General features: G+C 38.3%; 1 long non-coding RNA gene across 4 annotated transcripts; it reads left to right on the plus strand.

The window, feature by feature from the left end:
* The first annotated feature begins 14514 nt into the window (after positions 1-14514).
* On the plus strand, positions 14515-42908 carry LOC105376941 (uncharacterized). Of its 4 annotated transcripts, none has more exons than XR_001740588.2 (4): positions 14515-14778; positions 17085-17198; positions 40609-40718; positions 41068-42908. It is a non-coding gene; the product is annotated as an uncharacterized LOC105376941 (long non-coding RNA). The 4 variants fall into 4 exon arrangements; XR_001740589.2 differs by having other exon boundaries at positions 41903-42908; XR_001740587.2 differs by having other exon boundaries at positions 14515-14622; positions 14709-14778; positions 40609-42908.
* The last annotated feature ends 29181 nt before the right edge of the window (positions 42909-72089 follow it).

Here is a 72089-nt window from a genome sequence, read left to right on the forward strand (position 1 = left end):
CTTGCTCTAGGACAGATTCTCTTTAACTTGCCAGAAACAGAAGTGTGTGTTTTTTTAAAAAAATTTTATTTGTTTTGAGCTTCATGGTTTCACTTGTGATCACAAGGCCCTTGAGACACATTAAAGCAGCGCTTTAAAACAGGATGAGTATGGTTCTCATTTTTGGACCTGGGATCTGAGATCAGGTTATTATTATTTATTTTTTCATGATACTTATAAGTATATTATTATTATTTATTACTTATTTTTTGCATGATTCTTATAAGTATTATATAATGTCAATGTACTAAGTCTGTGACACCAAAGAGATTTCATTTCCCTTGTATGCAAAAATAATGACAGTGCCAGTCTCCACTCATCTGATTCACAGAGTACCAAAAGTATTCTGAAACCCTGGTTTTACCTTATTTTCACCTTCTTCAGAAGGGCCTGGGAGTGTTGATGGAAAGATGGAACTGCTTAGGTATGAGGAGCTCTGTCTGTTAAGATTGCTTTCTGCACCACCTGAGGAACCGTGGCTTAAAATGGTACAGGTTCATTTTCCTTCTTTCTTTTTTCCTTCCTTTGTCCTTCCTCTTTTTCTCCCTCCCTCCCTTCCTTCTTTTTTACTGACTTTTACACAATTTGATGATTTGATTTTTCTAGTGTCAGCGAATTCTGGGAAAAAAAAAAAATAATAATGACCAGTCTGAAGGTAGGTATTTGCTGGCATTGGTTCTAGTCTTTAACGATGCTGAGGACAGCATCTCTGGAGTTTCCTTGTCGTTTTCCTTATCTTTACCAACCATGGTTGCAGAGGCCATGTGATAGGAATTTCACATTAGTTTGAATGCAGAAGCATATATGAGAATCCAATGGTCTTCTACAAAGCCAGATATTACAAAGATTAGCAAAAATATAAAACAATGCCATTCTTCTCATTATTAATATTATTTGCTTTGGAAAAATTATTTTAACACAAATGTTATTTATGTCAATATTTAGTGATTTTGTTGTCTTTATACAAATTAAAAATCTTTTTAAAATCTTCATGTTTAACTTCTGAATTAGTAAATATTTATTTATTTTTTTATTATACTTTAAGTTCTAGGGTACATGTGCACAATGTGCAGGTTGGTACATATCTGTACATGTGCCATGTTGGTGTGCTGCACCCATTAACTCATTTACATTAGGTGTATCTCCTAATGCTTTCCCTACCCCTCCCCCTACCCCACAACAGGCCCTGGTGTGTGATGTTCCCCTTCCTGTGTCCATGTGTTCTCATTGTTCAGTTCCCATCTATGAGTGAGAACATGTGGTGTTTGGTTTTTTATCCTTGCGATAGTTTGCTGAGAATGATGGTTTCCAGCTTCATCCATGTCCCTACAAAGGACATGAACTCATCATTTTTTATGGCTGCATAGTGTTCCATGGTATATATGTGCCACATTTTCTTAATCCAATCTATCATTGATGGACATTTGGGTTGGTTCCAAGTCTTTGCTATTGTGAGTAGTGCCGCAATAAACATACGTGTGCATGTGTCTTTATAGCAGCATGATTTATAATCCTTTGGGTATATACCCAGTAATGGGATGGCTGGGGCAAATGGTATTTCTAGTTCTAGATCCTTGAGGAATCACCACACTGTCTTCCACAATGGTTGAACTAGTTTACAGTCCCACCAACAGTGTAAAAGTGTTCCTATTTCTCCACATTCTCTCCAGCAGCTGTTGTTTCCTGACTTTTTAATGATCACCATTCTAAGTCGTGTGAGATGGTATCTCATTGTGGTTTTGATTTGCATTTCTCTGATGGCCAGTGATGATGAGCATTTTTTCATGTGTCTTTTGGCTGCATAAATGTCTTCTTTTGAGAGTGTCTGTACATATCATTTGCCTACTTTTTGATGGGGTTGTTTGTTTTTTTTCTTGTAAATTTGTTTGAGTTCATTGTAGATTCTGGATATTAGCCCTTTGTCAGATGAGTAGATTGCAAACATTTTCTCCCATTCTGTAGGTTGCCTGTTCACTCTGATGGTAGTTTCTTTTGCCATGCAGAAGTCTTTAGTTTAATTAGATCCCATTTGTCAATTTTGGCTTTTGTTGCCATTGCTTTTGGTGTTTTAGACATGAAGTCCTTGCCCATGCCTATGTCCTGAATGGTATTGCCTAGGTTTTCTTCTAGGGTTTTTATGGTTTTAGGTCTAATGTTTAAGTCTTTAATCCATCTTGAATTAATTTTTGTATAAGGTGTAAGGAAGGGATCCAGTTTCAGCTTTCTACCTATGGCTAGCCAGTTTTCCCAGCACCATTTAAATAGGGAATCCTTTCCCCATTTCTTGTTTTTGTCAGGTTTGTCAAAGATCATATGGTTGTAGATGTGTGGTATTATTTCTGAGGTCTCTGTTCTGTTCCATTGGTCTATCTCTCTGTTTTGGTACGAGTACCATGCTGTTTTGGTTACTGTAGCCTTGTAGTATAGTTTGAAGTCAGGTAGCGTGATGCCTCCAGCTTTGTTCTTTTGGCTTAGGATTGACTTGGCAATGCGGGCTCTTTTTTGGTTCCATGTGAACTTTAAAGTACTTTTTTCCAATTCTGTGAAGAAAGTCATTGGTAGCTTGATGGGGATGGCATTGAACCTGTAAATGACCTTGGGCAGTATAGCCATTTTCACCATATGGATTCTTCCTATCCATGAGCGTGGAATGTTCTTCCATTTGTTTATGTCTTCTTTTATTTCATTGAGCAGTGGTTTGTAGTTCTCCTTGAAGAGATCCTTCACATCCCTTGTAAGCCGGATTCCTAGGTATTTTATTCTCTTTGAAGCAATTGTGAATGGGAGTTCACTCATGATTTGGCTCTCTGTTTGTCTGTTACTGGTGTATAAGAATGCTTGTGATTTTTGCACATTGATTTTGTATCCTGAGACTTTGCTGAAGTTGCTTATCAGCTTAAGGAGATTTTGGGCTGAGACGATGGGGTTTTCTAGATATACAATCATGTCTTCTGCAAACAGGAACAATTTGACTTCCTCTTTTCCTAATTGAATACCCTTTATTTCTTTCTCCTGCCTCATCAACATACGCACATCAATAAACGTAATCCAACATATAAACAGAACCAAAGACAAAAACCACATGATTATCTCAATAGATGCAGGAAAGGCTTCTGACAAAATTCAACAGCCCTTCATGCTAAAAACTCTCAATAAATTAGATATTGATGGGACGTATCTCAAAATAATAAGAGCTATGTATGACAAACCCACAGACAATATCATACTGAATGGGCAAAAACTGGAAGAATTCCCTTTGAAAACTGGCACAAGACAGGGATACCCTCTCTCACCACTCCTATTCAACATAGTGTTGGAAGTTCTGGCCAGGGCAATCAGGCAGGAGAAAGAAATAAAGGGTATTCAATTATGAAATAGTAAATATTTAATCCACATGAGCAAAAGTCCTGTAGGGGAGCTCTCAATAATAATAATTTAAAGAATTCTGAGACCAAGATGTTTAAGAAATGATGCTTTATAAAATGAGGCTATCAATTGTTAGTGTACATATGCCTTTGCATTTGTTTTTCTCAGTTTATCATTTGCCTGTTATTTATTGTGTTTTTATTATCGTAGTTTTATTATTTTTCTGGAGTCTATTCTCTGGATTTACTCCTTGTGTATCTCCTCCTACTATTCTTGTGTTTATAGTGTTTTGATTAAACATTACCTCATGTTCATATTTTTATGTTTTAGTTTTTATGTAATGTAAAATATAAATGTAACTCCCCCTCATAATAAAGCCAGCAGTCTCAATGTCATATTTTGAAGAAGTCTTCCTTTCCTGTACTTATCATTTGACAAAATCTATTTGTACATTTGGCATGTTAAGAAACTTCCCATTTGTCCCACTAGTCTGTAGATATTGCTTTGCTAGTATCTACAGATTATGGTCTGTAGGCTATTCGTATTACCATGCCTTTATAACATGACTTTGACACTTGATATTAAAGTGCCCCTTGTAATTTTCCTTTCCTACAATGGTACTGATTATTTTTATGCACTTATTTTCCCAGATAAAATTTAGAGTAACCCTCTTAAGTTACAAAAATACACAGTGGTATGTTTATGGGAATTGTATTGATATGGGAAATACATACCTTTGGGGGTTATTGACTTCTTTATACTTCTGAGTCTTCAAGTATTCCTGTCCAATATTTTGTCATTTTTCATGTATTCAATAAAGGTTTATGTATTCTTTCTTGTAGGTCTTGAACTTTTTTGTTAGATTTACTTTTATGATAGTATGGTGTTCTTTCTAATTTTCTAAGAATATTTGGTTACTTAAAATTCTTTTTTATTGTAATGCCATTAGCTTTGTTAAAAGTTTCATCCTCAGTTTAGGAAGATGTTGGTTACTCCTTCCTGTAAGCTCCCAATTCCTCTGTCCATACTTAACATGTGTTAATCATATATTATTATTGTTATTCATCTTTTATACACTTCTATTGTGTTACAAAATCTGAGAGTGACTCAAATTCTATTTCTCCAACACAGATTTCAGAAAATATTTCCAAAATGAACCACTTTGCTGTGTGTCGCAAGTTATTGCTACTTCTGAAACCCCCTTTTTCTTTCCTTGTAATTTTACATTGGCAATTACATTTCAACATGAGTTTTGACTGGGACAAACCACACCATCTAAACTGCAGCATTCTGTTTTAGGTATATTGCCTTCTTGGAGACAGACTATTCGACTTCCGTAATTAAAAAGAAGTCCAACTCTTAGGCCTGTTCATTATAGAAAAATTGATTCATAATTATAAGTGAAATTTATATTTCATTAAACATTTTTTCAACGAATTGACTAGTGTCCTAATGGTCTTGTTTATTTAAACAATTAAATTAACATTTAATGAGCAAGAAAACTTGTAGTCAATTAAAGACCAAAGTAATATACATACTGCATTTTCCAGCAATTAATTGATAACTTGCTTACCACGGGCTAACAATTAACCAGGGAAACATTCCTAGGAAGTAGAAAACATTAATGCAAATGAGTTTCGGATTTATTCTTTTCAAATCAGTTTACCATGTTATCTAATCTGGCATAAACAGAAAACCCCCAAGAAGGATTAACATTCAAAAAACATCTCTAAAGCCTGCTGGTGTTGGGAACCCTAATTGTTTTGGCAACATAAATTGTTAAAGCAAGGAATTTCTAAAGGCAGTTGACAGCCATCACAAGTATCTGAATTGAAAAAAAAGAAGAATAAATGAGTTTTCTATATGTTGCCCTATATGCTGTAGACTAGCAGCTCACAGTATGTTCTTGGCCTGTGGGGCTATTACTGTGATCATGCTCACCTATAGCCATGGCTGGCAGCATACGTGGTTATACGTATCATAGCTAAATGATACCTCCACCACCAAGAAAGCATATTGCAAGTGACTGTGAGAGACATTATAAACCTTGACTTTTCACTACTTTATATTTAGAAAGTCATTCATTTTTTTTTTTTACCCTGATCCTTTAACACTTATTAACTCAAAACTGAATGTGACCCAAAGTGGGTCACTATGCTGTGTCATTACATCATGATTGAGAATTGCTGGAGTAGAGCCTATTTTTGTAATTCCTGTGAATGAGACTCATGATTCTCTTCAGGTAAACCACTGAAGATTCATTCACCTCTCCAGGTGTTCAATGAGTTAGTGTTATATTTGACAATGGGGAAAAATTACAGCTATCATGTGAGTAAAATAACTAGATTAGGGTTTCTCAACCACAGCACTATTGATATTTTTGCAGGTTAGTTCTTTCTTGCGTGGGGCTCCCTTGTGCATTCTAAGATGTTTAGCTGCTTCCTTGGTTTCTGTCCACTAGGTGCCAGTAGTAGCCCCCACAGTATGACAATTAAAAATGTCTCCAGACATTGCCAAGTGTCTGCTGGGGGACAAAATCAACACCAGTTGAGAACCACTGCTTTACTTCACCAAGTAAGTTTGTACTGCTTATGTTCACCTTGGGAGGCTGTGTAGGCAAAGACCCAGGAACTGGTTATCCTGTTAGTAATACCTCATGCACTTAGATAATTAATTCTGACTCTACTCAAGTTATTCCAGAGAATGATAAACTCTTCACATGGTTTGAAAACCAAAGGGAATATGCAGTGATAAAATCACCTACAAGAGATGTGTTTTCTTGCCTTTCCAGGGATAGCCAAATGAGATGAAGAAGTTCATAGTTTGTTAAAAATATTTGGTTCATTTTTAGAGGGAACTTTAATGTGTTTTTCTGAATGATGTGGCATTAATCACCAGAAAAAAAATGTTCTTACCTAAAGGAGACATCCCTATTCTGCACTTTTGAGACACAACCATCTCGTGTTCTGCAGGAAAACGAGTCTTGTGTTGACTCATAGTTCATCTGTTTGTGATATCGTCTTCATCTGGGCAGACTGTAGAGAGAAATTACATGAGGTCTATTAAGGCTCGAACGTTACCCATCTATCCCAGTAGAACAGTCACCAAAAAAGATAATTTTTCTCAATATCACCATTACCTTCAGTCTGTATGAAATTATTTCCTTTGTCTACAGAAAACCAATGGATCATTTTAACTATTTATTCTGCTCAAGTTGTCAAACTAAAGCAGAGTGGAAATGCCAATAATTTATAGCCAGGCCTTAACACACTTCTAGCGTATCATAGATGGAAACCTAAACACACAGTAGACAGGTTTCATCAATAAAAGAAAAATAGCTGGCCATGATAAGGCAGACCAAAATCTATGTGGACAAGTCTTCACCAAAAGGGAATTCACATTTAAGTTTTCATCAAATATATTTTTCCCATCACCTTTCATGCTGTTAACACTTGGTGATAGTGATCGGTTATTTCTGTACCCTGAAGAGTCTGGCGTTGGCCTGGCACTGACAAAGTGCAAGCAGCAAAAGGATCTTGAATAAATAGATCAATTAGCAGTTCTGTTATTATCAGAAAAGATTGTAGCATTATAATTACAGCAGCAATGTGACTTCTATGCAATGAAACAAGTAACACTCAGTGCATTTGTCATTTTTTGGTCTAAAATATCAGCAAATAAACTGATATTTATCAAAACAAGCCTCTTCTTTATAGAATTTCTTAAGGTAGAAACATATTCCTAAGAAGAAACCTGAGTGAGACTGGAACCAGGAATGGTTTCATGATGCAATGTTTTTTAAAAAAGATTTTTTAAAATAAAATTAGCTTTATATTTTAAAACATCTCTCTAATAAACAATTTACGTGTAACAAACATACAACACTTGGAAAAGACAGAAATAGGTATTATTAAGAAATCTGGCTGGGCGCAGTGGCTCATGCCTGTAATCCCAGAACTTTGGCAGGCCGAGGCGGGCAGATCCCGAGGTCAGGGGTTTGAGACCAGCCCGGCCAACATGGTGAAACCTCATCTCTACTAAAGATACAAAATATTAGCCCGGCATGGTGGCAGGTGTCTGTAATCCCAGCTACTTGGGAGGCTGAGGCAGGAGAATCGCTTGAATCTGGGAGGCGGAGGTTGCAATGGGCCGAGATTGCACCATTGCACTCTACACTGGGTGACAGAGTAAGACTCCATCTCAAAAAAAAAATAAAAATCCAACTCATAATTTTTATAATTCCATTTCTCAGGAATAATACAGTTAATATATTGACCAATTTATATACAAATTATCACAATTACTTCATATAATCTGAGATAAATATATCTGCTTCTTTAAGTTGACAATATATTATGAACATTTTGAGTTTCATTATAGATTTAGACACATTGCTTTCGAGGGTTATGCAAGATTTCACTGTAATGAGTGTACCAAGATTGATATAATTATATGTTTATTACTGGCTATTTAGGATAAGTTAGTATTGCTCAGTTTAAAAAACATATTAGAATTACTATTCCGCACATTTTTGTGCCTTGAACTTGGAATTGAACTTGGAATTGAGGCTACGTCTGTTTTTAAGCATCTTGTTAAATCTCACCAACTGTTATAGCTTGAATTGTGTTCCCCTAAAAGTTATATGTTTTAATCTGAACTTTCAGCACTTCAGAATATGATGTTATTTAGAAACAGGGTCGTTGCAGATGCAATAAGTTAAGATGAGGTAACACTGGAATAGGTGGGCCCCTAAGTCAATATGACTGGTGTCCCTATCCAAAGGGGGAAATTGGGTACAGACCAACAGAGGGAAGGTAACATGGAGAGACACAGGGAGAAGATGGACATCTACAATCCAAAGAGAGAGGCTGAGAAAGATCCTTCTCCCACAGCTCTGAGAAGGTTTGAGCTAACGCTGCCAACACCTTGGTTTCAGAGTAGTATCCTTGAGAACTGTGAGGCAATACATTTCTGTTGGTTAAGCCACTGAGTTCGTGGTACTTTGTTACTGCAGTCCTAGCAAATCGATACAATGAGCCAACACTGCAGAAAAGTTATCCCCGCTCAGAGTGCCCTCTCCCTAGCCAGTCCCAGCATACCTCTACTGATGCCTAAAACAGTTTTGCCAAGACTTTTTAATCTTTTGCTATCTTTTTTCTCCAGGTCAGTGTGTATCTCTATTTCCCTTCTTCCAGTCTGTAGTCCTTGTAGAGGGCGTTGTCTTATCATATCATTCCTATAGTCTTGAAATAATTAAAAAATCATAATACTAGCAACAACAGGTAATATTGAATGCTTTCTATGTTCAGGCTTTATACTAAACTAAGCTCTTCATGTTAATTATCTCCTTTATTGCCATGTTAATGGACTCATAGAAATGAAGCATAATCTCCATGCGTTTTTGTCGTTTGTTTTGCTTTGTTGTATAGGTGGTGTCCTGTGTGTTTTTCACATCCATTATATGTTGACAGCTTTGCTACTCTGGCATAAACCTTTAAAAATGATTGCTCCCTGGTGCGGGGTTATAACTAACGAAGCTCTAACTACAGTGGTTCTCAGAAAAACAGATTAGAATTTGCATTAGGGTGGCATTTATTCCGGGAGTGGGAATTTTCACTGAATTGAATTCCAATTCAGTTGGAATGTCACTGGAATCTTCATAGTATTTCAGTTCACCGAGTAACCCCCCACCTCACCCTGAGGAGGGAGGAGCACAGCAGCCAAAAAAGACCCTTCTGATGGTCAGGAGGCCAAGTAGGAGACAAACGTTACTAAGTGATTGTGAGCATCCAGGACGATGGTGCTGAAAGCTGAAGGAGGAGTGGAACACAGCCTCTGGGGCTGAGGAGAAGAAACCATCTGAAGCCAGAGTAGTAAGGAGAGGGGTACAGGGAGGCGACTGGGAAGCAATCAGTGAGGGTTGGATTGGGGCAGGCCGGGAACAATCTGAGGGGCAAGACTGACAGAGCAGGGTTTGGGAACAGGGGGAGAGGAGAATTTGTAGCAAGACGAGATGGGCTCATGTCAAGGAACAGAAAGAGAAGTTAATGAAAGGAGAATGGGCTGACAGCTGCTCTGGATTTTTGTCATTTAGGATGCAGCTGCTGGCTAATGTAGGGCTGTTTGGGTGAAGACAGCTGTCAAAGCCTGATGTTAGCAAACCTCCCGCGTAAGCACTATGCAAACACTGCTGCAAGGGTGGAGTTTAATGGGAGAAAAAAGTTTGTTTTTTTTTTTCTCATTAGAACAGATTTCTTACTATCAGTAAAGAAACGTGTATTTTGCTCTGAACTCTTTAAGGGATCACCTAGGAAATATGTGGTTTCAGATTTAGAGGGTGTGAAAACTGGTAGGAGCCTAAAGACCCTTGGTTTTAAATAGCCTGAAGCTCTGAAGGGTTGGGAGCATTCATTTATTGATTTATGCCAATGCCTTCTCCAAGTGTCTAGCCTCAATTCAGTGAATGTTCTTTCAGCCTGAAAGAGTTAATGCTGCTTCCTGGGTGCACTTTGGCTTTTTCCTCCTAGGGGAGCTACTAATGTATTTTTTTTCCAAAGGTGTGACATGAGGGCTTGATGTCTTCATAGAGAGACCCTGCCTGTCTACTGCAAAGACCTAATCTCCTGTATGGGTAATAAAATGCTTGTTTATGCATGAAGCTAAATATCAAATTTGGCTAAAATGCAGATGATGGTGACAGCCATAATCCTATATGTGTTTCTTTTGGGAGTTCCTTAATTGTATTCACAACTGTCTAGCTGGAGAAGATTATGTGCTCGGATTCATCTAGTTTGAAGTTCATTCATCTCATATTCGGGTAGCTGTCTTTACCTTGGCCCTGCCATTATTCACTAATCACTCCTTCTCCAATCATAGCAATCAAAGACCAAACATTTGCCAAATTATCTATTATATATTTATTTTGCATCCCTTTGCTTCATCCAGCCAGCAAGAATTTTCTGCTAACCCAGGTGTCTAGAGAAAATGATTTTGTGAAGAATTGTTTCTGGCTGATTATTTATTCATTCTATCTTTTAATAAAAATGTACTCGGTGCTTTTCTTGTGTGCCATGTGCCACGCTAGGTGCTGGGAATATGGTGGTGAACAAAAACAAACACTCTGTGCCATCCTGGGCACTGCAGTCTAGTGATAACAGCTGCAAACTCAAGGGTCCCCCAGGATTCCTGTCAGCTTTAACCACTGCATCATCACTCCAGAGTAGAACTTCCAAAGTCATTCAAGCCTTATAAACAGGTCTTCTGGGAAACACTGCAGTCGCTAACAGCAGTGGTAGCACTGGGGCTGGGTTTTCCCAGTCAGTGGTTTGTATTCCCAGTGTGACCCCCTGGCCTTTGCATGTAATCGAGTCTATCCCATTGCACATCCTCCGATCCTGCTTCCTGAGAACTGGTCCACAGCAACTGAATCCTTTTCAAATCAGAAAGAGAATGTGTTCACAAAGGCTTATTTCTCCCAAGAGAATGTACAGGATCAAGGCTGCAGTTTATAAATTCCGCTTTGGTTTAGCACTCAATAATGCCAGCGTCTCCACAGGAAAGCTTTTGTGGTCTTAGTACACAGAAAGCATGACATTTCACTATAACATTCTGTAATCTTAGATGAATTTTCCAGGTGGCTTTGCTCATTTAATTATTGAGTTTTATAACAGTAGTTCTGGCCCTTATCCAAGGATTGATGGAATCCAAGTCATTCTCCTTCCCATCAGCCCCACTTGGTACTAGATCCCTGGATCAAATCCAGAGGAAGAGCATTGTCCCCTCCCTTATCTCTCCCTTCCTTTCAGACTTACACAGGGTCTTCTGTGTGTAGGGCAGTAGGGACATAAAGATAAGCGGCAGATATATATGCAGTTCTGCCTCATTTAGTGGAAGGACCCACAAGAAGGCACCATTTTAGTATAACGTAAAAACTCTAGAAATTGCAGATAATGACAGAGCTAAAAGTTTGGACTAGGGCTTCAAGCTGAAATGAGCTTGGGTGATGGGAGAGAAGTTGGTATGGGTACATGTCTGTACATGTTATTTGATAATGAAAACAGTTTTTAATACTTACTGTAATTATAAGGCCAGATTCCGAAACAGTAAGAACAAGTAGGTATAGTAAAGTGATAGAGGGCCCATCAAGGTTCGGTGTGCTGTGGAACACGGAGGAGGGGGTGATCCATTCCCCTCCAGAGACTTCTTGGAGAGGTGATACTTGACCTGAGTCTTATGGAATCAGGCAGTAGATAGAAAAGTAATTCCTGGCTAAGGGTGCAACATGAATATAGTCCAATGGAAAAGCATTTGGGTATGAGCCAGCACAGTTTCAAGTTGTCGTTTGATGTGACTAGTGGATATTGGTGTGAAGGACAAGTTTTGGGAGAGATGAAGGAAGCAGGACTCAGATCATGAAGAACTTTGTATGTAAGGTGCACAAAAGATCCAAATGTCAAGCGTTTTCAAACAAATCAGAAGCCCTACTTAGCATCAAGCTTTACTATTAATTTAAAGAATGCAATTAATCATTAGGCTAATGCAAGAAAGGGAGCAGTCCAAGGACACAAGCATAGCTCCCCAGTCCCTTCTTGCTGAGTCAGGCAGGATGCACTCTGGCCCAGGTCAACAAATGTGATTTTTAAGTAATGTATGCAGTTACTTTATTTGTTTATTTGTTTATTTATTGTTTGAGACGGAGTCTCGCTTTGTCACCCAGGCTGGAGTGCAGTGGCGCAATCTCGGCTCACTGCAAGCTCCGCCTCCTGGGTTCACACCATTCTCCTGCCTCAGCCTCCCGGGTAGCTGGGACAACAGGTGCCCACCACCACACCCAGCTAATTTTTTGTATTTTTAGTAGAGACAGGGTTTCACTGTGTTACCTAGGATGGTCTTGATCTCCTGACCTCGTGATCTGCCCGCCTCGGCCTCCCAAAGTGCTGGGATTACAGGCATGAGCCACCGTGCCCGGCCGCAGTTACATTATTTATGCAAAACAAAGCAGTTTTGGCCATACATCATCTCAATTTTACACTTACATAGTCAGATAGCTTACATGATGTTTTCCAGGGAGCTGTGTTCCGTAAATCTATAGTGTTCTATGTTTGTTTACCATAAGCAATCCTAGAAAGACTAGGTACGTCTCACTAAAAGCATTCCATTAATAAGGCTTCTGCTAGCAAACATCAATTTTATGTTTGCCAAGTCTATTATTATGCTATTAGTATGGTTACAAGAAGATTTGGCCTTTTTGCTTTATTTCCTTCCTGGGTAATTTCCTGTCCACCTTCCCCACACAGGAATGAGTGAGAATGGGTTGTAGGCTTCCTAGTCACCATTTCCTTCTTAGTATGCATTTCGACTATTATAAAAACCAGTGTGGCATTCGAAATACAGTCCACACAATCTGAATCACCTGGGATTCTGAGTGAAATGCGTACACCTGTATCTTGCCCAAGACCTACTGAATTAGTTCTCTCAAGTGGGGCCCTGGGAATTTGCATTTTAAAGAAGCTCACAAGATAATTATTATGCAAGCTAATGTTTGAGGCTTTATTAGTAAATGATGGTGGAATTTGAAGTGAGTTCCAATGTTTAAACTAGGGGTAATTCTGAGATCTTCAGTAGCTTAAACTGTATGAAACAAAGCTAGCACTGAAAACTTAGTAATCAATTTGGGAGATAAGGAATAAAACGTCCAGGGCATGATGGCTAAGATTATTGGAGTGAAAAAGATACATTATTTTTCATTCTAGTCAGAGCTCTGAGAATGTCAGGATTTTAACTTTCCTGGGTAAATGCGTCACCCATTCATACTAACATTCTGTGGTTATTCTACATGACTAATTGAAATGTGCTCTATCTTTTATGACAATAAAACAATTGAAATGTGCTTGATATATGGTGTTAAACTAAAATTCAAATATTTTTGAGTGGATACTTCCAGATTGCTCTTGTTTGATTATTTCTAGCTATATTCAGAGATAAACTTATTTTTCTTAGATAACAGATTATAGAAGTATTGCTTAGGAGAAGGGCTTTAGGCCCCAATCTTTAGTTCATCATTTGTTTGAGTGAAGTAGCACTGGAAGAAATTAACACTACAGTGGTGATGACAATACATCATTATCTATAGTGTATTCTATTCAGGCAAATTATTGGACTGTATAGCTGGTCAGCCAAAAGCCATAGATCAAATTCCAGAGATACCACATTCTTGTTGTATGACACTAGGCAATTTATTTAACCTTTCTGAGCATCAGTTTTCACCTATGTAATTGAGATTAATAAGAAAATCCACCTTTAAGTGTTGAGAAATTTAAATGAGAACATTCATGTAAGCAGAGAAAACAAAGTATTGAGATTATAGTGTTTAACAAATGGTAGCTATTGTTATTAGGGTCATTATATACATACATGCAGGACAGGCAGTTTTAATATGCCCAATAACTTTTTCTCTTCTGTAGTAAACAATATGCTTCATTTTCTCTTCTGTAGTAAACAACATGCTTCATTTTCTTAATCCACTATTCCTTCCTCTCTTCCATGTATTTTCTGGTAGTGCTGCCAATCAAATTACCTCTTTTTTCTCTGGCTGAGAAGTAGGTACTTGACCCACATTCATCCACTCAGAATGTCCCTACGAGGAACTGAATCTTAAGAACAGAAAATGGCTAGAAAAGAAGCATTTTAAGAAAACCCTTGAAGAACTTGTCCATAATTCCTCCTACTCAGTTTCTTGATAATGACTGTATTCCTACCCTTCCTTAGATTCAATGAGATACCCAATTTTTTTAGTACATTCATTTACATTTTCAAGAGCATTGGTTTCTGATGCTTATAATCAAAGGATCCTCAATGATGTATTAATGTTGAGGTTTTGACATATATCAAGGGACTATTTCACCTCTGTATAGTTTGTATAAATTTTAGATTTTCATACATGTGGGGTTTTTCTACTCTTATTTAATGTTATTATGTACCTTTATCCTAATAATATTAAAAATATTTTGCTAGCATCATTTTTAATGGCTACATGCTATTCCACCACAGAATTTTCCTGCAGTTTGCTTAATGATTTTCCTATGTTGGACATTTCAGGTATTACTACTCTCTGCTGTTACAAATAAAGTTCAGGAACATTGGTGACTAATTTTAGTGTTGCATCAACCTAACTGACTGTAAGTCTTCTGTCTTAAACACAGACCAAATCAGGCCAGGGTGAGTAAAGTTGGAGATCCCTTAAGCACATGCTACAGAGTCCCATGTGCCCGGAACATCAAAGACTCTCTCATTGTCTCCTACAGCTTGCCCCAGTAAGCAACCAACTACACGTCCCATTTCTTTAGGGTGTGATAACATCAAGAATATAAACAGGTACTTTAAAATGGTTTTATTATGTACAAAGATTGAAATATTTAATAGACCAGTGTTGAATGTTGAGAAGTCATGATACTACAGGAAATAATAGCTAATTTTGAATTTTTTCAATACCGAGCCCAAGTGGTTCTCTTTAACTGTGCCAATTCTGCCCATATCTCTAAAGTGGAGTCTGTACTCTGGACTTCACCTGCAGAACTGCAGAAGCTGAGAGAGTGAGTCTCATGGAGAGGTTGCCCTAGAATATATTTCAAGCAGCATCGATCCCACACAAAAGTAATCTCTTAATCATCTTACATAGAGCTCTGATCATGTATTCTTTATGCTTCAGATTGTGCTATTTTTATGGTTTGGACTCCTCAGGACTTTCTGAAATCTGAACATATATAAAGAGAATCATCTTTCTTTATATATGTAGACATTCAAGATTCTATGGTGGTTTTCTATGAATATGAAATCACAGATATCTGTTAGAGTGTGTGTAGTGCAATATTTTTGGAAAAGACATAGTCTAAGATTTTACGCTCATTGAGAGAAAGTGATTTGATTTTTCTATTGTTTGAGGTTTGTTAAAAAGTTCTAGAAATGTTAATAATACATTTTATTAACCCGATGAAAGCAACCTCTTGAAACATAATTCTGGTGATCAGTATATTTACTGGGTATCATAAATTCATTTTAGTATTAACCCAAATTCAAATTAACTTAATTATCTTTCATTTGAAAAAACAATAACACTTTTATGTCCTGGGATAGTATAGTGAGATCAAGTGAATTCAATTTGATTTGGTGATTAGATTTCCCAAGGCCAGGTCTATTTTTCTTGGCATGTATTGCCCCCTTGTCTCCTCCTTTTGAAAGCTTGATATTTTATTCTAGAAACCTAAACATATTTTCTTGTTGTAACCAACATCAATGCAATAACAATGACCCGATTTGTCAGTTTGTTCTTTTCAAAGAAAAGAACTATTAATCACTGATAGAGAGTGTTAAACCCCTGATACATTAGATAAGCTACGCCCAAGTGTTGTTTTCACAATATCTGTTATACTCCTGAAAATTACTGTGGAACCTAAAGAACTTTAGTTCATGTGAATCATGCCTATTGATATTTACCAAATTAAAAATTAAATTTGACAAGAAATATATTTTTTGTAATTCTTATAAACCTATTACATGCTAACATTAATAACAGTTATATTAGAAATAAAACTTCAATATTCTAAAGCAAAAATTAGAAGAGTGGCATTGTTTCATATTTTTTTTTTGATTTCTTTAATGGCTGGCTTAATAGAAGCCAGCTAGATTCACATCTGCTTCTGCATTACATTTATTTCAATATGTTATTTTGGCTGATGTATAGGAATAAAACCTGGCCTCACATGCGTAAGTAGCTGAACAAGGGAGATGAGTATTTTAATATCCTGTGCATAGATAATTGTGGATGATCTTCTTTGATACTATAACAAAACTTGACAAGTGGTACTTTCTTAAATGTTAGTTGCAATGTGGAATCTGAAATATTATCAATGAACTTTTTGAGCTCTGGTTTATTAATCTTTTATCTTCCTCATATTTTAAGTGGTCCTTTTACCCATAAACAGTTTACAGCATCATGCATTGATATTTTGAAGGATATTGGTTCACTCTGTTATGCACATTGTCAAGACTATTGTAATAGGAAGGCAAGACAGAGCTCAACTCTGAATACAGCAAGACAGTTGGGGATTTACAGCCAACAGGCAGAGTCTGTGCATGGAAAATTACTAAGAGGAGACATCAAGAATAGGGAGAGTCTTGCTAAACCAACTTAACAGGATTCTTACTGAAAGCAGGTCAAAGACTTAAACATCAGTGGGGTGATTCTCATTAAACTGACTTAGCAGGATTTTTGCAAAAACTGGGCTGTGCAGGCCTGGCAAGAATGGGAGCCAAGGCTGAGGATTAATTGAGAAGAGGGCTCAGAGGGTCCTGACTAAAGTTTGGTCAAGAAGATCATCTGTGTTAACATCTTTCAAATGTTGACATATTTCATTATACAATTTCAGAAATCCACAGTTGTTAACACCACAACTAAATTCATCAGAAAAGTCTTTAAGTTTCGGGAAGCTGTCATGCTGATAGTGGCAGAGATTTCCAATGTTCTAATTTTGACTTTAAGGCTCAATTTTATAACTGGTGCCAAACACTGTTCACCTTTTCCTTGAAGTGACAGGCTCACTTTATTTATTTATTTATCTTTAGAAAATATCTGTCAAATGCACAATGCTGAATAATCGTACTCTGTCTATTGTTCTTTTGAGTAAAATTGATGTTCCACATGAAAGGCAGCCATTTCAGCCAGGTAGAAGAGCTTTCTCTCAAGATAACCATCACATTTCATTATGCAGAAGTATATGAAAGGATATTACTTCCAGGTATGTGACTTAAATGTTAAACAGGTGTACTCAAGGGTTAAGATTTAACAACTTTTACTGCTTTGTCAAGGACAATCTTAGGCAAAACTGGCACTGAAAAAAAATTGCAAGTGCATTTTGGTGCAGAATACAATGAATAGTAGTATGGTTTAGTTTCAGTGTTTTGATTTGTGCTAACGCAACAGTAGTCTTACCCACCATAGCTTTTGCACCAATTAATAAAAATGTCAACCAGCGAAAAAGGCTTCGACCGTCTGAATATTTTTAGGAAAGTAGTTTTGACCTCATGGACCCCATGAAAGGGTTCTGGGAACTCCCAGGGTATGCAAACCAAACTTTGAAAACTACTTAGATCGTCAACATTTGGAAAATGATTTCTGCTGTACCATTTTATGCTAACCTTCAATTTTGCTAATTTCCCAGGGGCCTGTGGGGGTTCTGGTAACCCATTAGCATTCTTTTGAATGTGTATGTGTGTGTGTGTGTGTGTGTGTGTGTGTGTGTGTGTAGAAAGAGAAAATAGAAAGTGCAAGAAAGAGTGGGAGTGAGAGTGAGAGAAAATGGGAAAGAGAGACAGACAGAGATAGGGAAAGACAAGCAGAGATAGAGATGCATGAAAGGCTGCTGTAAAGGAAAAGTGACCAATGAAGATGTACTTCTTTTACTTTCAGACTCATTCAGGCATATTGTTTGCTTTAGCTTAGCTCCTGACAAATACAGAGCCTGAGACAAATGTTTGCATACAGGTAATTTGTTTGGGAATATAATCCTTTAGAAAGCAGGGAAGGCCAATAAGATTCCATTTTGATTTTTTGAGATGGCTCCTTAGACCTCCTTTCTGAGAGACTGGTGCTCAATCTTGCCAGAGTCTTCAGAAAATCCTTACAGTCATCTGCCCAGGAGAAGAAAGGGAAGCATTTATTTGTTGATTCCAATACTCCATTGGTTAAGGGTGGCTCCACAGGCATCAATCACTATGTTTCCATGTCACTTGTGTTTTCAGCCTGGGGAGTTAAGAGTGGTTCTACCTGAGCCCCATGTTATAGCACTAATGAAATCCAAAGGCAGGAAATGAAGGGTATAAGGGGCAGGCTAGAAGCCTTGCAAAGGCCAGAGGAAGACATGAAGGTGAGCGTTTGTAAGAAGTATTCACCATGCTGCTTTTGCCTACTTCCATGACCATGAGCCTGAAGCCTTCATTAAGACCTCCTAATGAATTCACCATCACCTTGCTCAGTCTTGGCCCATATTTTTGGAAGTACAGTGCTAAGGTGGAATCTCTGAAGTAATATATGTGAAACTACCTGTCAAAGAGTAGGCACTTAATTGATATATGTCATGTGCGAAGCTGTCCATGTCCTGCATAGACATCTCTGAGCAGACAGACCAAGCTGCTCTGATATAACTATTATAAGCTAGAAGGAAAGTTCATATTCGGTTGGCTTTATGAAAACAAACAAATAAATAAGAGAACAACTCTACCAAAACAATCAGAAAAGTATTCCTAGTTAGTATCTGTATGGATTCACAATGCCATATTTTGTAAATGAACATACAAATATGAGTTAACAGCTACTGGGAGGGTGAGGCAGGAGAATCTCTTGAACCTGGGAGGCGGAGGTTGCAGTGAGTGGAGATCGTGCTACTGTATTCTAGCCTGGGTGAGACTCCGTCTCAGAAAAAAAAAAAAAAAAGAAATAGGAGTTAATACTTACGGTACTTTGAGCTTGGTCATCCTCTCTTGAAAAGAGGGACTCTGGGCACTGCTGAGTTGTTTCCAATTTATACTCAATGGTACTATTTGGCTTTAATGAACCAATCTCCGAGTTTAACAAGCTTAAAAATGACCGTGTTCTCAGAAACAGTTGTCCTAGCTTAGGAATTTATTCCAAGAAATTATTCAGAGATAAGTTCTAAATTGATGTATAAGAAAGAATTATTTTAATGTAACTCATAATCATAATTTGAAAACAACCTAAGTGTCTCCCAAATAGAAGTTTTAGGTAATTTATGGTAAATGGTAGCATGAGATGTTTTGTAGACATTAAAATACTGTTTTAAAAATGGGAAAATCCTCCTAAGTGGCCTGATATGAACACAGGTTATGAAAGTGCATATTCAAGATAACAATTGTGCTGAAAAAATATGTACATGGAAACTAGAAAAAAATGCACAAATTTTAACACTGCTTACCTCAAAGTTGATTTGTGTTTTACATTATGCTTGTCAATATTTCCCCCATTTTTTATTTTGAATATGTGATACATTAATATCAGAGAAAAAGGAACTATTAAGAAAATACTGGGGGGAATGCTAAAAAGAGCATGGCAAACAGCTAACTGGCCACTGTGATTGAGAGATCAAAAGCAATTCAACAGATATTAAATATTTAACATGCTAGCCTACTTTCTTTTGCCTTCATTCTGTCACCCATGTCAGGTTTAGACTTTGTTAGGATCCTTTTCTTCTACCAGAATGCATTGTAGTAGAGCTGATCAAAACACCCATACTCTGACTTTCTTGGAAGTCTGCCGGTGGCCGACTATACCACCATTTCTGTACTTTCAGGCTCCAATAACAGCAACTTCTGCCCGTGTAACAGGAAACTCTAGACTTTCTGGCAAGGCTTTTCTTGCCATTTGATGTTGCTGCAACATCCCAAGATTCTGGCTGGACCCAAGATGTATCACATAAGGCAGGAACAAAGCCAGCAGGGGCAGTAATCAATGCTGAACAAGTTTGGTCTAATATTTCTTCTGTAGTCACACTCTGCCCTATGAAGAGCTGTTCTGTCATCATCCCTCATAACAGCTAGAAAGATACCTGGCTCAATCCATTACTGGAAAGAGTGCTGTATTTCTTATATAATCTAAAAATCCAGAGGATAGTTTAAATATTTCTTTACTGCTCAAATGTGCCCTCTGTCTGTGTCCATCCTGTCTCTCTCGAAACTCCCACGTGTCCTTCTTTTCTGGATCCCTTCCCTCCATTTTTTAATTACCCCTTCTCCTGTGAGGTCTGGCTTCTTAATTCTGCTGCCATCTCTTGTAGGTGTTTAGAAAACTTCAAACTTGCAGTTGCCCCATAAAATCAATTTGATATGAAATTACAACATTCTTCACAGTGGACCTATAGGACAAATCTCTTTTTTTTTTTTTTGCTAAAATTGATCAATTCTTCTAGAATATTTCTCTGGATTATAGGGAGGAAAAATTAGTACAATAATGGATAGTTCTTACAGAGAGTCAGAACAGCATTCCACTTAAAACAAGACATTGACTTCTTCAGTCCCTCACCTCTTGATCAAACTATGATTAATGTTGCTTTAAGGAGCATAAGCAGAATTTCTTATTAATTTTCAAGTATGGTTAGTTCTCCACAAATGTTAAAGGTTGCTTTTTTAAAAGCAACCTTTATAAGAAAATGAGAGACTGAATAATTTAAAAAATATACAGACATTTTTGTGTAAGTTGAAGAATCAAATTTGGAAACGATCTAAAATTGAAATTTCATAGGCCGGGCGCGGTGGCTCACGCCTGTAATCCCAGCACTTTGGGAGGCCGAGGCGGGCGGATCATGAGGTCAGGAGATCGAGACCATCCTGGCTAACACGGTGAAACCCCGTCTCTACTAAAAATACAAAAAATTAGCCTGGCGTGGTGGAGGGCGCCTGCAGTCCCAGCTACTCAGGAGGCGGAGGCAGGAGAATGGCGTGAACCCGGGAGGCGGAGCTTGCAGTGAGCCGAGATCGCGCCCCTGCACTCCAGCCTGGGCGACAGAGCGAGACTCCGTCTCAAAAAAAAAAAAAAAAAAAAAAAAAAAAAAAGAAGTTTCATATAAATGTATATTACATTCATCAAACAATAAAGTTACAACATAACTAAAGAGAAAGCAATATCACCTGGAATTAGCAATAATGGTGACTGTGTTATGAATTTCTACCTATGATCTCTGTCATGCTAAAAACTTAAAAACCTTTGAGGATTTTTCTCCTCCAAATATTTAGGATGTTTGTATAACAAGTGTCAAGAGGAGTCTCCTCTTATTGGAGGATATAAGCCAGAGACTTTTGCTTTTTCCAATTACCTGTTAATTGTAATATATTGAATGCACCTGGATAGAGGCAACGTGCAGAAGAGCATCAACAACATCAAACTAAAGAAGGCTGAAGTGAAAAGTCATGGGGATTCTTTGGAATGTTAATGCATAATTATGAGACAGTTTGGTTGAGAACTGACATTTGCGCATAAAGCATATATGTCACCCTCAGAGTGTTCAGTAGCATTTGTCTGTACACCTTTTAGGACTTGAACTATACTCTACTTTATAGTATCACCGTTAGTTTACTTTATCACATTCGCAAGATGCTAAACGTTTTAAGCACATAATTGTGACTGAGCACCCTCAGGTTTGGACCTCTTGCTACCCTGGGTGTTAGTGTAGCAATGTAAATGCAGTCACTATCACAGCCAAGTCTATATTAGTCCATGTGGCACTTTTGTGTGAGTTATAAAAGTCAGGTGCTGCCTCCAGGTAGATGCATCCCTTTGCTAGGGTGTGCACATTGGTGATCCAACTGTAGTCTGGATTTCAGCCCCCATCTATTCCGCAAATTGGGTGACCATATGCAGGGAGCAGCCTACACAGCCATGCAGATGTCCCTGATCATTTCTCACTAATTTGTAAAGTAAACATGACTTCAAGGAGCCAGACCCAGGAGAATTATCCCTCAGGTGTTGAGCTAGCTTTAATCTGTGGTACCTGGTACACATTTTTAAGCTCTTTAAATCCAACTGGAAATGGAGAGATATGGTTAAGGCAACTGGAAAGTCTAAAGAATGCCACGTAGGATCTACTCTTCAAATCACATTACAAATATGCTCCACAGAGTCTTGTTGCATAATTTTATAGCTACTCTTTATTCTTCCGAAGCACCAAAGTTGTTGTAGAAAGTAAATACATTAATTGGACCCTTTCTAGTCCTAAAAAGTTCAAGGACAGTCTGGGGCCTTCCATAGACATCAACTGCTTTTAGAGAAACCCTTCCTTAACTCTTCATTTATATACCTAGCTGCAATGCATTACTGATTCGAGACATACCAGGTAAGGTGCTATTATATAGAGAGCATAAACAGGTGTAATAACCAACATGCCAATATGCTATAATGGGGAGAAGCCTTTTTTATTATGAAGATAAAGACAGTAATTATAAGAAATGTGTGCCTTATAAGCTTCAGTAAAGTGACCTTCCTCAGATTCAGCACCAAAACAAAGAATATCACTTTTCCTCTGTATGAACTTTGTCCTAAGCTCTGTCAACAGTTGAGCCAGAGCTTTGTTGATTGCTCAGCTGTCCAGAAACCTACCAAAAAGCCTGTTGATAAAGCAAAGCTGAGTTTATTAGATTTACTGCAGTAGGGCAGAACACCACCTTGACAGAATCTTAGAAGTGCTTTAGACAACTGAGGTCAGAGAAGATCAGTTTCAAGGTTTTGAGGTCTAGAATCAAGAGGTTCAAGCTAGATCTTTCAAGAAAGAGCAATGATTGAGAATGGGTAAAATTTGTATTAGAATAATAATTTGGAGTTGCTGAACACTTTAAGGTGAGGCTCTTAAATGAGTCTTGATAAGTAAATTCTTGTCTGATAATGAATAGTTTGCCCAGATAATGAAACTGTTTTTCTGAGAGAAGAGCTATCTAATGTCCATATGAGCCCACCATTTGCTAAGATAAATTGAATTGCAATCATTTTCTGAAGTTTCTTACTTGTTTAAAATCTTATCTTCCTGAATGATAATTTCCTGGAGATAATTTAGTCATATTAACAAAGGCAGTCTCAGGTCTCTGTCTTCTGTTCCCATTTGTTAACCTATACTATGGGCTCTTGACCCCAGAAGTCACCTCACAACCCTCACCCAGCAGATCTATCTCGTGTACTATGGGATTCCATTATATCTTACAGGTTCCCCCATTTCTGTCCTTATCATACTATATTCTAATTGCCTCTCTTTCTAGGTAAACTATGAGCAACTTAAGGGCAACAATTTTCTTTTTTTTTTCTTTCAGTACCTCTAAAATATCCTGAGACATTCTAGATCTTAAAAAAAATATAACTTTGGAATGAATGATTAACTTACGCTATTTCCTCAAGGTCAACATTAGCTATTTGGTATTGGTCTATCAAAGGATAGTTGAAGGCAGTTGTTTCAGATTTGGACCTCACCTCTGTCATTTATGTCTCTGATGCTCAATTTCTCTATTTGTAAAATGAGAATGCATATAATGGTTAACACCACTCTTGAGTACACAAATCTCCAATTTATTGCTGTGTTTATAATATGTCAAGAAATGTGCTAAGCGTTTACATAGATGATCTACTTTATTCCTCACAATAATCCTGGGAGGCACTATGATACAAGTTTTATATGATGAATAAACTGAGGCTCAGAGAAATTAAATAATTTTCCCAAATTCACATAATCAGAAACTGTAAGACCAGAATCTTCTGATGAGAAAAGCCAGATTTCAACCACTTCATTAGATTTCCAACCACCTCGTGGGTATTTTAACATGATTTTATGAATTTGGAAGTAAGAAGCTTGAATTTATCTAAATAAGAATCTTTACTATATCATGTTCAGCACGAGACTTATGGTCTGTCTTACTGCATACCTCACACGATGGGGTAAACAGAATCTTAAGAGTCAGTCTTCCATGATGGAAACGTTGTACTTACAAAGAGGTGTTAATGTTGAGTTGAATCCAGCCATCTTGAAATTTCTACCTAGAGTGATATGTTTTACCTTTTGTATATAAACAGAATAAATTAAATCATTCTTTTTTGCATATCCACACATTACAATTAAAAACACGTCTCATGCTTTCATAATCTTCCTTCTGTACCACCCTAACCAAACTATCTCCTCTCAGATTTAAGCATTCCCACCCTACTCAGGTGTTCTCCATATACCATCATTGGGTTTGAGCACCTGTCTGTCAACCTGGGGACATTAATCTGGGCATGTTATAGATTAACAAAAATATTTTCTATTATGCTCCAAACTGGACATAATACCACAGGTGGTATTATGTTTGACCAGTATAAGACAGGGATAATAAGAGTATCCAGCATATTATGGTTTCTGTTGCCCTTCAGGGGTAGTTATACATCCTGTCTTATTTTGGCAAATAGTTATGCCACAGAGGGTTGATTTCCGTGTTCCTAAGGTCTTAATTATGGAAGATAGTTTTTCTTTTTGGGGCTGCTATCTTCTTACTCTTCTCTCACTCTCTTTGGTCAACGCCTGCTCTCTAGATTAAATGCAAAACCAATTCCCACTCAGAGGGAGGCAGAATTTATGAACGGAGGTTTTTGTAGTGAGACTACATAAAATTTAATCTTTGGTTTGCTACTTACTATCTCTATGAGCTTGAAAAGTTCTTTGACCTCCCTGAGCTTCAGCTATGTCATCTCCAAAGTGGGAATTCTAATCCCTTCCCTTTTGGTGGTGGTATACATGTTAAATTACAAAAGGTAGGTAAAATGCTCATCTCAGATCTCAGTCCCTGACAAATAGTAAAAGGTAACAAAAAAGATAACTGTTGTTTTTAAATCAAAATAATTGAAAATTTTAACAGTGATCTTCCAGTAGCTGGGTTATATCTAAATATGTAATCAAATAGTTTATAAAGGAATTACCACGGTCTCAGGGCCTTCATCAACTCTTTGTAGCCACTGATTTTTGCAGTGACAAAAATAAACACATTTCTTCAATTCTCAAGGCTTTGATAAAAAGATAAAAAACAAGGTTCCTGCTATGTCTGTGTATTTGTACTCATGTTTATATATAACTTCACAATTGAGTTTTAAAATTTTTCCAGCTCTTATTTGCTAATGACCCTGCACAGTGATCACATAATAAGTTATTGAGAATGTACTGGTAATAGGCCTTATTGCCATTTTCTAAATTCAGGTTACTGTAATCTGTCTCCTAGGCTACAATAATACTTTTTTAATCTATGTAAATTTCTTTGAGACTCAGTAGTCCCAGTTTTTTTTTTTTTTTTTGAGACAGGGTCTTGCTCTGTCGTCCAGGCTGGAGTGCAATGGTGTGATCTCAGCTCAATGCAACTTCCACCTCCTGAGTTCAAGTGATCCTCCACCTCAGCTTCCTGAGTGTCTGGGATTACAGGTGCATGCCACCATGCCCGGCTAATTTTTGTATTTTTGGTATAGACAGGGTTTCACCTTGTTGGCCAGGCTGGTCTTGAACTCCTGGGCTCAAGTGACCCACCTGCCTCAGTTTCCCAAAGTACTGGGATTACAGGTGTGAACCACTGGGCCCAGCCAGTAGCCCCAGTTTGAAATGAAAACGATAATACCTATCTTACCTGGATGCTTATGAGGATTAATTCAAATTTTTGTATATGACATAGTAGATATGTGGCTAATAAGTTTTCTAAAACTTAATTCTTTACCCCTACTTGTTAGGGGGAGCTTGATAATATGATGCTCCTGCTACCTATTATAATAAGCACAAATATATAAGCATAACCTGATAAATATATGTCCCACAGGTGATCCCTACCTTTTCAAATTTAACATGTACACACCTCATTATTTAGCTTTCAGAAGTCTCTTTTTTGTTGTTGCAACTATGAGTGTGAGGGCAGAAAGACAATCTTGTTTCCACACTTAGTATCATATGTTAAATATTTCCATTATTTAAGCTGCATTTTGGAACAGTTGCCTGAGGTTAATAGCAGGAGATTATTGCAATTTATGTTCTGAATATACATCTCAGTTCCTATGGGGGAGGAAGGTTGGGAGAGAACTTCTTGATTGCAGTTAAAAATTCTGATTTCCCTCCCTCTGCACGACAATTACAACTGCTATCAGTGTGTCAAACATGTGGGATATGCCTCCCAAGAGAGCAGACCCCACAGTTCCTTCAAACATCAAATGCAGTGACATGACAGATCAAAAACAATCAGTTGCTTTCTGTTTTTTAAAATATATATGACAGTCACATTCATACCAAATGATTTCAACAAGATTAATGTTATTCAAGTCAGTACCTAGAAATTAATCATTTCACCACTATTTTAGTGTTAACGAGACACTTTAGTGGAATCATTTGACAAAGACTATTCACATTAAATTGAGAGGAGAGGCACAGATGTCAAAAGCTAATTAGTACCGGAAAAATTCTATAGAGCATTCTGAGTTGAGTTTTAGAAATAGGATCTATGCCTTTGGAAGTTTCTCTTTTGCTTACTTTACTCTTGGGTCCTGGCCTCTGTCCTCTTAGGTAACATCCAAAACCCGGCTAGGATGTGTCATCTCCCTAGATACTCCTGTTTTAAAAAGAAGCACTTTCAGAACACAATTAAAAACAATCATCATTATCATTACAGATAATACAATAAGTGTTACCATGTTATAGAAACTATGCTTGGAATATTAGGAATACCATTATTATCCCCCTTCTTCAGCTAAGAAAAATAAGATAAATAGACTTGTTTAAGGTCAATTTGCTTAGGCAACAACTCGTTGCTTTTTTTTACTATTCTAAATCTTTAGTTCAATTGCTGTTTCAGGACTGTTTCTTTCTACTATGACATGTTCCTTTAGAGAAACCCAAACTCAAGTTTCTCAAATGAAATCAACAGTGACCTGGTAGGTAGTGAAGTTTAATTTTTAGGAGAGAGCCACATATTCCTTTGAAATAGTGTATTAATCAGTCCTAGAAGTTACATTGGGTTTTATCATTTGCCCTTATCTGCTGAGAATTATCAACTTTTTGCATATTATGAGCATATTTTCCTTTGCCTCACTGAGCATAGTTATAATAGCTGCTTCATTGTAATTGTCTGCTCATTCCAAAATTTAGATAATTTGGATGATTTTCTTGTTTTAAATGTTAGTCTTACAGTCCTGTCTCTTTGCATGTTGAGTAATTTCTAATTTTATCCTGAACGTTGTGGAAGTCATATATTGTAGTTTCTGTATTCTGTTATATTCCTCAGAAGAGCATTAAATTTTGCTTTGGCAGACAGTTAACTTGGTTGGGCTCAAAGTGAATACTCTGCCTCTTGGTTAAAAGCTGAAAACTCAATTATTTTATCTGAAAGTTGGTTGCTTTGTGTTTGCCCCACACGTGTGTGGTTTGGGGCTGAGCCAGAGATTGGGCAGAGAATTTTGGTGTTTCTTTTCTAGCTCTCTTCTTTCTGTGATCCCTCTCACTTCACTTTCCAGATATTGTAGATATCCCAAAATAATTTGTCCTCCTGTCTTCTTTCCACGATCTCTTTCACCTCACTTTCCAGATACTGTAGATGTCCCAAAATAATTTGTCCTCTTGTTCTTCAGGGTTTTCAATCATGGGTTTTTCAATCAGAGTTTTAGACTCCTTTCTTGGCTCTTACTGTGGATAGTTTAAAAGCTAGAGAGAGAAAGAGAGAACGTTGAGTGCTGTTCCTTTCTTCCAGGTTTTGATTTCTTCTCATCCTTCCCAGAATCTGCCTGCTCTTGTTCACTTTTAGGGCCTTCAGGGAGTTCATTTTTGTTTTATATCCAGAATTCATACTTTTTGTCTATGGGAGGCTTGATTTGATAGTTGCTGACCTGTCCTATTCTCTTTTGAGATTAAGAGCAAGCTAGAAATCTTTCCCAATAAACATAAATGTGCATGTGCAAATGAATATGCACAATAACACATACGCAATTTATGAGGCAATTCTGTGGGGTAAATGCATCCATGTACATGTGGTGGATCTCTGTTCAAGAGTCCTCGGTTCCTGTGCATAGTGCTGAGATTACAAAGTTTACCAAGATGTAGTTTTCACCCTCATAGATTCCTTGTTTAGAGCAGGGGTCAGCAAGCTTTTCTTCAAGAGCAAGAGAGTAAGAATTTTAGGTTTATGGGCTGGCTTTATGACCTCCATCACAACTTCTTCAATTTTGCTGTTATAGCACAAAAGCAGACATAGGCAATACATAAATTATAGGCATAGTTATATTCAAATAAAACTTTATTTTAAAAAATAGGCTACAAGCCTATGGACTGTATATACTGTCCCCTATTCTAGAAGCAAGACTGCAAATAAAAATAAAAATAGTTTAATAAGAGCATCAGTGTTAAAGAGAAATCCAAAATAATAAAACGAGAGACTGTGATTACTAAGGGAAGATACTGGCATTGAGACTCTGTTTAAAAAGCAAAATAAAATAGCATAAACATCACAAAATTGGTTTCGTCTTCTTATAGCCAAGATCCAAACATCAAACAACAGCAAATAAACCTACCCCTGGCTTATGCATAGTAACTACCTCTTCATCAATTCTGCAGACTGAAACTCTAAATCCTGTTTTGAATTAGCTGTGGCATACAGTTTCACACTGTTTTGTGACTATGTACCATCTTTATTCCACACTGGAATATGAGTTAATAGTACAAGTGATGGTGGGGATATATTCAGTTATTAACTTGTTTATGTGTCCTTATTCTTATTGTGGCAATTATTACTTAGTACTTGGACAAACTCATCTGAACAGATGATGGGGAAAAATTCATCTTCATCAATATCCATAACCTAGAGTAGAATAGGAATAATCTCTTAAGAGATGTATACGCTGTACATTAACATTTTATAGGAATGAAAAATCATAAGAACATATCTAAGTGAAAGAACTAGTATGAATTCCATGGGGAAAAATATTTAAGCTGCGTTTTAACAGTTGGATAGATTTAAAAAAACAAAAACACGATAAAAACATTATTCTTCTAGTCTTTTTCTAGAAATTGAAATAATACAGACTTACATGGGGAAGGTGATCCCTTACCCCCTTTTCCTGATCCCCAAATTCTTCTGCCCCTTTTTTGACCTCTGTTCTGTTCCTCCCTCATTTCTCTTTAGGAGGAGAGAATACTGATGTCATCTATTCACACATATTAGTGGACAGGGTCATTGTGGAAGACAGAACAAGTGCTCATGTTTTCCCATCTATGTGGTAGAATGGCAATCTAATTATCAAACCTACATGCCTACTGGACATTGCTTTTGATTTCTGTACTTGTGTCCATTCAGAAAGTGGTAATGTTTCCAAACGCTGTAGTAATATTCCCAGTTCTTGGAGATATTGATGATTTGCTTCCAGACCACTGCAATAAAGCAAATATTGCAATAGTAAGTTGCACACATTTTTTGCTTTGCCAGTGCATATAAAATGTTTACAAGGTAGTCTATTGTAATAGCATTGTGTGCAATAGCATTATGTCTAAAAAATACACATACTTGAATTTAAAAATGCCTTATTGCCAAAAGTACCAACAATCATCTGAGCCTTTAGTGAGTCCTAATCTTTTGGCAGGTGTTGCCTCAGTATTGATGGCTGCCAACTGATTACAGTGATAGTTGCTGAAGTTTGGAGTGACTGAGGCAATTTCTTAAAGTAAGACAACAATGAAGCTTGCTGCATGAACTTACTCTTTCATTCACAAAAGATTGCTCTGCAACATGTGATGCTGTTTGATAGCATTTTACCCACAGTACGATATCTTTCAAAAGTGGAGTCAATCCTCTTAAACCATATCATTCTACCATAAAAACACATGCACACGAATATTCATTGCAGCACTGTTCACCATAGCAAAGACATGGAATCAACCTAAATGCCCATCAATGACAGACTGGATAAAGATAATGTGGTACATATACGCCATGGAATGCTATGCAGCCATAAAAAAGGAGATCATGCCTTTTGCGAAAACATGGATAGAGCTGGAGGCCCTTATCTTCAGCAAACTAACACAGGAACAGAAAACCAAGTACTGCACGTTCTCACTTGTAAGTGGAAGCTAAATGATGAAAACTCATGAACACAAAGGAGGGAACAACAGACACTGGGATCTACTTTGGGGCCAGGGTTGGAGAAGGAAGAGGAGCAGAAAAGATAACTATTGGGTACTGGGCTTAATACCCGGGTGATGAAATAATGTGTACAACAAACTCTCATGACACATGTTTACCTATGTAACAAAACTTCACATGTACCCCCTAACCTAAAATAAAAGCAAAAAAAAAAAATCCCCTTAAACCCTGTTATACTTTATGAAGAACTACAATTATGTAATATTCTAAATACTTTGTTTTCATTTCAACAATATTTGTAGCATCTTCACCTGGAGTAGATCCACCTCAAGGAATTCCTTTCATTGCTCATTCATAAGAAGCAACTCTTCATCTATTCAAGTTTTATCATGAGATTGCAGCAATCCAATTACATTTTCAGATTTCACTTCAAATTCTAGTTCCCTTGCTGTTTCTACGAGATATGCCATTACTTCCTCCACTGAAGCCTTGGGCACCTCAAAGTCATCCATGAGGGTTGCAATTAACTTCTTCCAAACTTCTATTGATGTTAATATTTTGACCTCCTCCCATGAATTATGGATTTTTTTAGATTTATTCTTAATTTTATGGGTACATAGTAGGTGTTTATATATATAGGATATATGAGATGTTTTGATACAGTCATACAATGTGTAATAAACATATCAGGGGAAATGGGGTATCCATCACCTCAAGCATTTGTTATTTCTCTGTGTTGCAAACTTTCTAATTATACTCGTTTCATTATTTTAAAATGTTCAATAAATTATTTTTGACTCTAGTCACCCCGTTGTGCTATCAAATACTAGATATTATTCATTATAACTATATTTTTGTACTCATTAGCCATCCTCACTTCCTCCACCCCTACCTGCATAATATCCTTCCCAGCCTCTGGAAACCATCATTCTATTCTCTGTCTCCATTAGTTGTATTGTTTTAATTTTTAGCTCACACAAATGAGTGAGAACATGTGAAATGTGTCTTTCTGTGCCTGGCTTAATTCACCTAACATAATGTCCTCCAGTTCCATCCATATTGTTGCAAATGGTGGTATCTCATCCCTCTTTATAGTTAAATAGTACTCCATTGTGTACAAGTACCACATTTTTACTTTTCCGTTTGTTGGATGACAGACACTTAGGTTGATTCCAAATCTTAACTATTGTGAACAGTGCTACAATAAACATGGGAGTGCAGATATTTTGTCGATATACTGATTTCCTTCCTTTTGGGTATACACCTAGCAGTGGGATTGCTAGATTGTATGGTAGCTGTAATTTTAGTTTTTGAGAAATTTCCATACTATTCTCCATAGTAGCTGTACTAATTTACATTCCGACTGATAGTGTACGAGGGTTTCCCTTTCTCTATGTTCTCTCCAGCATTTATTTATTGCCTGTCTTTTGGATAAAAGCTATTTTAACTGAGGTGAGATGATATCTCATTGTAGTTTTGATTTGCATTTCTCTGATGATCAATGATGTTGGGCACCTTTTCACATATCTATTTGTTATTTGTATGTCTTCTTTTGAGAAATTTCTATTCAGATCTTTTGCCCATTTTTAATCAGACTATTAGATTTTTTTTTTCTGTTGAGTTGTTTGAGCTCACATATTCTGGTCATTAATCACTTGTCAGATGGATAGTTTGCAAATATTTTCTCCCATTCCGTGGGTTGTCTCTTCACTTCATTGATTGTTCCCTTTGCTCTGCAGGTTTTTAACTTGATGTGAACTCATTTGTCCATTTTTGCTTTGGTTGGCTGTACTCATGTGGTATTTCTCAACAAATCTTTGCCCAGACAAATATCCCAGAGAGTTTCCCCAGTGTTTTCTTTGAGTAGTTTCATAGTTTGAGGTCTTACATTTACATATTTAATCCATTTTTATTTTATTTTGTATATGGTGATAGATGGCATCTAGTTTCATTCCTCTGCCTATGGATATTCCAGTGTCATTTATTGAAGAGACTATTCTTTCTTCAGTGTATGTTCTTGACATCTTTGTTGAAAATGAGTTTACTGTAGATGTAAGGATTTAGTTCTGGTTTCTCTATTCTGTTCCATTGGTCTGTGTGTCTGTTTTTATGCCAATACCCTGTTGTTTTGGTTACCATATCTCTGTTGCATAGTTTGAAGTCAGGTAATGTGATTCCTCTAGTTTTGTTTCTTTTGCTTAATATGACTTTGAATATTCTGGGTCTTTGTTGGTTCCATATAAATTTTGGATTGTTATTTCTGTTTCTGTGAAGAATATCATTAGTATTTTTATGAAGATTATATTGAATCTGTAGGCTGATTTGGATAGTATAGACATTTTAACAATGTTGATTCTTCCAATTCATGAATGTGGAATATCTTTCCATTTTTCTGTGTCCTCTTCAACTTCTTGTATCAATGTTTTTCAGTTTTCATTGTAGAGATCTTTCACTTCTTTTGTTAAGTTCATTCCTAGGTATTTTACTTTATTTGTAGCTCTTATAAATGGGATTGCTTTCTTGATTTCTTTTTCAGATTGTTCCCTGTTGGCAAATAGAATGCTACTGATTTTTGGATGTTGATTTTGTATCCTGCAACTTTACGGGATTTATTTATCAGTTCTAATAGTTTTTTGTTTTGTTTTTTTGTTGTTAGAGTCTTCAGGTTTTTCCAAATATAAGATCATATTGGCTGTAGACAAGGATAATTTGACTTATTCTCTTCTCATTTGCATGCCTTTATTTCTTTCACTTGTCTAATTGCTCTAGATAAGAATTCCAGGACTACATTGAATAACAGTGGTGAAAATTTGCATCCTTGTTTTGTTCCAGATCTTAGAGGAAAGGCTCTCAATTTTACCCCATTCAGTATGATACTAGCTGTGGGTCTGCCATATGTGACTTTTATTGCGTTGAGATATGTACCTTCTATGAACAGTTTTTTGAGGGCTTTTATCATGAAGGAATGTTTAATTTTATGAAATGCTTTCTCAGCATCAATTGAAATGATCATGTGTTTTTGTCCTTCATTTTGTTGATATCATGTATCAACAAAACATCGATTGATTTTCATAGGTTTAACCATTCTTGCATCTCTGGAATGAATTCCACTTGGTCATAATGAATAACCTTTTTAATGTGTTGTTGTATTTGGTTTGCTAGTATTTTGTTGAGGGTTTTCACATCAATGTTCATCAGGGATATTGGCCTGTGCTTTTGTTTTTTTGATGCATCTTTGTCTGGTTTTAGTATCAGGATAATACTGGCCTCATATAAACAGATTGGAAGTATTTTCTCTTCCTCTATTTTTAGGAACAGTTTGAGTAGGATCGATATTAGTTCTTTTTTAAATGTTTGATAAAATTCAGCATTGAAGCCATCAGGTCCTGGATTTTCTTTGCTGGGAGACGTTTTATTTTGGCTTCAATCACGTTTCCTGTTACTGGCCTATTCAATAACAGGCTTTGGGATTTCTTCATGGTTCGATCTTGGTAGGTTACATGTGTCTAGAAATTTATTCATTTCTTCCACAGTTTCCAATTTATTGGCATATGGTTGCTCCTGGTAGACTCTAATGATCCTTTGAATTTCTGTGATCTCAGTTGTAATCTCTCTCTTTTCATTTCTGATTTTATTTACTTGTGTCTTTTTTCTTCTTAGGCTGGCTAAAGATTTGTCAATTTTGTTTATCTTTTCAAAAAACCAACTTTTTGTTTTACTGATCTTTTATATTGGTTTCTTAATTTCAAATTCATTTATTTCTGCTCTGATCGTTATTATTTCTTTTCTTATACTAATTTTGGGTTTGGTTTTCTCTTGCTCTTTTAGTTCTTTAAGATGCATTGTTATTTGATGTTTTTCTGCTTTTTTGATGTAGGCAGTTATTGCTACTAACTTACCTCTTAGTAGTGTTTTTGCTATATTCCATAGGTTTTGGTATGTGCTGTTTCCATTTTCATTTGGTTCAAGAAAGCTTTTAATTTCCTTCTTAATTTTGTCATTGACCCACTAGTCATTCAGGAGCATATTGTTTAATTCCATGCGTTTGTATAATTTCCAAAGCTCCTCTCGTTATTAATTTCTAGTTTTATTCAATTGTAGTCAGAGAAGGTACTTGATATAATTTCCATTAAAAAAAATTTAAGACTTGATTTGTGGCCTAACATATGATCCATCCTTGACAATGATCCATGTGCTGAGGAGAAGAGTATGTATTCTGCAGCCATTGGATGAAATGTTCGGTAGTTATCTATTAGATCCATTTGGTCCATAGTACAAATTAAGTATGACATTTCTTTGTTGATCTTCTGTTGGCATGATCTGTCCAAGTGGGATGTTGAAGTCTCCAGCTATTATGGTATTTGGGTCTGTCTCTCTCTTTGGCTTGAATACTTGCTTTACATATCTAAGTGTTTCAGTGTTGGGTTATACATGGATTTATAATTGTTAAATCCTCTTGCTGAATTGACTGTTTTATCATTATATAATTTCGTTATCTCTTTTTATAGTTTTTGTCTTGAAATTAATTTCATCTGATATAAGTATAGCTACTCCTTCCCTTTTTTTTGGTTTCCATTAGCATGGAATATCTTTTTCCATACCTTTATTTTCAGTCTATGTGTGTCTTTTTAGGTAAAGTGTGTTTCTCGTAGCCATCAGATTGTTGGATTTTTAAAAACCCATTTAGCCTTTTGTCATTTGATTAGAGAGTTACTCTATTTACATTCAATGTTATTATTGATAAGTAAGGACTTACTCTTGCCTCCTTGTTATTTGGTTTCTGGTTGTTTTTTGGTATTCTCTTCCTTCCTTCCTTCCTTCCTTCCTTCCTTCCTTCCTTCTTTCCTGCCTACCTGCCTTCCTGCCTTACGTTTTTCTTCCTTCCTATCTTTTTTAGTGTGAAGTGATTTTTTTCTGGTGGTATGACTTAATTTCTTGCTTTTCATTTTTTTGTGGTCTGCTGAAAGTTTTCTGATTTTAGGTTACCGTGAGGTTTGCAAATAACATCTTTCTACCCATTATTTTAAACTGATGAAAACTTAACTCTAATTAGAAAACCAACCAAACAAACAAACAAAGAAACAAGCAAAGCCAAAGCTAATAAACGCTCTACACTTTAACTTCATCTCCCCTACTTTTTAACTTTTTGCTATTTCTATTTCTATCTTATTACACTGTTACGTCTTAAGAAGCTGTTATAATTATCATTTTTGATAGGTTTGTCTTTTTGTCTTCCTACTCATGATATGGGTAGTTTATATACCACAATTATAGTGTTATAACATTCTGTATTTGTCTGTATACTTAGTATTATTAGTTAGTTTTGTACCTTCAGTTGATTTTTTTATTACTCATTAATGTTCTTTTCTTTCAGATTGAAAAACTCGCTTTAGCCTTTCTTGTAGAACAGGCCTGGTGTTGACAAAATCCCTCAGCTTTTGTTTATCTGGGAAAGTCTTTATTTCTCCTTTATCTTTGAAGGATATTTTTGCCAGGTATGATATTCTAGGATAATTTTTTTTTTCCTCCAGCACTTTAAAATACATAATGACCCTCTTTCTTTGCCTGAAAGATTTTCACTGAGAAGTCAGCTGCCACATGTATTGAAGCTCCTTTATATGTTATTTATTTCTTTTTTCTTGCTGTTTTTAGGATGCTTTCTTTATCCTTGACCTTTGGGAGTTTGATTATTAAGTGTCTTATTTGGGCTTAATCTGTTTGGTGTTCTATAACCTTCTTGTATTTGAATATTGATATATTTCTCTAGGTTTGGAAAGTTCTCTATGATTATCTCTGAATAATCATTCTACTTTAATCTCTCCCTCTACCTCCTCTTTAAGGCCAATTACTCTTAGATTTGCTCTTTTGAGGCTGTTTTCTAAATCTTTTAGGCACACTTTATTCTTTTTAATTCTTTTTTCTTTTGTCTCCTCTGACTGTGTATTTTCAAATAGTCTCTCTTCAAACTCAGTAATTCTTTCTTTTGCTTGATCAGCTCTAATGAGACTCTGATGCATTCTTCAATTGGCCAAGTGAATTTTTCAGCTCCAGAATTTCTGCTTGATTTTTAAAAATTATTTCAATCTCTTCTTAAAATTTATTTTATAGAGTTCTGCATTTCTTTTCTGTGTTATCTTGAATTTTCTTGGAGCTTCCTTGAAACCACTACTTTGAATCCTCTGTCTGAAAGTTCACATGTCTCTGTCACTCAAGGATTGGTCACTAGTTCCTTATTTGGTGCATTTGGTGAAGTCATGTTTTCCTAGCTGATCTTGATTCTTATGGATGTTCATTAATGTTAGGGCTTGAGGAGTTAGGTATTTATTTTCATCTTCACAGTTTGGGCTTGTTTATACCCATCCTTCTTGAGAAGGCTTTCCAAGTATTCAAAGGGAAGTGAGTGTTGTGATCTAAGTCTTAAGACTTTGGTCACTGCAGCCATATTTGCATTAGGGGGCCCTCAAGCCTAGTGACACTGTGACTCTTGCAGACTCATAGGTGTAATGCATTGTTGGTCCCACTAAGATCCAGGAGAATTCCTTGGATTACCAGGCAGAGTCTCTTCTCCTCTTTCCTTACTTTCCACCAAACAAATAAAGTCTCTCTGTGTGTGTGTGTGTGTGTGTGTGTGTGTGTGTGTGTTGAGCTGCCTAGAATTGGGGGAAGGGTGACACAAGCACTCATGTGACCACCACCACTGGGAATGTGCTGGGTCACACTTGAAGCCAGCATGGTACTGGGTCTTGCTTAAGGCCTGTGGTGACTATTGCCTGGCTACTGCTGTTGTTTATTCAAGGCCCAAGGACTCCTTGGTCAGCAGGTAGTGAATCTTGTCAGGCCTGGATCTTTCCTTTCTGGGAAATGGGTTCTCTTCTGGCCCAGAGTGGGTCTAGAACTGCCATCTGAAAGCTTAGGCCTGGAATCATGGATTTTATGAGTCTGCTTGGTGCTTTATTTTACTGTGGCTGAGCTGGTACCCAAGTTGCAAGACAAAATCCTTTTTACTTTTCCATTTCCTTTTCCCAAGCAGAAGGAGTCTCTCCACAAGTTACAAGCTGCCCTCTCTGCAGTTGGAGAAAGGGTGATACAAGCACTTCTTGGTGACCCCAGCTGGTGTCTCACTGGGTTGTGTGCACCGCAAGTCCATTGGCCCTAGCACAGCCTTCCACAGCACCAGGCCTTATTTACCCAGGAATTGCAGTCCTTGTGGTCTAGACTGCCTTTCAAATTTATTTAGGACTCCAGAGCCCTTTAGCCCACAGTGATGGGGCTAGCCAGAATTCAAGTTCTGAACTTGGGGATGGATGATTCCCTTCTGGCTAGGGCTGGTCTAAATACTCCCTTCACACGTGCTGGCTGAATTCTGCCCTGTGTTGCTTTCCAGTATGACAGAGCAGCACTGACTTCCAATGTAGAGTACCACAATCATTTTGCTATCCTTCCCCAAGCACACAGATTCTCTCTCCATGCTGCACGATGCTGCAGGGGGTGAGGATGGGGTGGGGAGGGGCAGTGTAGATAATTCAGGACTGTCTTTTGTACCCTCTATGTGCCTCTTTGCTTGCTATGATATCAAAGCCAGGTACTGTGATTGCTCACCTGATGTGTGGTTCTTATGAATGTAATTTCTTGTGTGGATAATTGTTCATTTTGGTGTTCCTGCAAGGAGGATGATCATTGGAGGGTTCTCTTCATCCATCTTGTTTCACCACCTCATCGATGTTCTTAATGGTATCTAGAATGGTGAATTCTTTTCAGAAGGTTTTCAGTTTACTTTGCCAAGATCCGTCAGATGAATCACTATCTATGGTACTTATAGCTTTACAAGTTGTATTTCTTAAATAAGACTTGAAAGTCAAAATTATTCCTTAATCCATGGGCTACAGAACGGTTGTTGTGTTAGTAGACATGAAAAGAACATTAATCTTGTACATTTCCATCAAGGATCTTGGGTGACTAGGTGCATTGTCACTGTGCATTAGTATTTTGAACGGAATCTCTTTTTTTTGAGCAGTAGGTCTCGACGGTGGGCTTAATGTGTTCGGTAAACCACATTGTAAACAGCTGTGCTGCCATTCAAGTTTTGTTTCATTTATAGAGCACAGGTAGAGTAGGTTTAGCATATTTGTTAAGGGCCTTTGGATTTTCAGAATGGTCAGTGAGCAATGGGCTCAACTTGAAGTCACCAGCGGCATTACCCCCTATCAAAAGAGTCAGTCTGCCCTTCTGAGCTTTGAAGCCAGGCGTTGACTTCTATGAGCTATGAAAGTCCTATATGGCATCTTCTTTGAATATAAGGCTGTTTTTATGGACACTGAAAACCTGTTGTTTTGTGTAGCCATGTTCATCGATAATATTAACTAGATCTTCTTGATAACTTGCTACAGCTTCTACATCAGCAATTCCTGCTTCACCTTCCATTTTTACATTATGGAGACAACTGCTTTTTTAAACCTCCTGAACCAACCTCTGCTAGCTTCAAACTTTTCTTCTGTAGCTTTCTCACCTCTACCAGCCTTCATAGAATTGAAGAGAGTTAGGGCCTTCCTCTGGATTGGGTTTTGGCTTAAGAGAATGTTGTAGCTCTATCCAGACCACTCAAACCTTCTTTATATCAGCAATAAGGCTGTTTTGTTTTCTTATCATTCATGTGTTCACTGCAGTGGTACTTTTAATTTCCTTCAAGAACTTTTTCTTTGCACTGGTATCTTGGCTAACTGGTGAAAGAGGCCTATCTTGGCTCTCAACATGCCTTTTTCACTAAGCTTAATCATTTCTAGCTCTTGATTTAAAGTGAGAGATGTGTGACTCTTCCTTTCACTTGAATAGTTAGAGGCCATTGTAGGGTCATTAACTGGCCTCCTTTCAATATTGTTGTCTCAGGAAATAGGGAAGCCTGAAGAGAGGGAGAGAGATGGGGCAATGGCCAGTTGCTGGAGCAGTCAGAACACACACAACATTTATCAATTAAGTTTGCCATCTTATGTTGGGCAGTTTGTGGTGCCTAAAACAATTACAATAATAACGTCAAATATCACTGATCACAAATCATTATATCAGATATGGTAATAATAGAAAAGTTTGAAATATTGAGAGAGTTACCAAAATGTGACACAGAGATCTGAAGTGAGCACATGCTGTTAGAAAAATGTCACTGATAGATTTGCTCGACTCAGGGTGTCCACAAACCTTCAATTTGTAAAAAATGCAGTATCTGTGAAATGTAATAAAATGAGGTCTCCTATATCATGATAGGCATATAAGAAAGCAACAGGGCCTACTTATCACTTGTACCAAATTGGGTAATCCCAATTCAGCTTTATCTGATGCCTGCATGTAGTATGTTGAGCATTAGTATAAGTAAAAATAAAATAGTAGGTTGCTTCTTACTTAGTTTCTATTCTTCAGGTAAAAATCTTCCTTGGAGAATCCGGCCCCACAGTCTGTCATAATAAAATCCTACATGGAAGCCAATATCAATTAATTGAAATTAGCATGGAGGCACAATCTATTTTCCACACTTGCTCTGCAGCCATTCTGCCTGGAAGCATATGTGCTCATTACCGTTATGTTGAACATATTAGCCATGTATTTATCTCATGCATCTGTGGGCTTTCTACTGGCGCTGCTTTGAAGCTGTGGGAGGTCACCACAGAACATCATTAAACCACTGGGGAGGAAAGACTCAGTAGGAAAATTCAAATAGCAAGAAAAAGGTCATGAATCACAAAAAATTCAAAGGGAAACATGCTTTGAATTCACTAGAAGTTTCTTGAAACATTCTTAGTTGTATGTAGGGGAATATCTTTGGAATGAATCAGTCATCGTTTCTTCCTCAGTACCATAGAAAGTTGTATAAAACAGAGAGTCTTCTTAGAAACCAGTCAAAGAAGCTTGGCTTAATTTTCTTGATCTGGAAATGCAAGCACATCAGCAAGGATGTAAAAAAGTACTGAGAAACGAATCACTTGCTTTTGGATGAGGCAGCTATGATTTTCATTGAATCTGGGAGAAAACACTAGCTTTTTATTACCTTAAATACAAATATTCTTGAACTTCAGCAGTCTTAGTATTCAGCTACCAGGTGTTTTGTGCTATTACGTCAGAGTTACTGAAGAGAGATGTGCCTTCTCTTCTGACACTGGTTTATAAATGGCTGATACACACTTTAATCAGTTGCTCAAACTGTGGTTCGTCAATTACCGGTAGCAGGATCATCACCTGGAGTACTCGTTAAGAATGCAGATACCTGCTTGTCGCCCCAGACTTCCTGAATAAAAATATCAATGTGGGATGCAATGCATGAAAATCTGAAATTTGTAACAAGCATAATTGATAGTAATATTGAGAACAAGTGTTTAGACCTGTGCCTAAACTTCACCCAGTTTAGTTACACCAGATATGCTTGTCAAATCATTGGAATACAGGTTAATGTATTAGGCTTGAACTAAGAGACGTGGTGTCATAGCTCATTGGAATCTAAAGAAAATTAGTCTGAGTTTTTTCTTTCTCCTAATGTATCCCCTTTAATTCTAGTTTCTCTAGGTTCAAAAGAAAGAGGAGTGAAGAGGAGTAAAACACACATCTATTAAAAAGCAAGAAGATTAAATAAATTGAAGCTTTTTATTTCTCTTTCTCTGCCTAAGGTAAGTCCAACAGTGTTTAAAAACCTAAGTTTGTGTTTTGTTGCAATGTAAAATAGGTCTCTTGTATAGCCTGCTTGTTTTAATATCAAAAAATAGCCGTGTGAAGCCCCAAGCAAGCAGGGAGGGAGGGTGCAGCACAATCTGCAAAAAGATGACTATTTTACAAATTTAAGCATCTCACATACAGGCATCCATCAATAAGACTGTAGTGATATCACTGCTCGCTGCAATGTTGTTATAAATATGTTGCAGTGAGCATTGCTGCAGGTCTTAAGGCTCTGTATGACTCTGTTTGGGGAGAATAAAATAGGATTTTACAACATCTGATCTCAATGCATTTTGATTCTAGTGACGCATTTGTGAGCATGACTGTCAAAGAAGCAAATAAGCATGTAGAAGGTGACTTTATGGCGGCATCCATAAAGAAAATTGAAGTGGGGGAAGTGGCAACGTTTTGGGTAATTCAGGAAAGTGAGGGAAATATATAGTTTGGATTCTGAATTATTTATTCAGGCTTTCTATGTTAATCCAATCCATCTTAGTTGTTACTCAATTTTACATTTCCTGTGTAGCTGTAGGCTGTAATATGTTCCTTTTAGTGTGATCCTAGTAGATTCACAGTCAGTGGGCTGAATGGGCTTTCCTTGTCTTCTCATTTGTATGCAATGATAATTATGGTTGTAGTAAACATTTATTGAACATTTATGTGCCAATCACAGCTCTAATTACTCTACTGCTCATTCATCCTTTATAATGGCTCTATGAGGTAGATATTAACATTTCCATTTTATAGATGAAGAAAACAAGACTCAGACGACTCAAAAAATTTGCACAACTGCAAGTAGCACATCTAGAGTTCAAAATTGCTTGACTAATTTTAAGGCTCTGCTTTTTATCTGCTACACTATGCTGAGAGCTGTGAAAATGAGGTTTGATTCAAAGGCAACCTTAGTGTTGTTTTCGGTCCTCATTCTATAGCTTAATTCATAGCAAGTAGCATATAAGAAAAAACTGTGAGGATGAAACACAACGGCACCGAGTGTGGGATCTAGTTTTCTGAAAAGCCTCAGAGGAGTCAGGTATTGCAACTTGCAAAGATGTGAGGGATGAGGATTGCTCAATGGAATATGAAAGGTGGAAGAGACCTGGGCAGATTAATTTCTCCACCTTCCTCTCTCTAACAGACTGCCCCAAGATGTGATTCTTCTTTGCAGTCTTTCTGGAGAAGTTGTATGTGACAAGCAAACATATCTCCTGAGTGTCCTGTTGGTCTCGTGGCAGCTTGTTGTAAAGTGGAGAAACATCATTTCACATCACTTTTTCTTTGCCTCACTTCTCTCTCTCTTTTTTTTTTTTTTTTTTTTTTTTTTTTTATCTCACCCTCACTCTTTTGGGCTTACACCTTCCAAATAAAAGGTATGCTACCATAATGGGGTGCTCGATGGGGTGCCTCATGTAATACTTCTTAAAGTTCTGAGGCTGAAACAGTAATCAATATATGCATAGGCCTTGTGTGCCAGACCCATTGTGTCAGACACATTAACTCACTTACTCCTGGCAAAAAACTTAATGAAATACTATCATTATTATCATTCCCATTTTACAGATAAGGAAATTAAAGTACAGAGATGTTAAGTCCTTCTGTGGAATCCAGCATAAAAAGAGGATTTTGTACATGGTGACTGCACATGGACACGTGAATGAATGAATGAATGAATGCAAGCTTGCTCAATGGAATAAAATGGTCGGGAAAATTTCAACTTCTAACATTCACTGGACGCTATCACTTACATTTTTCCATTTTCTGAAGAAAAATCAATCCAGCATCTAGCAAAATACATTGCACAGATTAGATAATCAACATTTACTTGTTAAAATAATGCATACAATATTTTCTAAGCTCCATTTTTGGGGGTGAGACAACAGATACAAAATATTTTTCTAAATATTAATGGTTGCACAGACATACAAGGGATTGAATAACATGGCTCAAGGAGCTCAGACTATGAGGGAAGATACTAACTTGAAAGATACTTTGCTACACCTTTGCTTTGTTTACCTGAAATAGAGCTTAGCTGCTGAAATTCAAAGTTCCTTAGGATTATAACACCAACAACGAATAAAACAAATAAAAGATACTGCTATGAAAATCAATGTGGTATCCAGAAAAATAAATAGCCAAGAAATGAAGCATTTTTTTGTGCTCTATAAATTTTTCTTAGCATCATTTGTAGTTGGTCCTTTGCTAATGGTCTTTGTTTCCTGTTTGATGTGACTGCTAGTGGTATACTGGCCCATGTTCAAGTATTGATGAGAGCTTTGAGGGACTTGAGAAGGCTTAAAGATTCAGCAAGGATTGGAAACAAATGACTGGAGAGTAAAAATGATACAAGGGTGCCAAAGCTTAACCTAAAGCTTCAGTTTTCTGATATGGTTGATGATTCCTATTTCCTTAGATATTTCTGCATTTTTTCCTTTTTTTCCCAAATTCTTCCATCTGGTTTTTAAATGAGTTGATTTTGTGTAAAAAATGGAATATCAGAACTTGGAATAAAATTTCAGTTAAGCCCAGTTTATTTTTACCATATTATAGATGATTTCCTGAAAAGTCTTTACAGCCTTAGAGCCAAGTTTTTAAAGCCTGTCATTTTCCATTGCACTGTAATCAGGCATCTACCTGACAAACTATTTCTATACCTCTGTGTAAGGAAAGTTGTGGATGTGGTCATTTCACCTTTGGGGAACTCTTGTAGACTTTGTCAGATGCTAGTTGAATCTTACCATCAGTAAAGCTAGAATATCCATGTTGATTTTTAAGATCCAGTCAAATCCTAAGCTCCAAAGTGGTCTCCTTTGACTCCATGTCTCACATCCAGGTCATGCTGATGCAAGAAGCGGGCTCCCATGGTCTTTGGCAGCTCCACCCCTATGGCTTTGCAGAGTACAGCCCCTCTCCTGGCTGTTTTCATGGGCTGGTGTTGAGTGTCTGCAGCTTTTCCAGGTGCACAGTGAAAGCTATCAGTAGATCTACAATTCTGGGGTCTGGAGGACAGTGGTCTTCTCATAGCTCCACTAGGCAATGCCTCAGTGGGGACTCTGTGTGGGGGCTTGTACCCACATTTCCTGCCCACACTGCCCTAGCTGAGGTTGTCCATGAGGGCTCCACCCCTGTAGCACACCTCTGTCTAGACATCAGGCATTTCCATACCTCTTCTGAAATCTAGGCAGAGGTTCCCGAAGCTCAATTCTTGACTTTATGCACCTGCAGGCCCAACACCACATGTAAGCCACCAAGGCTTGGAGTTCGCATCCTCTGAAGCAACAGCCTGAGCTCCACATTGTCCACTTTTAACCCATGGCTGGGTTGTAGGGCACCAAGTCCTAAGACTGCACAAAGCAGCAAGGCCCTGGGCCCAGCCCACGCAACCATTTTTCCCTCCTAGGCCTCCTCACTTGTGATGGGAGGGACTGCTGTGAAGACCTCTGACGTGCCCTGGAGACATTTTCCCCATTGTCTTGGTGATTAACATTTGGTTTCTCATTATTTATACGAATTTCTGCAGCAGGGAATTTCTCCTCAGGAAATGAGTTTTTCTTTTCTATCACATCATCAGGCTGCAAATTTTCTGAACTTTTATGCTCTGCTTCCCTTTTAAACATAAGTTCCAGTTCCAAACCATATCTTTGTGAATACATAAAGCTGAATGCTTTTAATGGCACCCAAGTCAACTCTTGGACACTTTGCTGCTTAGAAATTTCTTCCCCCAGATACCCTAAATCATCTCTCTCAAGTTCAAAGTTCCACTGATCTCTAGGGCAGGGGAAAAATGCCACCAGTCTCTTTGCTAAAACATAGAAAGAGTCACCTTTATTTTAGTTCCCAACAAGTTCCTCATCTCCGTCTGGGACTACCTCAACCTGGACTTCATTTTCCATATCACTATCAGCATTCTGGTCAAAGCCATTCCACAAGTCTGTAGGAAGTTCCAAACTTTCCCACATCTCCCTGTCTTCTTCTGAGCCCTCCAAACAGCTCCAACTTTGCCTGTTACCCAGTTCCAAAGTTGCTTCCACATTTTCGAGTATCTTTATAGCAGGAGCCCACTCTTGGTACTAGTAAGCTGGTACATTCTCATGCTTCCAATAAAGACATACCCAAGACTGGGTAATTTATAAAGGAAGTAGGTTTAATGGACTCATAGTACCATATGGCTGGGGAGGCCTCACAATAATGGTGGAAGATGAAGGAAGAACAAAGGGACTTCTTACATGGTGGTGGGCCGGAGGGATTTTGCAGGGGAACACTCATTTATAAAGCTATCAGATCTCGTGAGACTTATTCACTATCGCAAGAACAGCATGAGAAAGACCCACCCAAGAACTCCCACTGGGTCCTTCCCAAGACACGTGGGAATTATGGCAGCTGCAATTCAAAATGAGATTTGGGTCTGGACATAGCCATACATTGTCACCCACTATGATGGTGGATTTATCTAATTTATTTTTAACTTCTTATTTTAAAATAATAGAGTGACAGGAGTTGCAAAAACAGTACAGAGATTCTGCCTATGCTTCGCCCAGTTTTCCCCTATGGTTATATTTTTATATAACTATAGTATATAATCTCTACAAGGAAATTGACATTGGTACAACGTGTGTGCCTAGACCTGTGTCATTTAATTGCATGTGTAGATTCCTCAACACTGCTTCCACTGCAATTAAGACACAGATCTATTTAGGGGGATAGAAGATTAAGGTCTTCTATTCTCTTTTATAATCATATTCAAATCCTGCCTACTGCCATCCCCTAACCCCTGGCTACCACCAGGCTCTTTTCCATCACTATAATTTTGTCATTTTGAGAATGTTATATAACCTGAACCTCAAAGTATGCAGCCTTTTGAGATTGGCTTTTTAATTCCAGCATAATACTTTTGGGACACATCCAAATTTGTTGTATTAATAGTTTACTGTTTTTTGTTGCTGATGGTGGTGCATGGTATGGATGTACCACATTTTGTTTAACCATTTAGCTATTGAGCAACATGCTGTCAGTTTTTGGCTATTGAAAATGAAGCTGTCACTAATATTTGTTACAGGTTTTTATATGGGCATACGGTTTATTTTTTCTGGATACATGTCCAGAAGTACAATTACTGGGTCCTCTAGTAAGTGTATGCTTAGTTTTTTAAGAAACTGTCAAACTATTTTCCAGAGCAGCTGTACCATTTGGCATTCTGCCAGCAATGTATAACAGATCCACTTTCTCTGCATCCTTGCCAGCATTTTCTATTGTAAATATTTTTTATTTTACCTGTTGTAATAGAAATTTTTAACAGAATAGATCATCATTTCTTATTATGGTCTTTATGTACATTTCCCTAATGAATAGTGAAGTTGAACATCTTTTTATGTGCTTATTTGCCATCTGTATATCCTCTTTGCTAAAATGTCTCTTCATGTCCTTTGCCCATGTTCTAACGGATTTCTTCATTTTTACTGTTGAGTTTTGGGACTGTTTCAACTTCCCTAATCTGCACCCGGAGTCACCCCAAAGGGGCAGCAGAAGAGTTTCCACAAAGGAGTGCCCGAGCCTTCCAGAGATGAAGCTGGTTGAGATTCCAAAAAAGGAAGCACTGAATGCTGGGGTGATAAGTCCAAAGCATTTATTAAGGGAACTTACAGCATGCTGCAGAAGTCCTCACTACTGACAGCAAGAGAAAAAGGGTGTTCTATCTGAGATGTCCACAGTGAGGAGTTCAGGGTATGGACTTTATATGAGGGTTTAAAGAATTTGGCTTGGGACCACATTAATTTCTTTCAGTGATTTGAGCAACAACCTAGATACCTTTATTAGTACCTGAAAATGTTCAAGGCTCCAGTTTGCATTCAAGCCAGCTAGGAAAAACCTGCAGCTCTCTGGGTCACAGAGCTGTCAATGCACTCTGTGATCTTTGGTCAGGACATGGAAAGAAATTCGGGGGACTACAATTTACACCCCTGACTGGCTCTTATTATTTCACACACCCATCTCTTCTGAGATGTTCCCTGAGCTGGCAGGAAAGGGTGGAATTGCTTGTCAGGTCCTTTTCCCTAACTTTATGACACATTGCCAACAAAACAGCAACAGTAAATACAGGTGCATGTGACGAGACCTAAAATCACAGTTCCCAAAAGGCTTACTAGCAGTGCTTTTCACTGAGGCTCCAATTCTGAAAACTATGATTTTATTGTAGACCACCAAGAGTCAAACCCCTGTGGTCAATTAGCTGTAATTGCTTTTAAAAATGAAGAGGGATTGATTAATATCAGTTTCTTTGTCTGGCATATATACACAATGCTCAGTTTTTAAAAGGGCACAGATTCCTCCCTGCTCAGCTGTCAGCATTTCTAGAGCTATTCAGTTCTGTAGGACACTTTCCTCATTGTGGCTGTTTCAATGTTGAAGGACTCCAAACCATGCTCAGTGTCATTCAGAGCTCTGGAGACACATCTCTGAAGGGCTTCCACCTTCTGCACAATATCAACAGAGCTTTCCAGGGGTACAAATACAGTCAATCAGTCATCCCACCAAAAACAAACAAACAAACAAACAAAAACAGACCCACTTCACCAACCCCTACAGATGGGCTCAGTGAGGGGGACAGGGATAGGGTCAGAGATCCTGCAGGGTACCTACATGAAGCCAAGGGCATATCATCCAAGCCATCTTAGGAGAACCTAGGGTCAGAGGTGAGTACTACTGAGCTACTGGTCACCAATCAAGGCAGTCCAATATGTTGCTGCCCTACAAAACCAGTCTGTGGCAAACCAGTCTGTGTCCCTAAGTATAACAATGTGTTTTCATCCAGCAGTTGGGAGGAGCCCTAGTATCTGGTATTGTTTACCTGAGTGTCCTTGGAGTGATTACTTTGTTCCTGACAGATCTCTGTAACCCCAGAGAGCATCCCTGCTGTAGGGGTGAGCCACACAAAGCCATCCCCCATTTGCCAGTACGATCCCTATTGCAGGGATGTGGTGCTCTTCAGGGAAGTCCTGGCTTTGGTTGTTGCCTCCCTGTGGGACATGTTCAGGGAAGAAGTTACATTGTGTTCAGGGTTGCTGGATGTCGCATCCCTATCGCATTTGCATGCATGTCAGAGGTATCTAGAGTACCCATTTCCATGTGTTGTTCAGTTACATGGGTTTGTACATAGTGGCTCAGTCTACCAGAGCATTCCTCCTTAGCTACTCAGGGGCATAAGGCCGTGTATCTGCCAATTAGATCAGCCTTGGCTATGGGCTGTGTGATGGGTCCAGGCCAGGAAAACATTTTCAGAGGATATCCGAGCTCTGGAGGGGATGATATAACCGCAAAGAAGAAGGCAGCTCAAGCAAACAGCAAAAAGACAAAAAAAAAAAAAAAAAAAAAGATTAGGAATACAGGCTAGGACCTCCTGCCCTAACTGTGTAATAAAACTTGTACTAGAATCCCCCTCTGCAATAATCTCAGAAGCCTTGGGAACATTTCCAGGAGGGATATACAGACCTTCTGTCCCAGTGCGAGAGGTGTTGTAGACTCCACAGTGATAGTCTGGGTGAAATCTACTGTACTAGTGCCACTTTGGTGCCCAGCGGTATGGGGGCACTGCCTGCCCACTGTCAGTGTGTCTCCCCAGGCCCTTCATGGAAAAGGAAAGTGGGGGTCAAGTCCAGGGCAGTGGCGGCCTCCCACCTCATGGGAAGAAGGATTACTAGTCCAGTGCAGTGGTACTTTCTACCCCAGATCTCACTTCAGGATTCCCTGCCCAGGGGTTATGGGACAAGGAGAGCACAAAATCAGTCCAGTCCATGTGGGACTGAATTCCAGGCTTAGTTTTTTTCCATACCCCTGTGGCTTGCACCTGGCTTTATATATCCATTACATGTTCATAAGCCAACTTTCCTCCCATAATGGGAGCTTCATTCAAGGCACATATGACTTCCATTTAAACCACAGTCCAATTTCTCAATGAGGGGAGTCCTGTCAAGAGCTTAATTTGTTCTTTGAAGAGGTCATTTTTTCCTCTGTAACAGTCCTGCTTCCTGTGGGCTGTAGGGCAGATGAAATCGTCATGTCATGCCCTCCTTCTCTGCCCAATCTTGGATGAGGGAGCCTGGGAAATGGTTCCCTTGGTCACTGATGATTGTTTTTAGGGTACTAGACATTAGTTGCAAGCATTGCAGACTCTATATAGTCAAGGTCTGATTTGCTTTTCAGTGGAGGAAAGCTTGCAAAGGGCCACTCAGTGTTTATGCATGTCAATGTATATTGGTATCCCTTACCATTTAGGGAATGGGCCAATAGAATCTAGTTGCCATGTGTCAATGGCTCTCTCCCTTCTTTTTACATTTCCAGTGGTGGCCTCTGGTGCTTGCTGAGGAGGGGTCTGGCAACAGTTGGGCCAATTTTGTATTGTCTTTTCTCTGTCTTGTTTGGACACTAGTAAGCCAGAGTGCTTGGCCAATTTCCAAATAGTATGCAGAACCCCTGTGAGCTCCCTTCTGATGTATTCAATATGCTATACCTGCTTCTTCAGGTGACCACTGACCAGGTTTGGGACAGAGTTTCTGCTTTCATATTTCTACAGGGGGTGACTGTTGGTGAGCTACTATGTAGAACACTGCGACTTTAGCCTTGGTTGTTGTAATCGGTCCTAAATGTCTGTTCATAGTTCTGCCCCCAAAGTGGCCTTCCATTTATGGACCATTGATCCTTTTCCTATAGAGTTATCCACAGTGTCAACCCTTTCACAGATGCTCAGGAATCAGTACACAGAGCTACTGGGTGTGGCTCTTTCATAATCACTATCCAGACAGCTCAGGGCTCTGCCCACTGGCTGCTATACCCTGTTCCAGACTGCACCCATATGGTGTGGATAGTTGGTTGCGTAGCCACGGAAGTCCATCTGTGTCGCTGACCCACATTGGAGTCATCTGTGTACCAAGCACCCTTGGGTGGGTTTTTTTCTCCTTCCTTTATTTGATAAGATTTCTCTGGGGGTGGTGTTGGGACTGATTTTAAATCTATAGTTTATTGTCTAGGTCCCATCAGGGCCTATAGTTTTATAGACAGAGGGCTGGATGTAAGATGCCTGCTCTGCTGGAGATCTGTATGACCCCTAACCAGAGTACCATTTTGTGCTACAGCTGATGTGGACATGGCAAATAGGCCAGCCACTCAACGCTTAATAGGGTAAGCTGTTTTTAATTCCACCGATGTATCTCCAGTTAGTGACACTGTTTGCAAGATGGCCTGGTTAACTGCAAGGAACTATTTTTCCAACAGGAGATAGCATTGTTCAGGCCCGCTGAACAATCGCGAGCAGAAGCTAAAGGGCATTTGCTGGTTGCTCTCCCTCTGCCAGAGGGCCCAACCTATTCCTTCCTCAGTCACAGAAATATCTAATTCAAATGTTTTTGCAGGGGTGAACATTTGTAGGGCTTGTGGTTACATCACTAAGGCCTTTGCCTGAGTAAACACTTCTTCTTTTTTAATGCTCCAGTCCCAATGTACCCCCATCTTTATCAGGCAGTATAAAGGCCTGAGACATTCGGCCAAGGGGAAATGAAGGTCCTTCAATATCCTAGCAGACAAAGGGTTGTAGTTCTTTAACTGTTTGGGGCCATGGGTATACCTGAATCTACTCAATCGCAGCTGTTAGCAAACCTAAGTCTTACTCAACAAACCATGCGCAGGAATTTTATGATGCCCCTGGCCTCTGGACTTTCTGTGGGTTGATGGCCCATCCTCTGGACCACAGGTGCTCTAGAAGCTTTTGGGTAGCCTGTGCAAAATATTTAAATCTGTATAAATTAGCAAAATCTTTATGTAATGTTCCTGGTGAATGCTGAGCATATCACCTATTATGATTTGGATATGGTTTGTTTGGCCCTGCAAAGTCCGTGTTGAAATTGTATCCCTCATTTTGGAGTGGAGCCTGGTGGGAGGTGTTTGGATCGTGGCGGGGGATACTTTGTGAATGACTTGGTACCATTCTTGGGGGGGTGCATAACTTCTTGTAGTTCACATGAGAACTGGTAATTGAGAAGAGCATGGCACTTTCCCTCTCCTCTCTCTTCCTTCCTCTCTTGCCATGTGATGTCTGCCCCCCTTCACCTTCTGTCATGAGTGGAAGCAGCCTGAAGCCCTTACCAGAAGCAGATGATGGCGCCATAATTCTTGTACAACCTGCAGAACCATGAGCCAAATAAACCTCTTTTCTTTATAAATTACCCACCCTCAGATATTCCCTTTATGGCAACACAAATGGACTAAGATATCACCCAAAACCTCCAGGTCACCAGCCATCAAACCAGGCACAGTAAGGCAATAAAAGCACCCCAGGAGAGCACTTTAAAAATTCATTGTTGGCCCTCCTAGATGAAGGCAGGCATGTCCTGGGACTTTGGATCTAAAGGTGTGCTAAAGAAAGTGTTTGCTAAATCCAGGACAGTACACATATACCTAAACAAGGAGTCAGCCTGTCCACTATATGAGCCACATTTGATACAGCAGCATGTAGAGATGGAGTCCCCTTATGCATTCCCAGTAATCAGCTGTCATCCTCCAGGTGCCATCAGGATTTCACACCAGCCATATAGGGCTGTTTGGGCTCTGTGCTGGATGCACAATCTCCACCCTCTCCAGTTTCTGAATAGTCACTATTATCTCTCTGTGCCTTCCTGGGAGATGACAGTGTTTGATACATACCACCTGTCTTGGGCAGAATAATACCACCAGCTCCCATCTAGCCTCCTTTTGGAGCATGACTCTTAGTATCCTTACCTAGAGATGGAATTAACCTTTAGTTGTTTCAAGGGCGGGTCCTAGGAGAGTATCTATCCTCACAATGTTCTCAGGGGTTGGGGAGATACAGAACCACCATGGGGTTGGTGTAAGATGCCTAATTTGTAACAGTAGATGTGCTCATCTCACAGAGATGCATGTATCTCTGTATCCATCTCTATACATTAGGAGCAGTGCATTCAGCTCCTGTATCTGCCAGAACTGAAATTCTTTGTTTTAAGGGGACCAGTGAATCACTATTTCTATGTGGGGCCTTTGGTCCCCCTAAACGGCTCTATGTTGAGAAGAACTTTGGCCGTCCTGTCACGGTAGGGGCTGTGGTGCTCACTACCCTTTTACCTTGGATTCTTCTTCCAGAGGTAGTGCTGAGGGTTTAGGATTAATCTTAGGCACACTGCTGCTTGGGCTTTAGGACTTGTCAAAGTCTAAGGAAAACTGCATTGAGTTGTTTGTCTATTTTCTCTCTCTCCATACCTGTCTTCAGAAGGTCTTGCCATATTTTACTCCTTGACATCCATTTTGCTGTATCTCTATCTTTTCCCTTTCCTTGTCTCCTTAAGTTCCCCCCATCATTACAGCACTCCTCACTTAAGCTGCACTGCCGTAGTTTCGAATTCCCTTATTTCAACCAGAGCTCCTGCTAAGGGACTTAAGATGGGAAGAAGTGTTTGCTACCACCCAGGCAGAGCGGCCTTTAGGAACATATTGCACATACTGGCCATGAATGTGGCATTATTATGCCCCTGGAAAGCAGGGGCATAGATGGCTACCTGCATTGCCAACTCGTGAAACAAAGCCTGTGTCTCCTCAGTTGTCTTCCAAGGTGCTGGATCCCCAGGTGTATACCCCTTGGATGGCCAGGCTTCCCTACAGGTTAGGGTGTGTCCGTCTATCCCAGGAATAGCAGAGGAGCCATGTAGGCATTGCCCAATAGAAGGATGAGCTGTAACACTGATAATCTTGATGGCATCATTTCCAGACAGAACCACCCCATCGGTGCCACTATCCCATAATCTTCCCATCCAAGTGGCTAAGAACTCCTTCGGGTTCTGCCAAAAGTGGCTAGCCAGATCCATTAACTCTATAGGAGTATATTCGCTCAGGGGGTATGTTTGATTGGCAAGTAGTGGAGGGCCTCAGGCTCCTGCCTGGTGGGCTTACTTTAATTTACTTTGTGTGATGGAGTGAGTCCTCAGACATTCCCCTCCATTATCTGGATCTGTCAGACACTTTCACTGTCTAAGGGTTACCATTTTTTGGCATCCCAACTGGGGGACTGGATAATGGCAGGGCTTTAGGTATTTTCTCACCACATCACTTGGCATAGCAGCATGCCATTGTGTTCATCCTCCCCTTCTTCCACTTTATCCAGCCTGTTGGGAACTGACAGAGTGGAGCGTACATCCCTTTCCAGTTGTAATTTCTCCTCTAACTTGCCCACCTTCCTTTCTGCTGCCAGTGAAGCCTCTGTTGCTAGGTGGATGGCCACAACAGAAGTCAGACTTTCCCAGTTGCTAGGAACCTGGCCTCCTTGCTGGCCATTTGCAATTTTAAACCCTCCATAAGGCTAATCAAGCAAGCTGGAATTTTTGGAGCACCTTGGTATTCCTAGGGAGGCCTGCAAGTATGGAGCAAGCTGGCCACAGAAGCCTCACATAGAACCTTGCACCATTACAGGACGTCCCCGGTCAGTTCCTCTTTGCCCCAGCCCATTTCTTTGGGGTCCTGTTGACCAAATGTCAATTGTTTCATCCTGCCTAACTGCTTTTGGGACTCTCCCCAAAAGCAGAAGCAGGGGAATTTCCACAAGAGAGTGCCCCAAACTGTGCTGAGATCGGGCTAGTTGGGATTCCAACAAAGAAACACTAAATGCCAAAGTGATCAGTCCAAAACATTCACTAGGGGAACTTAGAGTGCTGCAGTGGTCCTCATGATGAACAGCAAGAGAAAAGGGGTGTTCTACCTAGGATGTTTGCAGCCAGGGCTTGGGGTATGTACTTTATGTGAAAGTTTAAGGAATTTGGCCCAGGGCTGAGACCACTTTCTTTCAGTGCTTTGAGCAACAACATAGATATCTTTATCAGTGCCTGGGAATGTTCAAGGCCCTGGTTTTCCCCCTGGGAAAAAATCTGAAGCTGGCTGGTCACAGAGCAGTAAAGGCACTTCATGATTTTTGACCAGGACACAGAATAAAGGTGGGAGGAACTGGAGACTCTGCAGACTTCTTTATGTATTCCAGATAATAAGAGTGCTTTACCAGATACATGGATTGCGAATATTTTCTCCCAGTCTATAGCTTGTCTTTTCATCCCCTTAATAGGGTCTTTGGCAGAGCAAACATTTTAAATTTTGATTAAATTCAATTTATTGATTTTTTTTTCTTTTATGAAATGGGCTTTTGTTGTGGAGCCTAAGAATGCTTCACAGAAATGTAGGTCCTAAAGATTTTCCCTTATGTTTTCCTTTAAATGTGGAAAAGCGTTACAGTTTTAAGCTTTACATTTAGGTCACCTGTCCATTTTGAAATAACTTTTCTGTAAGGTGTGAGTTTTAGTTTGAATTCATTTTTTTATCTGTAAATAAGTACTTGCTCCAGTAACAATTGTTGAAAAGATGATTTTTTCCTCCACAGAACAGATTTTGGACCTTTGTGAAAAATCAATTGGCTATACTTTCGTGGGTCTATTTCTGGGTTTTATTTTTATAATTCCGTTAATTTCTGTACCTACATTTACAGGTACACACACATTTGGAATTATGTCTTCATTTGTGTTAAGCTTTTTATTCATAGTGTGGTTACCCTCTTAGTTTCTGGTAGTTTATTTTGACCTAATGTCCATTATGTTTTATATTAATATAGACATTATAGATGTTTCAGCTTTTTAAAATTAATATTTGCTCAATAAATCTTTTCAATTCTCCTTCTTTTGACCCTCCTGTGTCTTAATGTTTTGATTTGCCTCTTATAAACAGCATGTGGCTAGAATTTTATTAATTTACTTTGACAATTTATTTTATTTTATGAGACAGGGTCTCACTCTGTTGCCCAGGCTGGGGTGCAGTGACACAATCTCCACTCCCTGCAACCTCTGCCTCCCAGGCTCAGGTGATCCTACCACTTCGGCCTTCCCAGTAGCTGGGACTACAGATGTACACCACCAGGCCTGGCTAAATTTTGCATTTTTTGTAGCGACAGGGTTTTGCCATGTTGCTCAGGCTGGTCTCAAACTCCAGACATCAACTGATCCTCTCGCTTCAGCCTCCCAAAGTTCTGGGATTACAGGTGCCAGCCACCCTGCCCAGCCAATTTATGTTTTTTATCTAAAGCATTTAATCCATTAAAAAAAAACTACTTGTATTTTGGGATGTGCTTCCATCATCTTATTTTGTGTTTTTTTATTTGTCTTACCTTTTCTGTTGCTCATTCTTTTCTTGCCTTCTTTTATATTTTCTTTTCTCATTCAATTTTTCCCTATACTGTTTTAGAAGTTAATTTTATTTTTATTCTGTTATTGTCACTCTAGTATCTTAACATGCACACTTAATTATTAAACATAAAACTAATCAACACCTTTACCCTTCTTTGCAACAGAAAGACGTTGGAACACTGCAAGTACAATTTATACAATATTATTTTCTATTTGTGATTTCTTAATCTTATAGGATATTGTTATATATGATCAATGTTTATACTTCCCATCATATTTTCAACATTTATTGCTCATTATTTTTCCTTATATTTTTCACCTTTCATCTGGAATCATTTTCCTCCTGTCTACAGTACACTTTTCCAAAGTCCCTTGAATACAAATCTGTTGGTGGCAAACTCTTGGTTTTTATTCATTTCAATAGGTCTTGATTTTACCTACGTTTCAAAAAGATATTTTTTGATTAGTATACAATTCTAAGTGGAGTTAATTACTCTAAGCACATTGAAGACATTATTACAGTCCTAATGGCTTCTACTGTTTCTTTTGAGATGCCAGCTGCCGGTTCAGTTTCATTCATTTGAAAATAGTACACCTTTCCTGTCTAACTGATTTTAGGATCTTCTCTTTGTCTTTGTGTTCTGCCTAGTCAGTATCATGTATACAGGTGTGTATTATTTTGTTTCTTTCCTTTTTATTGGCATTGTGAAATGAATAAATTGCCTTTCCTCGATTCCAAAAAGTTTTTTCTGTAATCTCTTCGAATATTATCTTTTTATTCTTTCTTTCCTCCTTTTGGAATTCTGATTAAATGTAATTTGTATATTTCAATTCCATTTTGTCCTATTTTTGTCACATTTTCTATTGCTATGAGCTTGTCCTGGTTCTTCTTTGCAAAAAATGCTTAATCCTTTTGTCATTGTTTGTTCTGACTCATATTTTCAATTTCTTATTTCATTCATCATAGTCATCATTTTATAATCTGTATTTTATAATTCTAATACACAATATCTTTATCAATCTATTTCTGCTTGTTCTTCCTCTGGTGATTTATTTCCTGTGTGTTTCATGATTTATATTATTTTAGTTAACTTTGTGGAAATTTTTGAGGCCTCAGTTGAAAATGAATTCTCCCGGAAAGAATTCGCATTTGTTTTATCCAGGAACCTGGGTGGTACTATGAAAACTAATCAAAATTTTAGACTTGAGGTTTTTAGGATCAACTAGGGGGTATAAATTGGGCTTCAAACCCATAGGGTCTGATTTGAGGACATAGACTTTCAGAATGGATTTCTTATACTTCTGTACTTCGTACTACATTTTAAGATGGGTTGGTTTTCTGCAACCTCCTGCAGAGCTAGGCTTATTTATCATTACCCTAAAACTCATTTTAGCTTAATGCGGGGAGTTCCTAGAAAAATCCTTTTCCTCTGGCTAAATGGATGAGAATTGTTCTATCCTATGCAGCCTGAGAGGTAGTGACAATTAAAGTTGAAGTTCACCAGGATCAGCAAATACTCCAAAGTTAAAAGCCAGCTTTAGTCTTTTTTAATTTACTTTTTGGTCTTTTGAGTATTCCTTACTTTGTTTCAACTTATTTGTACCTTTAAAAAGTTTTATTTAAAGCCAGATGTGGTGGCACATGCCTGCAGTCCCAGCTGAAGCTGAGGCAGGAGGATCACTTGAGCCCAGGAGGTAGATGCTACAGTGAGCTATGTTTATGCCACTGCACTCTAGCCTGGGCCACAGAGTGTGAAAAAAAAATAATAATAATAACAAAAAAACCCCAAAACAACCAAACAAACAACACACATTTTTTTAAGATTTTTTTTCTCTTTTTTTAGTGACAACTTTTTGATTTTATTTTATTTTTTAAGTTCAGGGGTACATGTGCAGGTTTGTTACATAGGTAGACTTGTAACATGAGGGTCTGTTGTACAGATTATCTCATCACTCAGGTATTAAGCCTAGTACCCATTAGTTATTTTTCCTGATCCTCTCCCTCCTCCCAACCTCCACCTTCTGATAGGCCCCAGTGTGTGTTGTCCTCCTCTTTGTGTCCATGTGTTCCCATGATTTAGCTCCCACTTACAAGTGAGAACATGCAGAGTTTGGCTTTCTGATCCTGTGTTAGTCTGCTAAGGATAATAGCTTCCAGCTCCATCCATGTCCCTGCAAAAATCTCGTTCTTTTTTATGGTTGTGGTGTTCCATGGTGTATATGTACCACATTTTCTTTATCCAGTAAGACTTTTTTTTTTCACGTAATACACAAAAACTGGAAACAACTCAAATATCAATCAGCAGAAGAATGAATAAATTATCATATTGTATCCATACTATATAATACGATATAGCAATAATTTAAAAAGAACTAACTACACACAACAGCCAATTACACACAACAAGATAGATGAATCTCTCATTTTGTTGAGTGAAAAAAAACCTAGAAGCTAAAAAGAGCATATTGCATAATTCCACTCAGATGATGTCTAAGAGTAGACAAAAACAATCATTGTTAATAGCAGCCATATTACTGGTTATCCTGAGTTGGGGGAATGTTGGTTATTGACTGAGGGGGACATGGAGGAAATGTATGGGGCTCTAGAAATAGTCTAGGTCTTGATCTGGGTGGTGGTTATATAGGTATACAAGCTTACCTAGCTGTACACTCAGGATTAGTGCACTTTACACACTTTAATGTGTGTATCTTGTACCTCAATAAGATAAAAAATATGTAATGCTCCAGTTTTCATTGGTTTGGCCAAAGTACCTCATCTGCCTTACTACTGCATATAGAAATCCAAGTGCTCTACAAATATAAAGCATTTATATTCGTTACCTATATTGCCAGTGTGAAGTAAAAGATTGGACAGTTATTTAAAGAAGGCAATGAGAATATAAAACTACCACCTCTCCTTTTTTAGCAATAGGGTTTTTAAAATCATAACTTAAACTCCACACTTCATTTTGCTTTTATAGTCAGTATCTGAATGAGCAGAAACATTTCCTAGAGAAAATGTGTTAAAACAAAGTATTAAGTAATATAATTGCAGATATAATTTCTAAAGGTATAGTAAAGCTATGATTTTTGTAACAAAAGTCTTGAAAATAAATATACTTTTAACTCTTTAATAAATGTTGCTAGGAAGACCACAGGCAGTTAGACTTGAAGGAATGTGATTAATTTTTCTAGTGTCTCCTATTTCTAGAAACCTATATAATTTCTACTGCTGCACACTCAGGGCATTTTTTCATGTCTAAATGCAATTTATCTATAAACTATTTTTGTGTATAGCCATTTATTAATAGAGAAGAGAAGATTTATTTTATTGGCAAAAGGAAATATGTAGCTAAATGGGTATATTTATGTATTTAATAGCCATTGTTTACACATTTGCTAACAGGATCATTAATTGCTTTTGCAAATGAGACTCATGAAGTGGGTAACAAATTGTAGATGAGACAAGATGCTTATCCTCAGCATACTGAAGCTTGAAACCAACATTTATTAGCAGGATTATCCACATGTCCTTATACATCTTTGTCTTCCTCAGCATGTTCAGCAAAGTGCCTAGCACATAACAGGCTCTCACAATGTTTGTCAAATAAATAAACAATAATGATAACATGCCCCTCCTTTTAAATCATCTTATTAAAAAAATCATGTTCCTGTTATTTAATAGCTCTCAAATAAGTTTTACAGTAATGGAATGGGAAAAGAAGAATATGATAACCAATATTTTCATGGATCAAAAATAACCATGTACTGCTACCATTTTTTCTAAAGCGAAAAACGCCTCGGGGGTATGAAAGAATACTTTTGTCAATGGAAACTAATTGTTAACTACTTGACATCTGAGCATCAAAAATTGCAAGCAACAAATGTTTACTAAGTACAGTATTTGTGAGACATTCTGCTAGGTGCTGGGATCCTAAAACACATGGATCATTACCTCAGTTTACCTGGAAGCTGGGGCCCTTGAAACGAAGTCGTCTCAACCAACTTTTGGTGTGAATCTCTAAGGGCAACATCAGACAAAATAGATCTAGCTCTTTGACTTAATTAAATGACAATGACATTCCCCAAAGAGTTCTATAATAGTGTTAGTAGAAGAAGTTATGATTTTTGTATTTAGTTTGCTTGTATTTGGTTATTTCCCAAATTACTGCAAGCAAACAGGGCTATTCATTGTGTTTTGCTATATAATTTCTTCCTATTCCTTTGATTCATCAGAAGCCAGACTAGTGCAGTACCTGCTGGATGACATTTAGAAGTACTGGTTTTGCCACAGCAGAGAGACCCACCTTGTTCATTGAGACTGCACTGAATGATCTTTCATAAAGCATAATTTCCAAACACCTTAATTTTAATCATCTAATAATCAAGGGTGGCAGCATGGTTAACCTTGCATGATGATTGTTCTAATGGAACAAGATTATAATCTATGTCAAGTGCCTTGCACTTTACCGGAAACATAAAAAGTTGCTCAATAAATATTAACTGTCATTATTATCTTCTTCGTTGTCATTTATATTATTAAGTAGCAGCTAAGAGTCTAGAGTTTGGAGTTAGACCTGAGATCTTGTCCTGGATCTCTCCCTCAAGAGGCATACAACCTTGAAAGATTCTTCATATCTCTTACCTTCAGTTTTGCCACTTTAAAATTGGGAATAAAAATAGCCCTAATATATTCAATTGTTGTGATAATCAATTGAGATGATGGATACCAACCAAGCCTTTAGTGTGGAGCCTGATACACTGTACGTGCCCAATCTATGAAAGTAATAATGACAATGAGAGCAGATTATTCATCTCTATTATATGGTTCATCTCTGAATTCACAGGGCAAGGCCTGGAGTAGATTCCACCACCCGAATACAATGATGGTTGAATTAAACTAAATTGAGGAACAGACATGGAGGAGAGGTACAATGTGAGATACCCTTATGTGGCATGGGAGCAGACCCATTTAGATCAAGGAACAAGAGAAAAGGAGAGTGATAATCTGACTTGATTAAAATAACTTGTACAGGACTATTTACTACTCCAAGAAAGCCTTGGAAAGTCCTTTACTGAGAACTTCAGCAAATCACATAGGCTTGCAAAACATTAGTGGTAGAATAATTTATTTCCAGTAACTCATTGGAAAAACACACCTAAGAATCAAGACATCTATAAAGCTATTTCAGATTCAAGATTAACTTGGCTTGAGTTACCTGGATATTTGACCCAGTATCTCATTTAAAATCCATGTATTCTTAATGACAACCCGGTGAACTGTCTGAGCATAAACGTACTTAGCTGCGAAAATGAAGACACTGAGAACTCTGTCAAAAGATAGCAGAAAAAAAAAAAATAGCAAAGAACAATGACCTAAATTTGTGCCCTGGTTGTTTTCCTTCCAGTCCTGAGATTTTCATGATCCTAGCAAAAGGCTGTTTACATAACTTCATAGTTGTCTTTTCACTTACATTCTTAGCTTGGAAGTATTTTCCAACAAGAAATGCATCTGGGTCTTTGGCTTGATGGCCATTGTCACATCCTGCCCCTTATTCCTTCAAATCTTTTTTCTACGGTCCACTTACATTTTTGATAGCAAACAGCCTTGTGGACAACTTCAAGTGGTGATGCATATCATATATACCCTGCCTTCTACTTAAACATGCATTAATAAACTATATGATACTGAGAAATGCGGGGAGAGCTTTGCTGTCAGAGGGCTGAATTCTTACCCTTGTCAATATCTTACCCTGAATTAGAGGTTTTTTTCCCCTTACTGCTGTCACTTATAGTTTCTCACATCACAAAGGCAAACCTGGGAAAACACACACACACGAAGATTTCTCACGATCCTGTGGTGGCTGATCTTATTGAGCAAATGAAATCACTTGGAAAATGAGTGGAGAGGGGCACCAGTCAGAATGCAACTCCTGAGTTCATTGTTCATCCTAGGAATTTTGTTGTTGGAGAAAAATAAGTTACTCAAATAAGTAAAACCATTTTTTTCTTTTTATTACTTGACTGCTGAATGTTTTACAGCTTTGTAATTTGGAGAGTGGTTCAACTCCTTTTGTGCCTTACTTTGTCATGCTATATAATTACATCTGCTAAAGCCCAGCATTAAATTCTGCTTTTTGTGCATGCATACTGTTCATCATCATAAATGACATTTCTTTTGGATGATGCCGGTTGCTTAGCACTTTTGTTTTGTATTTTTTTCCATCAGTACCAATCCCAGCAATCAGTTTTACAAGGCATCTTTTTATTGAAATTTGCCTTACTTCCATAAAGAAAAGTTCATTGCAAATGGTACATTATAAAGTCTGTACATGGGGGTTTCAAAGCAACTGTTCATTTCTTTTTCTTTCTTTTCCTTCCTCCTTTCTTACCTCCTTTCTTCCCTCCTTTCCCTCCTTTCTTGTCTGATAAGTATTGATATGTTTCATATACATTGAATTTGAATGAGTGGCCCACATTTTGAAACTGGGACAACTCAGCTGAAGCTGAGTAGAGGCAGCTCTTTAGAGGGGCAGATGGAGCACACATCCTCATTTTTCCATAGTTTTCGTCTTTTCCTCCAGGCTCCCTAACACCTTGCTTGATTAATTCACACTCCCTGCCAGAACCAAGAGGACATTTAGGTTTGTGATCCCCACTCTATGATGAAGTGAGAGTGGCCATTCCTTTATTTTTTTTTTTTCAAGTTAAGAAACCTTCATACATGTATGTTGGATATCCTCAAGAGGTTAAACCCATGCCAGGGTCCATTACTTCCTTAACACCCTGTAGTGTCAACCTTGTGTTGAAACCATTGTACTCCTACACTGTGTCTGAGAGAGTGAATTACCCAGCACTTTTGGAAGACAATATATTGTTTCAGAGACACAATTCTATGGTGTTTTGGTCTGTGTGGCACAGATATGCAACTCCTAGGGACTTAAAGCATCATTTCAAAACTAAAAATAGATAAGCAGAAAAACATTCATTGAAATATTATCTATAACAGCTAAGATTTGAAACAACCCGGAAGGTTCTTAAATGTTAATTAGAAAGACTGTGTTGAAACTTGTAAAGCATGTTAAGTGAAAAGAACAAATGCAAAAATAGCACCCACATTATTACAACTAAGCCTCTAGAGATGTATCAAAATATAGAGTAGCCATGTTAAACATCAGACAAACATCAATTTGTCTTTTTAAAACAAATTGCCCTTAATTTTATTGATTAGTTTACCTAGTAACACATCCTGGGTGAATGCATTTCATCAAGCACGAAACATACCTCCTAGAGGAATTTCCATCCTAGAAAGTTTGGCCTAAGTACCATTTAGGATTTTGCTGAGAAATTCAGACCTCAGGCACTTTAATTCACTCGGAACTAGAGACCTCTTTTCTAGTGCCTATTCTCTATTCTCTCCGCAGACATATAAAGTCCTGTGTGCAAATGAAATCTTGCAATGATTACCAATTTCACAGATTCTTCTCCCTGAACTTGTTTTATCTTGTCACCCTCTTGAACGGGGAGATGCCATTGCCTTTCATCAAGAAAACATGTCAGGACATCTAAATGTAACAAATACTCCCCCAAAGAATTGGAACTTCAGCAATGGGAAGAAGCAGAAGCTCTGTGAAACTTACTCAGCAGATCCCAACAGGCAGATTGCTGAGTGTGAGCTCTCTCATCCAGTAGGCCTTGGTGCCCCTGAGGATATTGTGTGGATTGGCATTTTTGAATTATGAATGATAAAATCTTTGTTTCCTTAAGGTTGCAACATAAGAAAAGGAAGAAACTTAAGGAAAGTCAGATCTCAGATGGAAGAGGGTGGAATCTTTGTTTATAAATAAAAACAGCAAGCGTCTATTTTTTTTTTTTTTTTTGGTAGAGCTATGTTATTTGATAAATCAGGGATTGAAATTATTATCAGAAGGGGGGTGTTTGGCCTACACAGAGAAGAACTTGGAGTTGAAATCATGCTAATGAAGCAATACAATGTAATCAGTGAGTAGGTATTTTGTCTTAGATATCTAAGAAAACTTGTCCACAAAAAACATATAAACAAAAGAGTTGTTTTTCTTGGTTCCCTAGTAGAAACCTAAATCTATATTTTAAATCTACCCAAAATCCACTCCCCGTGATTCTCTTGATGATGTTCTCATTTTCTTTTGGGAAACTGTCTGTCAACCATGATCTATTTTGGTATTTCGGATGCTTGCTGTGTGGTAGAAGCTTGGCTCATCAGAAAGTTCCAGCGTCCAACCACAGTTGAAATGGCCCACATCCATTGGAACAAAGAAAATGTCAAGAATTTGTTAGAATTTTGAGAAAAGAGAGGGTTTCTTTCCACTGGGATTGTGGAATTTAGTAGGAATACCATGGTTTGGGAGAAAGGTACTTGAGATAGAAAAACTCCATAGAAGAAAGAGAAGCCCAGAGATGGGAAAAGAGCCCCAAGTCCCAGCCAGGCCTAAAACCAACCAACTGTGCACATTTGTTTCATTTTAGCTTAATTCAGTTGGAGTTTTTATTAAAAAAAAAACCTGATTAATATGGGATTTTATACACTGTCAAACTGAAAGGAAGCTCAGAAGCTGACTTTGTGCATCCATTTTTCTGCTCTGAAATTTTTAATTATACTCAACCAAGAGGGAAATACTATTTTCAAAGTAGAAATCTTAACAGATAATACACATTTTTTTTCTGGTATAGTTTTACTTATCAAGTATGGAGTTACTTGAAGACCGTTTGTGAGTAATTTTCAAGACCCTTTAGATGTATCTCAAAGTTCCTTAATATAGTCTCAAAAAGATGTCATATAAGACTTTCTTTTAAAACAGTCTGTGTGTCTATTTTACATCTACTTATTACTGAGGATGGTTTTAATTTTCTGAAACTAAATTACACCGATGGGGTAAAAATGATTATTCATATAAATATTAGGAAGCAAGTGGGAAGCAGCCTACCTTTTAAAACTCAAATCTGCACATATAATCCTTATTTTGATAGTGAAAATGGCATTAGTCAGTGTGAAAAGGATAAGGACAATAAAAAATAAAGGCCTGCAAATTGTATTTGCCAGTCTATAAATTTAGTACGTTTCTGGGGGGAAGAAAGGGAAAAGTTTTATGACTTATTCTTCTCTAGGTATCTAGAAGTCATAAGAGATGGGCTAAGTCTACTGAGATAAAACAAAATGGAGGCCTGAGAGAGTTATTTAATTAGTCCAAAAGAAAGTTATTATAGAGAAAGGACATTCATTTTTAGAGGGAATTATACTAGCCGTGCAAGTTGATTAAATTATTTGGATAATATAGTTAAGCTTGCCAGAAAAGCTCATGATTCATAAATTTTCCAACACAGAACCTGATGTAGTATAGGCTTAAAAATTCGTGACTATAGTCATTGTCATTGTTGTATTGCTGACATATCGATCGGGTGAGAAAAAAAGCTAAGAGCTATATCTCTTTAGGTAACTCTCCCCATGTCTATATCTATATCTAATCGATATTAAAATAAATATACAGCAATAATATATATATATATTTATTTAGCTTTCCAGGTAAATGTTATGTGGTCACAATTCACAGGTTAGTGCAGATGGCAGTGAGAACTGGGGCACTGGGCAATTGGTAGTAGAGGGTACAGAGTTTAAGTAGAGATGAAAAGTTTGGACCAACAACCATGAAATGCTTTCTTCTTGGGAATATATGTGTCAGCTCTATCTCTTTGTGATGTACACAAACTCTCTGCCCAGAGATCTTTTTCCTGCATGCAGGGTCCGTTACTCAGGGCTGACTAGTCTCTAAGGAAAATGATCATTTATCATTCTTGGATTTTTTTTTTAATCCTTCAAACTCCAGGAAATCAATGGCATATTCCTTCATCCCCTTTAAAGGCCCATTGGTGTGCTCTCTCCCTGAGGCTTATATGTTGGATCCATCTCATCTGCAAAACAGCCCAGCCTCCGTTTAAGGGGTTAGCAGTAAGAACTACAAGTGTTTCCCATTCTTGAGGATATTATCATTCGGCTTTAAGGATACCATATTTTCTGCTGTTCTTTTTTCCCCATACCTCACTGATTGTTTTCTCTTTGTCTCATTTTCTGTGTCTGTGCTCAACTTTTAACACTGGAGTGCTCTGGGGTTCAATCTTTTAACTTACTGTTCTTTTTCAAAGTGAGCTGATTTTGTCCCATGGCTATAAAGTCATCTATGGGTAGACTCACAAACTATATCTCTGGTCTTGACTGTTCTCCAACTCAGGATTCAACCACCCACATGACATTACCACTTGCCTGTGTAACATGTATCTGAACAAATACAGTATAGAACTATTGATTCCCCTGCCCCAGCTCCTGAATCTATGTCCTCCCTGGACTTCCCCATTTTGGAAAATGGCACCAACAGTACTCGGGCCAAACAACCAAGGATTTTTCAGTACTTTAGTGCACCTTTTTGCACCTTTGTCATCCACCATGAAGTTCAGTTGATTAAATTTCCAAAATATATTACCAATTCCCGAGCTTCCTTTCATGTATACTGCTGTCACCCTAACTGAAGTCATTATTTCTTGACTTGGCTGATGAATTTACCACCTAGTTGGTTTTTCTTTTCTGCTTCTTGCCCTTGCTGCAATGCTCTCAGCAGCCAACAGCTTCTTAAAATGTGCATAAAATTTATGAACATACTACTTAAAACCCTCCACTGACTTTCTATCACTACCAACTCCTTTACACTTCCAACGAATCACATGTAATCTGGCTCAGCCTTCCCTCCAAACTCCCATATTTGCTTCTCCATCTCTATTAGCCTCATCTTTTTTTCTCTGACTCAGTCATAATACCTTTACTCCTACGTGAGCCTTTGAACCTTTATTTTTCACTCCTGGAACAATTACACAATTCTTCCCATTGCTGAATTCTCACAGTTCGGGTTCCAAACAGCTGGGGAGCTTTCTCTGTGCCTCCATCTAAAATAGGGATATTTAGTAATGCCCAATCACATTACCCTATTTTACTTTATTCATTTTATTTAACATCAGTTGAACCACAAAAAATTACTTTTTTAAGAAATAATTGGGCCGGGTGCGGTGGCTCATGCCTGGAATCCCAGAACTTTCGGAGGCTGAGGCAGGCAGATTACTTGGTCGGGAGATCGAGACCATCCTGGCTAACACGGTGAAACCCCGTCTCTACTAAAAATACAAAAAATTAGCCGGGCATGGTGGCACGCACCTGCAATCCCAGCCACTCAGGAGGCTGAGGCAGGAGAATCATTTGAACCTGGGAGGTGGAGGTTGCAGTGACCGGTTTGCACCACTGCACTCCAGCCTGGGAGACAGAGGAAAACTCCATCTAAAAAAATAAAAATTATTGATTTCTCATGATTCAGCCTAGTACATCTAAAATGTTTTTATTTGTTAAGAGCAGAGACCTGGTTTGTCATATATTATATGTTCCCCAATGCCAAGAACAATGCCAACAGAAGAAGCTTAAAAAGCATATTCCCCAAGTTGAATGAATGAATGAATGGAGACTATGAGCTAATTGTAGGGGGATTTGGGCATAGTTAGAGAAGTTAGGAGAGCTTCCCTGTGAAAGGGAAAATTGAATAATGGCTTGACTTTGTAGGCATAATGTGGTTTTCTTTCTAAGAGTAAGTGGTGGGGAGCAGAAAGTTGAGGATGGAGTTAGTATTTCTGGAAAGAGCAATGGTCTATGCAAAGACCCAGAAGCAGAAGGAAACTTGTTGCACTGAAGGAACAAACAGAATGCTCACAATGCAGGAGCTAACAGAGTAAGAGGACTGGTAGTATAGGAGGTGATCTGTTTCGAAATTATTTCTCAGGGAAATACTTTTCCTTAAACAAAACTTTTTTTTTTTTCTCTCTGTCACGCAGGCTGGAGTGCAGTGGCACGACCATGGCTCACTCTAGCCTCCCTCCCAGCTCAGCCTCCCGAATAGCTGAGAACGCAGGCATGTGGTACCAAACCCAGCGAATCTCTTTATTTTTTTGGAGAGATGGGGTTCTCACTATACTGCCTACACTGGTCTCAACCTCCTGGATTCAAGCAATCTGCCTGCCTTAGCCTCCCAGAGTGCTGGGATTATAGGTGTGAGCTACCGTGGGGAGTCTTAAACAAAACTATGTGGAATTCTAATGCGTTTTCAAGACCCACCCATGCCCCCTGGACATTTGGTTCCTTCAGGGTCCTAAGAAATAAGTATAGTTGACCAATTAAAAACGTCCAGTTTGAGAAAGCATAATTTCCTACTAGGGTAGACCAACTTTCTGGGATTTGTTTATTGGGCCGTACTCCTTTGGAAGGGAGGAGCCCACCTCATGTACAGTGCCAACCCCAGCCCTGGTGCACCCGGAATTTGTTTTACAGTGTTCTCACAGTGTGCTGGGATGGCAGCTGTCACCTGGGTATTGAACACATGGGCTTTTATGCCAGGGTTTTTATGTAAGACCGGGACTCACCTGCCATAATATTAAAACAGATTGAAACCCGTTGGTCTGGTCTATCCCTGCGGCTCACGCGTATCTTATCTCTTAGAATTCCAGCTTTCTAAAAAAGAAAAAAAAAAAGAGTCCCAGAGGATGATGAACTTGAAATTGAATCCTCACTCTGTGATTACCACTGTGACCATGAATAAATAATCTCATTTCTCTGAGTTGTGGGAATTAAATGGAATTATATACACACAATCTTGGTGCATTGCTTAGTACATAGTGATGTGATAATTAAAGTTATTGCTGTTGTTGTTATTAATATTAACTCTTCACAATAATGTCTCCTAAACTGGTCAAGCCTTAATTCTGTGGTCACTCTACAACAGTGGTTCTCAAGCAGGGGTAATCTTGCTCCCCCGAGAGACATTTGGCAAGGCCTGGAGAGATTTTTGTTGAGACTTTGATTGGGGGGGTGTGCTACTGGCATTTAGCGGATAGAGATCAGAAATGCTGCTAGCATATACAGTGCACAGGACACCTCCAAACCCCAACACGGAAGTATCTTGCCCCAAATGTCAATAGTGCTGAAGTTGAGAAACATTACCCTACAAAATCAGTCTCTGTAACTTTCCCATGGGAGCATACGGCTTGAATATTTGTGTTTCTTTCCTACTTTTGCTTACCTCTCTTGGCTCCCACTAACTCCAGCAGTTGCACTTTGCCTGGAACACAGTAGGCAGTCAATAATATTCTGATTAATTGAATGCAGCAACAGAAATGATTTGTCTCCTCCCGCCCCACCCCAGTTAACCTTTGCAAGGAATATTTGGTAAATAGGAAATGCATCTGTAATTAGAACTCAGAATTCAGTGTCTCAAATTTGAATTAAATTAGCCTCCCAGGTGCTTTCTCTTAATTTACTATTTAGAAGCAGTAGTAAATTCTAATAACTGCAAATCTCTTAGACAAAAAAATTTCACTTCTAGTGTATGTCATCAATTTAGCTACATGGTTAAATTGGTTTACTTTATTTGCTCTGCTCAGATCCCTGCAAAAAGACATATTTGGAAGATAATTTCTTCTTGAGAGACTGTTACAAAAGTGGCCTGTCATATTGTTGAAGGGGAGGATGTTGAGTTAAGGGAAATGAGAAGTTCATATACTGTTCCTGAGGTTTAAGAAACTCACCTGAAGTCAACCAAGAAGCCTATTTCCAGGAGCCAGAGAGAAGCACTTATGTTCTAATGAGGCTATAACAAGCTGAGGTCTGTGCTTCTCACCCCTGATTGCACATAAGAATCACCTAAGGAGATTTGAAACATACAGATGCCTGGGCTGCCTGCCCACACAATTTAAACAGAATCTCTAAGCCAAGCCTGGATAGCAGAGCAATACAAAGTTCCCATGTCATTTGTACATCCTGCCAGGGTTGAGAACTGCCAGCTTAGGTGAAGAATTCGATGAGCAGTCATAACAGTCGAGCTGTTCTGACAGAGGTAAATCAGGCAACATCGCTAGGTTTCTATTTTGCAATGTTAGTAGGTACCTTGGTCACTGCTATGCTGAAAACCAACAAATCTTACACAGCATTGTTAATAATAGTACCTTGCATTTGTATTTTTATTGTCAATTTTCAGAGGCACATTTTCATTATATTTAATTCTCAAATCCACCCTCAAGAGTAATCAGAAAATATATTCTGGCTTTGTTTTGTTTTTAGGTGAGCAAATGGGTTCAGAAAGCTCACTTGACCTACCCAGGTTCAACTTGGTGTGTCTATTCCTTCTTTCTTCTGATCATTTATTTAATAACATATATTGAGTGTCTGCCGTGTTACAGAGACTTAACTGGTTTGGAAATAGCAGTGGCAGAATGTAGAATTCCAGGTAGCAGAAGTGGTGGTAGTGACAGGAATGTGGTATCATCAAGCAACTGAAAGAGTAGGCTTCCTATTAAAAGTTTTCTGTTGTAGGGTGATGTGGCAAGGATGAGCTTACAGTTTTGAATTCACTGGAACTGGGGTTGCCTGCTCTATTATTCCCGGTTCCCTGTCTTCAGCATTTCTACTGTTCTCTCCATTCTTAGAGGTCATTCTCTATTTTCAAAGCATGGTCCTCTTTGTTAGATTTTTTTCTTTCCTGACTGTGGAATTGGCTACCACTATACAGTTGCCCCTGCCACACACCTCAAAGTGTTGAGTGTTTCTCCAGCCATCATATGGGTCATGTAACGAAGTGCTAGCCAATCATGGTACTTGTTTCCTCTGTTTTTAGTGATTGGTCTAAAATGTGGGTATGTGTTTCCATTAGGGCCAATCATAGATCTATGAGATATCACTTGAGGATACCAGGAGACATTGTAGCTCTCTTCCTTATAAATTGTGCGCTGTGAGATGCCTTCTATCTTTCCTGTTGAAGAGAGCGCTGTCAGTGGCAACAGGTGCTAAGGTCAGCTCACAAAGAGAAGGGCTGAGAAGCAGAAGAAGAGAGATGGAGAGAGTGGGAGCTCGGGTCATATTGTATTGTCCTCTGGATACAGCAGTGCCTCAAACTTCCCAATTACACAAGCCAATAAATTCCTCTTACTGCATCAAGGAGTATAGATTGTATGCGGTTTTTTTTTTTTTTAACAGAAAATGATCTGATTATAATACCACACATTCTAAAGCTTGGGACATTTGAAAATGCTTTTGACTAACCAGTTTCAACTCAGGAGAGGGTTATTACAAGTCCCTGAACATTTTACAGACAATACTCCTCCAAATATAGTAGTCGGGCTTGGCCACACAGTATACCCCTCTGGGCATCACGGAGTGTGAGGCTTGCTCTAGTGTAGTGATTCTCAGCATGGAGTCCCCCGCCTGGCAGCGTCAGTGTTACTGGGGAACTTATCAGAAATGCACATTCTTGGGCCCTTCCCCAGACCTATTGAATCAGAGACTCTGGGGCCGGACTCAGCAATCTGTTTTTTTCTTTTCTTTTGTTTTTTTTTAGTTTGGATTTCATTTATTTTCACTTTTTCTGGTCTTGGCGCTCATCTAGGATATCACATTTAGTCCTCATGTCTCCTAGGCAGGCTGTGACAGCTTCTCTGGCTTTCCTTGATTTTTATGACCTTGAGAGTTTTGGAGATTGTTTTTATTTTTAACAGAGGTATAATTTACATATAATGAAATGCAAAGACCTCAACTTATGGTTGTAAGAGTTTCAACCACAATCTATGTTTTAACTAGACCTCCAACATATCCTGATACACACTAAATTTAGAGAACCACTATTTTAGGGTTCTCAGGATTTTCTCTATTTTATTTTTGAAGAGAGCTAATCAAGGAATATCTTAAATGCTGATTATGGAACACTAACACATAAAAATTTTTCATGTGATAATTTTCATTATCATATGAAAAGTTGTGTAAACAACTTTCCAGACCTAGACAACCTGGGAGTGTCTCAACCTATTTCTGTTAATAATATGACAATAAACAATATTGCTAATGATAGCTAACCTTCATTGTGCACTTATATGTCAGGAACCTTACCACTTTCTTTACATGTACAGGTATACCTCATTTAATTGTGCTTCACAGATGCGTGTTTTACAAAACCACATGTTGAGCAAATCTATCAGTGCCATTTTTCCAACAGCGTGAGTTCACTTCTTATCTCTGTCACATTTTTGTAATACTCTCAGTATGTCAAACTTTTTTATTATTAGTGTATCTGTTATGGTGTTCTGTGAGATCTCTGATCTTTGATGTTACTATTGTAATTGTTTTGGGGTACCACAAACCGTGCCCATGTAAGATGGTGAACCTGCTTCATAAATGTTCTATGTGTTCTGACTGCTCCACTAATAGGTAGATCCCTGTCTCTTTCCCTTTTCTCAGGCTTCCCTATTCCTTGAGGCACAACAATATTGAAATAAGGCCAATTGTTAACCCTACAAAGGCCTCTTAGTGTTCAAGTGAAAGGAAGAGTTGTGCATCTCACTTTAAATCATAAACTACCAATGATTAAGTTTAGTAAGGAAGGCATAAGCAGAGATAGGCTGAAAGCTAGGTTTCTTGTGCCGGTTCGCCAAGTTGTAAATGCAAAAGAAAAGTGCTTGAAGGAAATGAGCAGTGCTACTCCAGTGAACACACAAATGATAAGAAAGCAAAATAGCCTTTATTGCTGGTATGGAGAAAATTGTAATGGTCTGGATACATCAAACCAGCCACAATATTCCCTTAAGCTGAAGCGTAATCCAGAACAACACCCTAACTCTCTTCAATTCTATGAAGGCTGAGAGAGGTGAGGAAGCTGCAGAATAAAAGTAGAAAGTTTGTAGAAGTTGGTTCATGAGGTTTAAGGAAAGAAGCCACCTCTATAACATAAAAGTGCAAGGTGAAGCAGCAATTGCTGATGCAGAAGCTGCAGCAAGTTATCCAGAAGATTTAAGTAATATTATCGATGAGGGTGGCTACACTAAACAACACATTTTCAATGTAGACAAAGTTGCTCTATATTGAAAGATGCCTAGGAGAAATCTCTAAGACTTTCATAGCTAGAGAGGAGAAGTCAATAACTGGCTTCAAGGCTTCAAAGCTTCAAAGGACAGTCAGACTCTCTTGTTAGTGAGTCTGGTGACTTTAAATTGAAGCCAGTGCCCATTGACCAT

Source organism: Homo sapiens, chromosome 3 (assembly GCF_000001405.40).
Source record: "Homo sapiens chromosome 3, GRCh38.p14 Primary Assembly".
Lineage (NCBI taxonomy): Eukaryota > Metazoa > Chordata > Mammalia > Primates > Hominidae > Homo > Homo sapiens.